Source organism: Taudactylus pleione, unplaced genomic scaffold (genome assembly GCF_031769625.1).
Source record: "Taudactylus pleione unplaced genomic scaffold, aTauple2 ptg000037l, whole genome shotgun sequence".
Classification (NCBI taxonomy): domain Eukaryota; kingdom Metazoa; phylum Chordata; class Amphibia; order Anura; family Myobatrachidae; genus Taudactylus; species Taudactylus pleione.
In genome coordinates this window covers 21,760,663-21,832,751 of record NW_028284439.1, presented here as the reverse complement: position 1 = coordinate 21,832,751, position 72,089 = coordinate 21,760,663, and positions in this window count along the sequence as shown.

Sequence of the window (72,089 nt, the reverse complement as noted above, 5' to 3'; positions counted from 1 at the left end):
CGCTCGTAGCTAATCTTCTGCCCCAAAGTCTCCCAATCCCTCCTATAGCTAATGAACGAGCAAAATTGTGACCGTCCATCTCCAAATTTGATTGCAGGGAACGCTCGCACAAGTCCAAACCGGAAGTGGGCCTGTCAGATTTCGATTACCTGCTCGTTCATTCTGCATACATACTTTATTCGTATCATGCCAATCAATATATTAATTAGCTTAATTGCTCTTCACATGTTTGCAATCCGTTTTTTTTTTCATTTTCAATAAACTTTATTCTTGTCCGTGTGTGTCATTTTTCCCGCAGAATACGTACGGTTTCACCAGTGGTTTACTTTATCAAAAATACATGTTGTAACCAATTATCCTATTGTTTTCCTGTGTTTATGATAGGCCTATTTTCCTATTTTAATTTCTTTATTTAAATTAGCTTACGCATGTCACTGCATGAAGCCTATCATAACTCTCATTATATTTTGGAGCCTGTAGGACACATGACTCATACAATAACCAATACAATGGTTCCTGTTAATTTGCAAAGTACATTAGCCAATCAAAAGTTTTCTCTGGCCTTTATTAAAACTGTTTGTTGTGAAAAAATCATTGCCATCATGAGAGCCTCCGCATTTACCACACAGGAGCTGTTGGTCCTCACTGAGGTCATGGACTGGAGGATCACCAGCCAGCCTCCCCCCATCACCAACCGGGCCAAGCGATCCGCCTATGCGGAGGTTCGCCACCACTTGCGCTCCTTCGGCTCACGCCGTAATATCGGGCAATTAGAGCGCAGGTGGTCGGATCTGCGGTGCCGCACCCCCCGCTTGCTGGCATGTTTTCGGCTGCGGATCGCTGCAAGTAAGTGTTTTTTTTTGGATTTGTTTTCGGCCCTATCTGCGTGTGCTTGTTTCCAGTATAGCCCTGTTTGTTTATTGCGGCCCTATCTGCGTGTGCATGTTTGTTTCCAGTATAGCCCTGTTTGTTGTTTTTTGACATGTCTGTGTGTGCATGTTTTCAGTATAGCCCTGTTTGTTGTTTTTTGACATGTCTGTGTGTGCATGTTTTCATTATAGCCCTGTTTGTTTTTTTGACATGTCTGTGTGTGCATGTTTTCAGTATAGCCCTGTTTGTTGTTTTTGACATGTCTGTGTGTGCATGTTTTCAGTATAGCCCTGTTTGTTGTTTTTTGACATGTCTGTGTGTGCATGTTTTCAGTATAGCCCTGTTTGTTGTTTTTTGACATGTCTGTGTGTACATGTTTCCAGTATAGCCCTGTTTGTTGTTTTTTGACATGTCTGTGTGTGCATGTTTTCAGTATAGCCCTGTTTGTTGTTTTTTGACATGCCTGCGTGTGCATGTTTTCCTTTTTTTTTTTAGTTGTAAATTTGTGTTCCACCCCCCCCCCCTCCAAAAAAAAAAAAAATTTTCAATAATCATTTAGGGGCTGAACGCAGAAGCCGGCCTCGCCGCAGACTTCGTCGCCGGGCTCGGCCCCTGACGCCGACGACAAGTCCCAGCCCATCTCCCCAACCTTTCCCCAATTCCCCCTCCACCCCTGCCCAGCCAATAGCTGAGTACCCTCCCTCTCCCAATTTGCACCACCCCCAAAATTCCCCCTCCCCTCCACCCCCTCTCTTTTCTTCACCCTCCCCTCCACCATCCCCTCTCTTTTCTTCACCCTCCCCTCCACCACCCCCTCAATTTTCTGCCCATCAACCATTTCCGCATCTCCCCTCCCTCAACCCACCAGCACTGGCCCACCTCCGAGGAGGAGGAAGATGGAGGCCCTCCAAGACCATCAAGCCCAATGACCGGTATGTTTAATTTAGTATTGATACCATCTTAGCATTTGCCAGTACTTTTCTCCGCAAAACTGGATCTTGTTTGCAACTAGATTTATTTGTATAGTTTGTTTATTAAACTTATAATGTAAGGTGTCATTTCATTAAGGATCCCTTTTTTTTTATACCAACAGAGGACCAGAGGCGGATGCATGGTATGCAGGAGGGCTTGGCGCCTTGCGTGGCCACGTCACTGCCATGCTAGTGGTCCTGGACCACATGGCGGCGCTCCTTCGGAGCTGATTTTTTATTTTTGTGTTATTCAGTTTTGTATTATTTAAAAAAAAAAATAGCGTTGTATGTTAACGAGTCTCATTTCTTGACTGAAAATATTACATTGTTTAACCTTCCATAAGTCCACTATTTGGTCATGTTCTTTAAAGTAAGGTAAATTAGATTGTACAAAGCGCTAGAAAGTATGTAAGCTGCCACATTAAACACCTCACCATACCAATAGGTTTGTAGAAAAACCAACAGTTTGTTGTTTTTCTTGTGGTGGGTAATGTAAATAGAAACTGAAACCTGCTTAGGCCTATTTTTAACAAACTACTGATTCACCCTAATACCTTTGTTGTTTTTTCAAAGCCACAAAGCATGTTCAAAGACTTAACAATTTCACACATTACAGGATTCGGCGTTATGAAAGGTGGCATTTTTTGAGCCAGGTTACACATGCTTGTAATGTGTAAATAAACAGTCTTTTTAACGGAAAACAAAACTTTAATACACAGCAAACACAAACAGAAAGTGAATTGTGACAAGCTATTCACACAGTGAAAACACACTACAAAAAACCTACACCAAACTCAAAAAAAAAAAACAACACTCAAGAACTGTTGAAATAAGTAGCAGGCCAACATGAATCCACAAATGAGGTGATGAAATAATTTTTCCCCAAGTTAGTTCCAATGTGGCCACATGTAGACAATTTAGTGGATCAGGTAGTAGGCATCGTTTTTACATGGTTTTTAAAGGAAGACAAGAAATAAAAAAGAAAAACAAGATTAAAAAGGCACATTACAATCGTACATGTAGACATTGGGACAATTGAGTAAATGTTTGTCAATAATTACCTGAAAAATCTGGCCACCACATCATCGCGTATGGCCCCCCCACATACTGGCCTCCGACCAACCTCGGGGGGGCCATCCTCAGGTAAGGCATCCTCTGGCTGCATTGGGACACCACTCCTTATGGCGATGTTGTGAAATATCCCACACAGGACCACAATTTTCGAAACCATAGCTGGCAAATACATGAGTTCACCACCAGAGCGGTGGAGGCATCTGAATCGGCCTTTTAAAAGGCCGATACAGCGCTCCACCACCTGCCTGGTGGCTGTAAGTGCGGAATTATACTCACTTTGTGGCCCTGGTGTGGGAGCCAAATAAGGAGTGAGCAGCCAGGGCGAGCAAGGGTAGCCACTGTCTCCTGTGAAAAAACAAATACAACAATCAGGATCACTGTGTATCAAGCTTTGCATTGGTTTCAACTAAAAGGCTCCACTTACCCAGAAGCCACGCATCACCAGCTTGTAGGTTGTCTAATTTATGCCAAATCCCTTGCCGGATGACGAATGAGTCATGTGCACTCCCGGGTAATTTTGCATTCAGGGACAGGATCTGGAGGGAGGCATCACATACCACCATTACATTCAGTGAGTGACACGTGTTCTATATATCTTGGGCCTTGCATGCCTACAATGCCTACGCCTGGGACGAGGTTGAGGTTGGTCGGGTTCCGGAATCATGGCCAAAATAAGAGGACCAACATCAACCTGAAATGGTAAGCCAGGTAGTTAATGTTTGTTGAAAATGATCTTTCAAAAAAATACTTATCTTTGCCGCAAAATCCAAAGATGCTTACATGCCGGGTATTGTCATGAGTGCAACAACCTACATTTCAAAATTAGAAATTCGTTTTAGAATTTTGGGGGGCCAGATTTGAATTTTTTAAATTTGGCAAAATGCGTTCAAAGATAGGGTGGAGCACACATTATTTGGAAAATGCACCCTACATTGAGTGGACAAACAAGAATGCCCAAATTTATAATATAAAAATCATTCTTGCGCTAAATAGTTCGCATTTTTACATGGGGAATAAGGAAACATTAGTGCGCTAAATAGTTTGCATTTTTACATGGGGAATAAGGAAACATTAGTGCGCTAAATAGTTTGCATTTTTAAGGGATAAACAATGGAAATATATTTGGCTAAACATTACGCTATATTTAGTGTTAATACATGATTGTTAAACTTAGAAATAAAACAGTAATGTACAAAATATATGCGAAGACCAACACATCAAATTTGGAAAATCTGGAAAAAAGATAAACTTACAGAAATTCGACTAATAAGTCACAGTCCAAAAACTTCAATGGGGCCCAGCCAAAATAACTGTAAAAAAGTTAAAAAAAAATAAGAACATTTGGTTTGTAGATCCCTTATTTTTTAAAGGAGTTGTAAAAAATACTTACTCAAAAAATAACCGACAAAGAAAATAACCGCAATAAAAAAAGCGAACGGAAAATAAGGAAAAAAAAAACAAGAACCAACTCCTACTCCAAAAACCCGCCTCAATCCACTAAAACCACCAACAATCCACTACTACACACGATACCTCCAACAATCATCATCCCGCCACCTCGACTCGAGTCGCCAAAAGCCATAAATAGTCTTTATTTTCCCGCTCAAATTAAGGACGGATCATAGGAGCGCACAATCAATGATGCGGAGGAATAATACGGACGCATGTATAAATACGTCATGGAAAATCCAAAACAGTCTGCTGTAGTTCAAGTTAGTGTGCTCAAAATGGCTACAGAGCAGCAAAACAATGGCCAAGAGGCGCCCGGTAATTATTTGACTCTTTTGGCTTAAATGATTATTTAGAACCCGAATTTACAGAAAATTGAACATCTAAATTTAAACAATGTTTTTGAAAAAAGGTGTTGAGGATGCCATGGAAGAGGCTGCTGGGCCGAGTAGGCCAACAAAAGAATCGCAAAAAAAAAGGCAGCCACAATTCACAAGAAAGGAGATGGAGGTTTTGGTACAAATGTGTGTTGACATCCTGCCACAGGCAGATCGGAATATGGGTGCAAGCCAGAAGTGGAAAATGTGGGCGGAGATAGCAAGTGCTGTCAATAGGGTGGGTGAGTTTGAACGTCTACCCCGGGATGTCAAACGCCGGTACGCAAAAACTACATTTTTTTAAAAAGTGGTTACAGGGCCAAATACTGCAGGAATAATGCCAACTTTTTCACCCACAGATGGACCGATTATAAATATCGGCTGAAACAAAAACTGGCAGAGAGGGCTAGGCATGCAAGGGGGACAGGTGGGGGTCCCACCCCTGTGTCATTGGAGCTGAATGACTTGGAAGAGCTGGCACAGGGGTGTGTGCAGTATGAGGAGGTGTTTGGCGTGTCCAACATGGATACGGACATGCCAGACTTTGCGGCTCCTCATGTTGTCCCAGGTAAATGTTGTTATGTTACCAACTCTGAAATGTGTTTGTGACAATATGTAGATTCTAATGTTACTCTTTTCTCATTTTTCTCACAGAGACACAGGCGAATGAGTCTGCTCCAGAGGGGAGCCTTGGCCGCAGAATTTCTGCTGGCTCTGCAGGTGAGGAAGCAGTAGATCCAGCTGGGGACCCTGCAGAAGCCAGTCCAGGGCAATCCCCCTCGCAGGCAGTGGCCCTCCTCACGGATCTCAATTTTAAATCGGATCACCACACGGAGATTCTGCTGAGGATGGACGCCAGTCTGCTACGGGTGGCAGAGGCCATGGAGCAAAATGCTGCGGCCAACGTTACCATTGGTCAGGCCCTGGCGGAAAATACCAGGGCCAACATCCGAATTGCCAATGCCCTGGAGCAGCTTGTTCGCCAGCACATGGTGGAGCCGCCCTCCCTTCCTGCCGGAACATCAGGATCCTCCACCTCTGGCACAACAACAGCCATCCCTCCAAATTTGCCTAGCCCTCTGCCTACTCCAGAGGCCCCAACATCTGCCTCTGGAGAGGCCAGCCAAAGGACATCCCGGACCCGGTCAGGCTCCCACCCTATCCCAGCCAAACGGGGCAAAAAGCGATGACATCACTGGCTAATTTTCCCACAATCCTTCTGTGCTTGCCCCATATTCCGTAAGGGCCAAAACTTCCCTCTCCTTTCTTGTGAATTGTTTTTAATGTGTGTTATTTTATTTATGCAAAATGCCACTAATTTTGTGTTTTCAATTTTTGGCACAATTATTGACGTAAGCCAGAACTGCAAACTGGCAAATGCACATGAAAATATAAAAATGTGTGTAAAAAATAAAAACAATTCAAAATCTGCTACATTGTAATGTGACATTATTCTCAAAATGGTTTTTAGATAATCCCGGCCCCCCCCAAAAAAAGAAAAAAAAAAACAGATTACAAAGGGTTAAATACCATTTAGGAGTTTAAAGGAACACTTTGCCCAAACAAAATGGATAAGAAATTTCCGGGACCATTAAAAATGTTGCTAAAACACAAACATGATGACAATATTGTTGCAATAACACAAAACCAAACAAATAAAAATAAAAATAGAAAAATTGGTACGCTAATTGATTGTCTAAGCCAGAAATTAGCAGCTGAGTACTTCACCTGCGTACGGTTTTGTGCTACTAAAAAAAAACTAGTTGCTAGACACATTACAAGCTTGTTTTCAATTCTAAGTTGATTGCTTTTCTGGCCTGAAATGATAAATCGAAGAAACATCGAAAAGGCACGGGAAGGAGGACGAGACCATCGACATTGTGGTAGAGTATACCAGACCACAAGCTGTGCGAGCAGTTTGAACGGAAAGTGGATCAGACAGTGACGTATGACTTGTTCCGATCACATTTGCCGTTCGCATGAGATAATTTAGGGACGCCCACAAAATGCCTCGCCACGCCTGCGTTTTCCCATCTCCACCCCCGTCACCGCCCAAAAACGGCCTGTTCTGTCAATCACATTTGACATGTCACTTCCTGTTCGCTATTCGACGAACGACTTAAAAAAAACTCGCAATCAGCCGTACACACATGCGCAGTGTTACACCGGCACATGCGTGGTTTCACAACATCGGAACGCTACGAGCGTACGGCTGCTTACGAGTGGCTCTGAATGAGGGCCTCAGTCCACAGTCTCCCCAATCACAGCGTCCCATAATGCAATCACCTGCTCAACATGTTTGAACATTGAACATTGAACATCAGTGAACATTGGTTCACTGATCTGACATGTAGCAGTCCACTTCCTCTGTGGTCGGATTTGCTAGTGCAGGGTCCCTGCCTATATCCGGATCTACCGCGGCTGGCTTTGGTGGCATGGAATCTTAAGGGCCAAAGGTTTTTCTTCTTCTGTGATCCAGACGATGCTTAGGGCAAGGAAGCCTGCTTCAGCATGCATTTATCATAGAATTTGGCATTTATTTTTTCTTTGGTGTTCCCACAGAAAATATGACCCTCAGGTTCCTTGCATCTCCTGAGTGCTTGCTTTTCTTCAGGCTGGACAAGACTTAGGTCTTCATCTGGCTACCTTGAAAGTTCAGGTTTCTACATTGTCAGTTTGGTTCCAGTGCAGAATGGAAACTCTGCCAGATGTTAGAACATTTTTTCAGGGTGTTCTTCATCTGCAACCTCCATTTCTCCCTCCGGTGGCACAGTGGGATTTATCCTTGGTTCTCAGGGCGCTGCAGGCTCCCCCCTTTAAACCCTTGGACACAGTGGATCTCAAATGGTTGACAGCGAAGATGCTTTTTCTCCTCGCTATCTCCTCAGCTCGCAGAGTTATTGATTTCGCAGCACTTTCATGTAGCTCTCCTTCTTTGAGTTTTCATCAGAATAGAGTTGTCCTCCGTACAAGGGTGGGTTACCTGCCAAAGGTGGTATCCCGTTTTCATATAAATGAAGAAATTGTTGTCCAAGCCTTTCAGTCTTCTGGCCTTTCTGTAGGTGAACCCTCACTGGATGTGGTTCGAGCTCTTCATATCTATGTGGACCGTACCTGCTCCATCAGGAAATCAGATGCATTTGTTATATGGCTTTCATAAACGAGGCTGGCAAGCTAACAAGCAGACTCTGGCTTGGTGGATGCGTATGACTATTTCTCATGTGTATAATCAGGCTGATCTTGATCTGTGGGACCATCATGGGCGTTTAGACATGGTGCCTCTGCAGAACAATTGTGCAAGGCGGCGGTCCACACATTCATCAAATTCTATGCATTTGATACTTTTGCCTCCCAGGATGCTTCCTTTCTGCTCAGGAGCATCCCCAACCTTAAGGGAACTGCTTTAGGACATCCCCAAGGTAGTTCCTGTGAACCCTATGGACCCTGAAGAAGAAAATAAGAGTTATGGTATAACATATCTTAGTTAACTCTTTTTCTTCGAGGTCCACAGGGCACCCACCCTGACGCACCTGACCTCAGTTGGGCCAGATTCAGACCCGTTCGCTAGCAAGCAATCACTCAGAGCAAGCAATGTTTTGCAATGTGCGCATGCGTATGCATCGCAGTGTGCGTGCGCGAACTAGTCTGATCGATCGGGAAGCATTTGCTCGCTCAGCAAAGACAGCCCAGCTGAATGAGTGACAGGTCAAGCCATTTGCGGGTGGTAACAGGGGCAGGCCACTGGAGGTGCGAACGCAGGTGTGCCTGTGCATCATAACACCATTAAGGAGGCGTACATAATTAACAGGCAGCGTCATAGTACAAGTTACCTGGTTGAATTATACACTGAAGTGGTCGCGGTAGGGTATGGTCAACCTCAAGCGCTGCGTTCATTTTCGATGGAACCCGATGTACCGATGGTTGCATACACTTTCTGGAGATGAAGTGCGCTGGTGGGCATCTAAAGACAGGCTGGTGGGAGTCTGCATACACACCGCGATTGCACGCCAAGACATAGTGGACGTGCTTATGCCTTGCCGTGCCGAATTTGGATATGCTGGGAGTGAGCATCCGCAGCTTAGTGACCGGGTCTGAATGAGCTCCATTGTACTTCCTTCTCCACTTTCCGTCTCTTGCCATTAGGCTTGTTTACAAACTGAATGCCTGTGGCTGGGGGCAGCTGTATTAAGTAAATAACTACAGCTCCCAGCATATTCTTGCTGCATTGTATTTGTATGTCCCAGCCTCAGCTGTATTAGGTAAATGACTACAGCTCCCAGCATATTCTTGCTGCATTGAATTTGTATGTCCCAGCCTCAGCTATATTAGGTAAATGACTACAGCTCTGAACAATTAACTTAGAAGTAATGTTAAATTAAGTAGTTTATCACCATATACTATCTGTAGCTGATGGTTTTGAATATAGTTTTTTGTGTTTTTGATTTCTTTGTTAGCTTCTAGATATATAGACCCAGATGCTAGCTTAATGGTATTTGCTTGTTTAAGGTATTGCTAGCAATATTAGTGGGAGTGTTTTGGGGGTACAGTAGTTAGCAATTAGTGGTTTCACATTCCAGGTCTCCTATTTAAGGTTCATTAGAAGGCTGGATAGCCATGACTGGAAAGCCCTATCTTCTAAGTGCCCGATTTAAAAGTGCCAATTACATTTCATATAAATTATTGGCGTTATATCAGCGTGAAACAGAAGGAAACCCACCGATCATGGTGGGATGAACAATTGTGAGTTCAAATTCTCCATACTACAAGATCCTGTGGACTACATAACCAGGACATTCATCACTGAACTAAACTATTTGCGGCTACATAAACCTGGTGCCTCACTTGTTACTATTTGTGCTGGCTCTATGCTTTACATATAATCCTAATGCATACTTATCTGTGTTGATGTCAGTTTACCTCTATAATAATGTACTTTTACCTTAGATCTTTTTCTAAGTCTTATATCATCTAGCTCCAAGCACTGTCTATTTTATTATTTAATTTCTGCTCCCACCAGATCTCCACTTTTATTATACTCAATAATAAACTTTTGTTTTACAGATACACTTTTCCTACACTGTACTCTTACTTGCATTTCTGGAAATCTGCACTCTCTTACATTCTTTCTTTATTCCCACTTTCAACTTTTTCTTCCAGTATTTACATCATCCTTACCATTACGATGTTTTCTTCAACTCCCACCTTCACTCAGTGTCTACCTAATCTTTTGTTCTGCCCCTTGCTTCCACCATTATCCTTTCCCCCTTGTCTCCTCTACTTCCTCTTCACCTTATCTCCACTCTGTTTACCTTCCTCCCCATCTTCTCCCATTACTCCACTTTCATTCTCTTATACTCCACCGGGGTCCTACTACCTCACTGCTAATCCCTCCTCTCACCGCCCTCTCCATGTCACTTCACCCCACATCCATCCACATATCATTAATCTCCCTTCCTGCCCACCTTCTACTGGCTCCCCTTCTAGCACTGGAGACCGCACCATCGCTACACTCTATTCATCTCGGTTCCCCAAATCGCACCACGCTACAGCAACCCTGATAATCTCATTCAAATCTTTCCAACAAACTTTGTCCCCACTATCCTGTGCCCTCTGGAATGCCAGGTCAGTCTGTAATAACCTCGTCCCAACCCATGACCTTTTCTTCTCCAACTCCCTGAATCTCCTAGCCATTACTGAAACCTGGATTTTACCCTCTGACACCACTTATCCTGCAGCTCTCTCCTCTGGGGGCCTCACCTTTTCCCACATCCCACGACCTTGGGGTCACCATGGTGGTGGTGTTGGGGTCCTTCTATACCCTGGTTACTCATACCAACCCATTCCCTCTGAACCATCCCTTACATTCTCTACATTTGAAGTCCATGCTATACGCCTCTTCCACCCAGTACACCTCCGAGTACCTGTCATTTACCATCCCCCTTTCCCTCTCTCCAAGTCTTTTGACAACTTTGCTTCCTGGCTCCCTCACTTTCTCTCCTCAGACCTTCACTCCATTATCCTAGGTGACTTCAATATTCCAATTGATATCCCCACAGAATTCTCTGCCTCCAAACTCCTCACATCTTCACTTTGTCTTTCCCAATGGACCTCCTCACCCTCCCATGTGAGTGGCCATTTGCTTGATCTGGTCTTCACTCACCGATGTGATATTTCTGATCACTCCAATTCCCCATTCCCACTTTCTGGCCATCACCTTCTCTCTTTTAACCTTGTCCCTCTCTCCTTCCCCTCCTCTACCTCCAAAAGCCACATCACTAAGCATAACATTGACGCTATCGACACAGTTTCCTTTTCTTCCCTGCTTGACTCACTTCACTCCCCTATCCTCTCTCTCTCTCCTGCCTGATCAAGCCACTTCCCTATACAATGCCTCCCTTCTGCTCTGGACTGTTGCTTCGGCGATCACTACTCACACTCGCAGATCTACTCCTCAACCCTGGCATTCCAAATGCACCAGATACCTGCAAAGTGTTCACGAACCGCAGAGCGACAGTGGAGAAGATCATTCTCTAAGGCAGATTTTCTCCATTTCAAATATATGCTCTCATCCTATAGTGCTGCTCTCTCCCTCTCTAAACAGTCATATTTCAAAATCCTCATCTCCTCTCAGTCCTCTAATCCCCAGTGTCTCTTCACCACTTTCAACTTCCTCCTTCGCCCACCTCCTCCTCGCCCCCCCTCTTTGCTCTCTGCCCTTGACTTTGCTACCTACTTTACATCTAAAATTGATTCCATACATCAGGACATCATATCCAACCAGTCCCCCAGCTCTCCACCTCCTCCTTTCCCAGATCACCTCTCCCCATCAACTTTACCTACTTTAACATCCTTCTCCCCTGTATCTGGAGAGGAAGTCATGGCCCTCATCTGGTCCTCCCCCCTTCCACCTCCCCCCTTGATCCTAACCCCTCCCGCCTCCTCCGATTCCTCTCTCTTTCTGCCTGCTCCCATCTTGCCAACCTCATTAACCTCTCCCTCTCATCAGGCACTGTTCCTTCTGCATTCAAGCATGCCCTTGTCTCCCCCATTCTTAAAAAACCTACCATTGATCCTAACCTTCTTTCTAACTACCGACCCATCTCTCTTCTCCCTTTTGACTCCAAACTCCTTGAGCGGATTGTCTACAAATGCCTTACCACTTTTCTTTCCTCCCACTCCCTCCTTGACCCTTTTCAGTCCGGCTTCCATTCTCCACTCCACTTAAACTGCCCTCACGAAAGTCAGCAACAACCTCCTTGCTGCCAAATCCAAAGGCCACTTCTCTCTTCTCATTCTCCTTGATCTCTGCTGCTTTTGACTCTGTGGACCACCATCACCTGCTGCATATCCTTCACTCCCTTGGTCTACGTGACACTGCCCTCTCCTACCTGTCGTCCTACCTCTCTGACCGATCTTTCTCAGTTTCCTCTCGTAACTCCTCTTCCCCTCCACATCCTCTTACAGTAGGTGTTCTCCAAGGTTCTGTTCTTGGACCTCTCCTATTCTTCCTCTATACTTCCTCTCTAGGTGAACTCATCAGCTCTTTTGACCTCCATTATCATCTCTATGCTGATGATACTCAAATCTACCTTTCCTCCCCCTCTCTTCTGACTCATCTCCAACTGTCTCTCTACTATCTCTTGTAGGATGTCCCAGCGATTTCCTAAACTTAATATGTCTAAGACAGAACTGATCGTCTTCCCACCCTCCCACATAACCTCACTTTCCACTATTTCTTTATCAATTAATGGAATAACTATCTCATCTAGTCCCAAGGTGCGCTGCCTTGGAGTTATCATGGACTCATCCCTCTCCTTCAAACCACATATCCAGAACCTTTCATAGTTCTGTTGTTTCCATCTCAAAAATATTTCTAAGATCAGACCCTATCTCACCCAGGATGCTACTAAAACCCTCATACACTCACTGGTCATCTCCAGATTGGCCTACTGTAACCTCCTTCTATCTGGCCTCCCCAAATCCCATCTCTCTCCTCTCCAGTCTATCCTTAATGCTGCTGCATGGCTTATCTTCCTCTCCAAATGCTTTACATCTGCCTCCCCTCTACTACAAGCCCTCTACTGGCTCCCCTTCTCTTTTAGAACCCAATTTAAGGTCCTCATGCTCGCTTACAAAGCCCTCACCCAATCTTTTCCCATGTACATCTCTGATCTCATCTCCCTTCACTCTCCTCTCTTCGTTCAACTAATGCACGCTGTCTTTCATGCCAGTTGATTACTTCCTCCCACTCCCACCTCCAAGATTTTACCCGCACTGCTCCCCACCACTGGAACTCCCACTCCCCATCAGACTATCCACCTCTTTGAAATCCTTCAAACGGGCTCTCAAGACCCACTACTTCATCAAAGCCTTCCAGCTATCATTCTAACTCCCTGCTAGATGCTCCTTCCTCCCCATCTACCCCATCTGTGTCACCCTTTTGTCTTCCCCTCCCTTTTAGAATGTAAGCTCTTACAAGCAGGGCCCTCTACCCTCTTGTGCTCCTCCCTACTTTAGTTTCATCTACTTCTTACCACTAGGGCACCTAACACTTGTTTGCTTATGCTCTGTTGCTTATCTGGGTGTTATGGTTGCTAATGTATCAATATATATTATCCATGTCCTGGTCCTGTATAGTATTGTTCAGTAAGTCACTTGTCTACAACTTGTTTATGTACTTTGTAAGGCGCTGCGGAACACTTGTGGCGCCATATAAATAAATGTTAATAAATATAGGGAGGATGCCCTATGCATGCTGGGAGCTTGAAAGCTGTAGCTGTTTGTTGCAATGGATTACTCCAACTACATACCCCAAGGTAGTTCCTGTGGACCCTATGGACCTCGAAGAAAAAGAGTTGACTAAGGTATGTTATACCATAACTCTTATTTTTACCCATGACAGCAATGACGGCCTATCACACACCTTATATACCCACCAAGCCAACACATATCATGTGACGTACTTCATGGGCTAGGTGCTGCCGACGTCAAATGTAGGAGGTGGTCATAATAATGTGACTCAACTGTGTATATACCACCAGAATGTATTAATATACAAATGCAGGGACTCCAAAAGAAGCCCATCCCTGCGATGTGTGGTGGCCATTGCCGGGGAGGGTTCCACCTGGTAAGTTTTGTGCAGTGTAGTCCATAGGCGGGTGATTTCTGGGGATATGAGCAAATATTCAATAATAAATAGGCCCTATATATGAAAAGAGTATATAATATTTCAGTGATAAGGGGTACTACTCAGTGCTGGTGCAAGGTTTCTAGGTGCCCTTGGCAAAGCATCACCCTGCCACCCCAGCTCCCCCAATACCAGTGGCGGATTCTACCCTGTTATTATGAGGGGTGCTGCCATTCACCATTCTATCTGTCTCGGCCTTCTGTTTCACTGCACAATGGATCTGACAGGGGCCGGGACCTGCGCATGTGCAGAAACACAAGCTTCTAGGGACGGCATCGGCTGCAATCCCTAGACGCTGGTTAGGGCTGATGGCAAGGCAGGAGATGTGCCTTCCCATTGGAAGCTCTGTTTGTTAATTGCGGTTAGGACTGGCAGTCCCAGGGAGAGAAAACACCTCCCCCTGTGACTGCCTGCAATTTGACCAAATCATAACGCCATCGTCTCAGTGTGTATCAAGCTTAAGCCTTGGAGAAAGATAAAGTGGACAGAGATAAAGTTCCAACAAATCGGCTCCTAACTGTCAATTTTCAATCACGGCCTGTAAATTACAGTTATGAGCTGATTGTTAGGTACGTTTTTCTCTCTCCAAGGTTTAGTACATCTCCCTCTTTGAATGATTTGTACACAGAGAGAGACACAATATTGGCGATTGTTTGCCATTGCGCACAGTGATCGCATTGCGATTACGGAAACACAAAGGAATCCAATGCAAAGTGAGTGACAGGCTGTCAGCTTTTTGGGGGTGGTGACAGGGCAGTGCTTGGAGAAACGCAGGCGTGCCTGTCCGATTAAACGCCGTTTCATGGGTGTGCCTAAATTAGCCACTGTGATTGCCTACGCCGCTTGAATATTCACTGCGTGCGACCAGTCTTGCGATTTCTTCGGCTGGTCAGACGTGCTGTAAATGCTGCATGACAAGCTGATGTGCGTCGATGTATACACAGAAAAGCGAAGTTGGATGGATATGAGAAAGCAGCAGCGGGCCCTCCCTATGGCGGCTGTGCTTTGGCAAGCATTAGCATATCTTCACAGCTGCATTCCATGCAATTGCATTCGCTGCTCAATCAGGCCCTTTAATAATAATAATGTATTTTTTCTAAATGTTTTAAAGACCTGAAAAATAAACAATTCAAACTAGTTTTTGTTATTGATTTTGTTAAACAATTTCTCCTAGCTTTCCCTGTGCTCTTATTATTATCTGTACTTCATTGCTAGCTTTCCTATAAGTGCCAATTCTCAGATGTGTTTATATTTTTTACACATCCTGTTCTTGCTGAGCCAGAGGGGGCTGGGGGCTGACTCTGAGTTTCATACACTGCCGATGTCGTACACAGTGGATCAATGTTTCTCTTCTGCTCATCTATGTCGCACTTCGCCTGCATCCAGATAGTGTGCGGCATCCATTCACAGATGGGAGAGGGTTAGGGGAAGCCCAGCCAGTGACGGAGGGCTGGGCTTTACCCCCAGCCTGACGTTATTTGGAGGCGTGCCATGCGGGTACGCCTCTAAACAACGTCACTTAGGGGGTGTGGTCTACGGTAATGAGGCCACACCGCAGCGTACTGGGCTGGCACAGGGTGCTCAGACCCCTGGAGTCGGCCCTGTCCTTACGAAATACACAGAGCACTATAGTGACTGGTATATTTAACAGGAACAATTCTAGTGACCAGTATACACTACAAGGACCATTCTAGTGAGCAGAAACAGATAGAAACAATCAGGAACATCGAGTAACATCGGACAGTTAGGGAAGCACAGACCTTACTCAGGTATTGCTTACACTATGACACCTCAGGCGGCATCTGGTATCGCAGTGGATCAACGGCATTGAAATGCACTGGCATGCCTGCATTCGCCCGACTATCCCCCGTCACCACAAACGACACTTCCTGTCAATCACTCTGCCATTGGTCTGCGTGGCCTCTGCAATTGCTGTTCTGATCGCAGTGTCTGGCTTGCGCACGCGCACTGCGAAGCATACTTATGCAGAGTGCAAGTTACTGGATCGATTGCGTACATATAAGAAACTGGCCCATAGACATTGGATGCTGGCTGGAGGGATCTGTAATCCTGCTGTGGGAATAAGGAAACGCCACATTACATTACTGAGTCGAACCGAGTCCCGGTTTGGATCGTCTTGCTGTTCGGAACTCGGATTTTAAAACCGAACTCTGGTTTTGGATTGCATGTAAACAGGACAAAATTACATCATTTTAACTGTTTTAAAAAAATTTTTTAAAAATGTTAAATCCAAACCAAAGCACTTGAGGGTGGTTTTGCAAAATCAAAACATAAAGATGATTCCGGATCCAGAACCAAAACACGGCGCACATCTCTACATTAAATATGGCTTCCCCTCCGCTTGAATTTCATTCAATAATCATGTCCCACAAAATGTAACTTTCATTTTTGCAAGTCTGTGAATACAGTAAATAGGCGTAGTAAGGTGCCCAGTCCACACTAAACAAGGAATTTCCTGTATTTTGTACAGAGATTTGGCCTATTTTGTCCCGTGTGTTTGCACTGAAATGCTGGTAGGTATGCCTTTATAGTCTTTACATTGATTTTACTGCTAACAACTGCTGTAAAGATTTGGGGGCATTAGTATAAATGATCGGGTTTCAGACTCAATATTTGTAATTTCTTATTGCCGCTATTTGTGGCAAGAAATTATATACTGTCTGAGTGTATCAAATATGACATGCAGGGACAGGGGCTTCCAAAGGAGCCCAAACCGACAAAGTGTTTGGAGTGAAGAGACAGCATGTGCGGCAGCCATTGCAATTTTGTCATTTTTGCGAAATGTGGCCCATAGGCTACGGTGGCTAACAATGTCTACAGATGGTGTTAGCTGTGGGGGCCATACTCTGAAATGCTTCACATTCCGGAGCTTGGTAAATATGACAGCTTTTAAGCCCCCATAGAAAGCTATGGGTGCTGTGGCTGCTGTCGTAAGTGGAAGGTCCTTCCTGCATACATTGGGGTGATACGTAATATTTGCAGGTGTTTCGGGGATATGTCGCAAATATAATATTGAATGATAAATAGGCCCCTTGAAATCTTATAAATGTAGTGGCTGGTCACACTGGTCCCGTTCTCCTTTCCCATAAATCTTGCCTAAGTTGATAGCACCCAATCAGAAATGAGCTTTTATCTGTCTATTGAAAGTTAGACAATGAAAGCATATATCTCATTGGTTGCTATGGTTTCAGTGCAGATTTGTACCTTTCAACAACATTAGTAAGTAATCTACAATGTTCTGAAGCTTACTTGTCCCTTACTGCCACCGTCTTAAAGCAATTGTGTGCAATGCTTTCATTTCCTATTGCATTTGTCTTGTGCTTTTACAGTGTAATCCTTCTAAAACAATAGATGATATTTTTACAACTGCTTTTTCAACAGCTGTTCTAGCGACACTTTTCTGTTTATTCAGTGAATTTCAACATCACCTGTGTCTTTAGAATGCAAGTGTTTTTTTTCACACATAGCTATTTATTATCTGCTTACATTTGCTTTCAGGCATTGTCACTTGCCACTGTCCATCTTTCTATATTGTGCCATAGAATGGTTTATTATATACAGTATATGTGAGAACTGAGTGGTACTATGTAAAACTGCAAATATCTTATTTACTGTTCAAACTGTACGTACAGCTGACAGAGCCGTAACTAGACTTTTTGGTGCCCTGTACCGAAAAGAGCATTGGTGCCCTCTCATTTTTCAAAGGGACATAATGCACCCAAAAAAGGGGAATGGCCTCATGGGGAAGGGCCAGGGAAGAGAGAGGAGAGGCCAGGAGATGCTGGGGATGAAATAAGAGGAAGCTACAAGTGAGAATGATAATAAACAGAAATTTGACAGGCCCAAACAGCGCCCCCTGACCTGTGGTGCCCTGTGCGATGGCATCGGCCGCACTACCCTAGCTACGGCCCTGATACCTGATACATTGTTAATAATACATAGGCATACAATAATGTATTAATTCATACAACTAAATATGCATATCTTTTCCCCCGTTCTTGACAACACCTGTTTCATAAGGTCCCAAAATGATTTCATTTTGGTAATCAATATTCAAAATAACCAAGACAAAAATAGAAGAGGAGGTTATGTCTGGCTATTTTTTTTTTGGGGGGGGAGGGGGGCTTTTTACAAAGTTAATGATAAACAAAATGGAAATGTATTGGTTACTGCTGTAAACTAGTGAACCGGCAACCATTGTATCTGTATGTAAAACGCAGAGGTCTTCTTTATACACGTGCAAATCTATTATATGCCACTCAGCACTTTATGGGCTAAGAGTGTTCCTAACTTTTGACAGTCCCTATATTGTGTTGTATGATGTCACTGTATATCATTTTAAACCATGTAATAAAAGTTAAGTTTTAATAATTATAATTGAACAAGAGTTGGGAGTTGTCTTCAGTTGGACGAACCCTGAGGTCCTTCACCTTGTATTGAGTATACTGTACTTTTCTACATGGTGCACTTCCAACCGCTTCAAATTTACCCTGGTTGGTTTATTGATTATATTTTTAGATTAGCCTTTTCTGTGCAGACTCTTTAAGGGCTCTATTTATTAACATTATTTTTACTAAAATAAAGTGAAAAAGGGTGTTTTCACACCCTTTTCACATTATTTTAGTATCACCTATAGTTATTACAGGGCAATTGGAGTAGAATTCGTAAAATTCTACTCCAACCCCTAAGTATCACTTATTTTTAGTAAAGCAGATCGCATTTCCCATAATTGTAATGGGAAATGTGATCCAAAAAAAGTTACTAAAAATAAATTGTAAAAAAATACCGGGGATAGTCCTGTGATAATACCGCCACCTGGAGGTGGCATTATCCAGGGTCTCCCCTGGTTACCGGACTCCTACTCTGCTCTAAAAGGCAGAGCAGAGCCCGGAGCCGGTCCCAGTAATCAGCTGTGTGGTCTAAACAGACCACATGCTGATACACTGCAAAAAAAAAAAAATAGTAAAAAAAAATTCACTTACCTGACTCCAGGGACTGGTGGGGCTCTGGTGATGACTCCCCTCTGGTCAGCCGGTCATCAGGTGATCGGGTCCCAGTGCAGTACGGGATATCAGCCGACATCACCGGAGCACCGATGACTGCAGGTAAGTGCTATTAAGGGAGGGGAGGTCGCGGGGGGGTCACGGGGGGGGGGGGACAGAGCTTTCTCGCAAGCTCTGTCCCTGCAAGGGATTTGTAGTAAATCCCTGTGATATTATCACATTACAATCTGCATTACAAATGCGGATTGTTGTAAATAGAGCCCTAAGTCCCTATATTGGGTCATATATTCATGTGCCTTTCAGAGTGCTGCATTGTGCCTACACACTAGATAATATTTTGCATGATTCGCCTGATTTCGACGAATCGGAAAGACAAATCGTGCAAAATATGTGCAAATCATGAGTCACTCACAATATCAATGCTGATGCGTGTTCTCGCGGGTCGTATCTTCAGATCTTGCCTACAGCAGGCAAGATCTGCCAATCTTGTACATGACGCACTGGAAATCGTTAAGGACGCGCGATAGATCGTTGGTCAGATTGGACACTTTTTAGCACCATATCGTGTTCTGGAGTGCAGGGGAGGTACCGGGGAGAATTCAAGGGAAATCATTCACGATATCGCATTGTGAGCACATTGGACCTCATTCAGAGTCTTTCGTTAATCGCACATCTGTGCATGCGTATAATTCGCAGTGCACATGTGCAAGTCATTCGTTGCAATCTGATTTTGCTAGCTCGCAAGCCACTTTCAGGTCGCTGCTTTGAGTGACAGATAGTGCCGTTGGTGGGTGGTAACGGGAAGGTGCTTGTGAACGGGGGTGTGGATGTGCGAACGCAGGCGTGTCTGACCATCATAACGGCGTTTAATGGGTGTGCATAATTAGCAAAGTAGCGTCATTGCACACGTCACTTGGTTGTTTTTTAGCCTGAACTGCTCGCAGTGATTGGGTAAGCTAGGTCAACCCCAAGCGCTGCGAGCAGCTCCGATGGCGCTCGATGTTCACGATTAATCAAACTCTTCCCGGAGATGATGAATGACGTGTGCTGCGAGTGACAGGTGGGAGGTTTTATAGTCCAGCGTACGCTAACTGCCGTCGATCACTGAGACAGAGGGCGTCCTTACAGTGCAAAGAGCAATCGCTTGATTTGCATACCCGGACCCTTTTTGCAAGTGACCGATCACATCTTGCGAGAGACTCTGAATGAGGGCCATTGTCTAGTGTGTAGGCACCTTTAGTCTGATACCACATTATTCTAGGTGCTCACTGATGTACACTAGGAGGTACATTTACGAGATGAAAACCGGGAAAATCACCCGAGATTTGGCGATGCAAATCGAGATATAAAAAAACAAATCTCGACCAAACTCAAATCTTAGCAAATTTACCCCAGAGTAATATGCTTCGATTGGCCTGCCCAGTAAGCATCTGTTTTATTTCCATTCTTAGAGAATGTGAATTTAGGTTTACAGAATGCAAATTCTATATCACTGAAATCTCATGTAGCTCATCTTGAATCTAAGAGATTTGTTTAATCAACTTCTCTTCATGTATTTTGTGCTTTCAAAGTAATTGTTAGTTCATTTCTACATTGATTAACCTGATTTGTGTATGAGAGGCTAGGCAGATAAAATGGCCGCTTAAAACCATAATAAGCTGTGGAGGTGTCTGAAGTGTTCTTAATTAAAAAATAATTTAATATTAGAATAAGGATCATTCAGAAGATGTCAACAAGGTATTATTTAATTTCAGTGTCCCTCTACACTCAATATAGTACGATTGTCTCATGTCTAATGTAACCATGAAATAGCTATTTATATCAGGGCAAAACAAATAAATATGAATATAATATTGAGGCTTAAATGTTCATTTGCTTAATGAAGAAAAAAATTATATTTCATCACTACCAGAGATTGGGTTAAAAGTGTTGATTGTTCTTCCATAAATCTAATATCGCTAAATTTTCATATTCTTTTTGCAACAGCCAATCAAATTCCTGTTCCATACATTTGGAGTGCCACACTAATATAAATATAGTAAGAGTTAATGTGGCACCAAATATAGAGAAAACTTTGTAGCCTGGGTGCACATAAAACAATATAAAATATGAAAAAGATCCTGAATCACTGAGAAAAAAAAATAGACTTTCTCTGTACAATGTTCATATATTCCAATGTGCTGGATTAATTTACTTAGCAGAGATAATAAATCTTGATTTTCATGCAGAATTTCAGTTAAATCTCCCATTATAAAGAATAACACTTTTTTTATTTTCCATTTTTTTCTTCCTCTACAAATAGATTTAGAAATTTAACTTGATCAAAGTTTGGGGCTTACATTCCCGCTAATGTGTAATTAGTATTACTAATGTTACAGATAAGAATTGCATAATGACCTGAATGAGGAATTGTTTGCTGTTATAGTTTTAAGAACCAGAAGAGCTACATGCTTGAAGGGTAACTGCTGGTATTTCTTCCCAGAAGAATATATTTTCCTCTGAAGATCTTTGTCAATAATTTCTGGGTATTGTCTTTTCTAAATGAAGGTATGGAAAGTATTTTGTATACAGCTGGCTGTAGTGTTTAGTTACTTGAGGAAGTAGATGGGTTATCACCTCGTGGTGAGAGTATTATTGAAGAAGCAACATCAAGACTTCTGAATCAAGATAAATGGTCTATAAGGAAGGGAGGGTTTCCATAAGGGTAGAGCATGTTAATGAAGCCATTGGAAATACTGGTCACCTTTCATTCTGGGAGTCCTTTTGTCCCTTCACATGGTTCTAAAGAGCAGATAAGTTGTATTTAATTTGGTGTTTATATACTAAACTATTGGTCTAAACTTTCTTATTTCAGATTTTCAATCTGAATGAGGGGGCTCTCTGAAGGTCCAGTAACATTTTGAGGTCCAGTAAAGTTATACCAATAAGCTAATCTAAAATACTATGCCTAGTAGTTACCTTGTCTTTTATTTCACTTTCTTAGCATTACCTACCAAATATAACTGGCCTAAGAAGATTGGCTGCCGCCTATCACATAAGGGAGGTGTACGAGTGACCAATGTTTGGAAACCCAGTTTATTTATTACTTTAAATAAATAGACTTTCTATATATACCATACACAACCTGTATTTGGTATTAAACGACTACATATTCTTGAGCAAAATGTTTCCGCAGCTATTATAAGGCGTCCAAATCTAACTTTTAAATTGTTGCCCATAGTATTTCCTTTACTAAGCAATGGTTGTTAGAACGGCCTGTTTTACTGAGCATATTGCAGAATATCTACCAGATCAGGTGACTGTTTACTAATTTACAGTACCATCAAATTAAATTAGGGGCATGAGGCAAAATCCATCAACCCAGAAGGAACAATGCAATGTACTACAGAAATCAGCAGTTCTTCTTTCAGCCTGCATGCTCAGGCACTTACAATAACTGCCTTAGTTAAGAAGAGTAACATGTCTGCTCTGGTCTCCACACCAATAACACTTCCTTAGTTCAATGCCTGAAGGCTGTTTTCCACAGAATATATGAGAGCCTGCGACTCCATAAAAGTGATGTTTAGTCCATATGAGCTATTTGTGTTGCCTGGGTCGTTTTCCCATAGCACCATGTGCTTATCAGGGCCATCACCTAATATAAGCCCTACTTCATTAGTGCAGCCACCTTTATATAACAATTGACTTAGTGTCCAGGCTTAGTTATTGATGGTAGTGTGGTGTATTACAGTATATGCGTATTCCATTAAGCCTGAAAGTACAGTATGCTGGGACTGAGGGCCTGATTCAGCAAGGAACACAACTGCAATTATGCACGCAATCGGGCGATTGTTGCATTCTGCATATGCATTGCAGTGTGCGTGCGCGAAACAGCCACTGTGATCGGGACTGCGATCGCAGTGACTACGCAGACCCATCACAGAGTGATTGACAGGAAGTGCTGTTTGTGGGAGGTGATGGGGGTTGGTCGGTGAAATGCAGACCTGCCAGTGCGTTTGAACGCCATTGCATGGGCGTGCATAAATTAGCCACTGCGATGCCATATGTAGCTTGTGTTCTCACAGCGTGTGCACGAGTCTTGCTAAAGGTTACGGATGTGTAAGATATGTGTAAGATAAGGCGGGCATCCTAATATAGTGCTGCGACGGCATAGCGATCGCAATGGATTAGCACATGATCGCAGTGGGACTGCGTGAGTAATCGCTATTGCATTCGCAGTTGCAATCCGTAATGAATCAGGCCCTCAGTCCTCTCTGTAGATAGTAAAAACTAATTCTGGTGCCCATGCCTATAGACAATACTCTAGTTTAAATGTAATATAGGGTTGCAGCAGACTAAAACAAACTCTGTGTAAATTTGTACTGCGGAAACAATTCCAAAAATTTATAGTTCACGCTACCTCTATATTATCAGACTATAAATTTATAAAGTTATAATAATGTGAAGGACATACAAATATAAATAAAATGTACAAATATTTATTAGCCACTAAAATAAACCCATGTTGCCATGAGAAAAAACATATATTAGAATATAAAGCAATAGAAAATACTTAGTATAGAAAGAAAACAATAAAACAAATAATTTGCAATATTGCACAGTATCATATAAAGGTAAAAGTGTTGCTATTCACTTAGATACATTAAAATGTATACATGCGGTATTTAGTCACCAGTTTGGAGCTTGTAGCTTCTGTGTAAATGTCCCTGATCACATATCGAGCAAACATATATTTAGATGGGATACTAAAGGTGGAATATGTGTGATTGTATTGTGTAAGCGATGAAATGGTAGTAGTCAAAGCCTCAGTCCAGTATACAATTGTTTGCTTCAGATAGTTAGCTCAACATTGATACAAGTATCCATATGTTTGAAATCACATGCACCTGCTTATTTCAAAGGCTATTAATTCCACCTCACATCAAATCCTGTGGACAGTTTAGATCGTTGAAAAATAATTCCCATATCAGGAGCACAAACCGCTGTAGATGAATATAAATAATTCCTATGCAGTAGCACAAACAGCTGTAGATGAATATAAATAATTCCTATGCAGAGTCCCCGCTCAGCAAGGCTGATATTTAAAAGTCACATATGGAGCTTAACTCCAATTGATCAGACTGTAGTCATCTGTTTGTACAATTTGCACTCACGGGGTATGGATATAGCAGCATGGGGGCCCCCTCTTCCCTGAAGTCCGGAATCCCGTGTGCTCAGCCGGGATAATTAGGATGCCGAGTCAGGTACTGCAAATGAGGTTTACCATTCAGCGGAAGCCAGAGTTTGACCGTAGATGCAGCGTGGATCAAGTGTAACAGTGCGACTTAGCAACAGTGTAGCAAAATATGTTCAAAAAGTGTCCCGACTAACGCGTTTCGTCACATATCATGTGACTTTTCAAAAGTCCTCTCTGTAGGAAAGTGGTTGCTTGCTTAAGGTACTTTATTAGTGATAGCAGAGATTAGAACAATTTGTAGGTTATCCTATCAAACTAGTATTTGTTGTGTGTCTAGGTTTAGTCTCATTACCTGTGTCAGTTTTAATCCTTAATTCCAGCTCCTAACTGCCTTATCACTCTCGTCTCTTTTCCTTTCTCTTTGGATAATGCCAGGGTGTTGAGGATCAAAATAGCAGTTTTAAAAGCTTCTACAATCTTTTCCTATATGCCTCTCTTTCCACTTATGTGATTTACTAGTGTCCACATATAGTTTGTCGACATACTGACTGTCAATAAACCGTATGTATACAAGGAAATTACATGGGTGGCCATACTGTCACATGATGTTCTATTTCATGGTGACTGGTGATGCACATACTGTAGATTATTTATTTACCTGTGCTCACTTTTATATTTTAGTCGCTTGAGGAAGGATCTTGCTATAGGTCCAAAACTGCTGTTGGTCTGGATATCCTCCACTCCCTTTCTTTTTCCACTGTTTGCGTTAAAGCTATTCCTTTTTGATTTACTGTCCTTCGCTCGATGTGACTTAATACATTAATTCTTGCCTTTACTGATGCTATGATAATATAGTATTAGCTGATGTTTTGTACATAGGGGCCTAATTTTGATTTGATAGCAAAGCTACCACAAGTGTGAACTTATGCTAATGAAAGTATCTTTATTGCTTCATGCGTATGATCACACCTCCCACTGTATTTCCATCTGCAGTTGGGTGCAAAAGATCTCTTAGAAACAGACATCCCGTTTCTAAGGGCACACAATTCTGGCCACATACCCACAACATTCCCATGACACTCCAGTGAAACAGAACTTTTCTGAGTATTTACAAAGTGGCTGCCCTGAAATGCCCATGTCACGGATGGGAAGATCCCAGGGGCAAATGCAGGATTTTTATAGGGGGATTTACACACACACACACACACACATATACTGTGTGTGTATGTATATATATATATATATATATATATATGTAGAAAAAAAGGGGGGGTAGCACTCACCAGTCTTCTTAAAAACATCTCTTTATTATATCTCAGTAAAAATGTTACAACATTTCAAAATCCGACATTTCGGTCCTGTGCATGGACCTTTGTCAAGGTAGACAAGGTCCATGCACAGGACCGAAACATCGGATTTTGAAATGTTGTAACATTTTTACTGAGATATAATAAAGAGATGTTTTTAAGAAGACTGATGAGTGCTACCCCCCCTTTTTTTCTACTTTTGCATGAAGAGGATTATTGTGATCCCATATGGGTGTGTCACCCCAGCAATTTATTATTGAAGACGAGAGTGTGGACCTTTTTGGACTATATATATATATATATATATATATATATATAAAAACTTACACACACATATATACACACATACATATGTCACACATACATTAAACACACATACATATATACATTACACACACAGCCTTACCTGGCAGGCTGGCACCATCATGTCATTAGGTCATACTTGCCTACCCTCCCGATTTGGTCGGGAGCCTCCCGAAAATCGGGTGCCGCTCCCGACCTCCCAGGAAAGCAGGCAAGCATCCCGCGATCAGCGACACGTCCACCCCCCCCTGCACTTACTATAAAAATCCCGGCAGCGGAGGGGCCAGTGACGCTGAATTGCGTCATCACAGCCCCGCCCCCTGCCTCACAATGCCTTTAAAACCGGCATTGTAAAGAGGGGGCGGAGCCGCAATGACGCGATCGCGATGACACACCCCCATGCTCCGCCCCAAAATGCACGTCACCCCCGGGCCACGCCCCCTTTTTGCCGCGACCCGCCCCCCGCCGAGAAAGCCCGACAGCTCCCTCCCGGAAGGAGGGAGTGAAACATCGGCATGTATGCATTAGGTACCTCCCCCTAGCGTGACACTGGCACGATTCACAGTTCAATCGGATGGGGGCAGAGCCAAATGATGTGTCATATTGGCTCCATCTTCTCTCGATTGACCCACGAATTGCCGCATTTTGTCATGAGGGGGCGGGGCTTAAGAGCATGATGCCTGCTCTCAGTCTGGGTATTCAAAAAAAACCCTGTGTGTGCTACTGGATCTGGCCATGCACTGAGTGAACCGCCTGTTCTTCCATCAAGGTGCATGTGCATATTCACCACCACAATGGCTTTGAAATTAAACAAACAAGATGTGCTTTAACTGCAGACTTTCAGATTTAATTTGAGGGCAATTACATTCAAATCAGGTGAACGGTGTAGGAATTATATCAGTTTCTATATGTGCCTCCCACTTTTTAAGGGGCCAAAAGTAATGGGACTATCAACTCAAAAGCTATTTCATGGACAGGTTTGGGCTATACCCTTGTTATTTCATTATCAATTAAGCAGGTAAAAGGTCTGGAGTTGATGTTAGGTGTGACATTTGCATTTGGTATCAGTTGCTGTCGACTCTCAATATGAGATCCAAAGAGCTGTCACTATCAGTGAAGCAAGCCATCATTAGGCTGAAAAATCAAAACAAACCATCAGAGAGATAGAAAAAACATTAGGTGTGCCTAAATCAACTGTTTGGAACATTCTTAAAAAGAAAGAACGCACCGGAGAGCTCAGCAACACCAAAAGACCCGGAAGACCATGGAAAACAACTGTGGTGGCTGACAGAAGAATTATTTCCCTGGTGAAGAAAAACCCCTTCACAACAGTTGGCCAAATCAAGAACACTCTGCAGGAGGTAGGTGTATATGTGTCAAAGTCAACAATCAAGAGAAGACTTCACAAGAATGAATATAGAGGGTTCACCACAAGATGTAAACCATTGGTGAGCCACAAAAACAGGAAGACCAGATTAGAGTTTGCCAAACAACACCTAAAAAAGCCATTACAGTTCTGGAACAACATCCTATGGACAGATGAGACAAAGATCAACTTGTACCAGAATGATGGGAAGAGAAGAGTATGGAGAAGGAAACATACCACCTCATCAGTGAAGCATGGTGGTGGTAGTGTCATGGTGTGGGCATGTATGGCTGCCAATGGAACTGGTTCTCTTGTATTTACTGATGATGTGACTGCTGACAAAAGCAGCAGAATTAATTCTGAAGTGTTTTGAGCAATATTATATGCTCATATTCAGTCAAATGCTTCAGAACTCATTGGACGGCGCTTCACAGTGCAGATGGACAATGACCCGAAGCATACTGCAAAAGCAACCAAAGAGTTTTTTAAGGCTAAAAAGTGGAATGTTATGCAATGGCCAAGTCACTCCCCTGACCTGAATCTGATTGAGCATGCATTTCACTTGATGAAGACAAAACTGAAGGGAAAATGCACCAAGAACAAGCAGGAACTGAAGACATTTGCAGTAGAGGCCTGACAGAGCATCACCAGGGATGAAACCCAGCGTCTGGTGATGTCTATGTGTTCCAGACTTCAGGCTGTAATTGCCTGCAAAGGATTTGCAACAAAGTATTAAAAAGTGAAAGTTAGATTTAGGATTGTTTAGATTGTCCCATTACTTTTGGACCCTTAAAAAGTGGGAGGCACATATAGAAACCGTTGTAATTCCTACACCGTTCACCTGATTTGGATGTAATTACCCTCAAATTAAATCTGAAAGTCTGCAGTTAAAGCACATCTTGTTTGTTTCATTTCAAAGCCATTGTGGTGGTGAATAGAGGCCAAAATATGAAAATTCTGTCAATGTCCCAATATTTATGCACCTGACTGTATGTGCAGTCTGCAAGTGTTCACAGGATGTGTCCATTTGTTGAACTCCTCCCTTTCTATCACTTGCTATGAACTTAAAATTGATTGAGCAAATTCCATTTCTGTATTGTTTTGAGAGGCAAGTATGATATCAGTAGCTGACAGAGTCCTGCAATTGCCATCTTGTAGACTTTTGGGCTACCCCCATATAATTTAGCTTTCAATTTAAAAATACATAAATAGTTTAGAAAATACTTTCTAACAGAGTCGCGGAGACACTCAGTAATATCTTTAATTATATATTGGAAAATAGTAAAATTCCCCAGTATTTTAATTCAGCTCTTATTCGGGTATTGCCGAAGCCGGGAAGGGACTTTGAAATACCTGGGTCGTAAAGACCAATATCTCTATTAAATGTCGATTACAACATTTTTACCAAAATATTAGCTGATCGGCTTAAGCTTCTTCTCCCAGATATAAGTCACCAAGACCAGACGGGATTTATATGGGGCCGTCATTCAACCTGTAATATTGGGAAAGTATTGGCCATGGCTTACTGGGCTGAATCTAGAACTCATGTGAATCCCCCTGTTTTAATGGCCATGGACACTGAAAAAGCATTCAATATGGACCATTTGTTCGTGACTCTTTCTTTGTTCACGACGCTTTCCCATTTCGGCTTTCCTAACTAATTTGTTGCACTTATAGAAACAATATACACTAGTTCCCAATCACAACTCATGTGCAATGGATATCTATCAGAACCAATCAATATTTATATAGGGACAAGACAGGGGTGCCCCTTGTCTCCCCTTCTTTTTGCTACTGCCATAGAACCATTAGCTATTGCCTTACACTCCAACACATCCTTTAAAGGAATTTCAATCAATAATGAAGAAGTCAAACTTGCCCTATTTGCAGATGACATGCTGCTCTTTATAACAGACCCTCTCCACTTAATCCCTAATTTACTACTGTACATACTATTTCAATATTGGAAGCTTTTGCAGGCTATAAAATAAATTCAGATAAATCTGAAATCTTATCATTAGGTGGAATACCTGTCCCGCAATCAATCCGGGAAAAATTCGATCAATTTAAATTCCTATCATCCTCTATGAAATATTTGGGAACACATATTCCTAAAATTGTCTGACCTATACAAAACCAATTTACCCCAGTATTAAAAAAAATTGCTAAACAACTTGAAGATTAAGCCTCATTACCCTTGTCTTTGCTGGGTGGTGCGGATGTTATAAAAAATATTATTTTCCCCATATTGTCGTATATTATACAGATGATACCTTTAAGCCTCACCACCTCAGATTTTGTTTTTTGTTCAAAAATAATCTCAACATTTTTATGGTCTGGGAAAAAAGCCAGAATTTCGATGTCCAAATCGTATTTAAGGTGAAGTGAGGGAGGATTAGCCATTCCTAATATTAAATTATTTATGTATGCTATATTTTTTAGATACATTTCAGACTGGATACTTAACTGATCTTCAATCTGCACATTGAAGAAGCCATGGTTTCTCCACTCTCACTTGGGGCCCTGCTACATAAGCCCCGCAATCACTTCCCTAGAATGTTAAAAGATAATCCTCTTATTAAAGACACCTATCTTTCTTGGATAAAAATGAATAAACTTGTTGCTGGGAACCATACAGTCTCTAAATACATACCCTTATGTGGTAATCCTTGTTTTCCTCCAGTGCTTGACAATGCTCAATTTAAATTACGGAAATCCAAAGGTATTATTGCAATAAAATATGTTTTTGACCCGGGAGGAGAACTTGTCTCCTTTCAAATGTTAAATACAACTTTTGACCTTCCAAATACTCATTTCTATATGTTCTTGCAAGTAAGACATTATATAATCTCTTTTACCACTCGTATCCGTATATTAGATAATGATGATGTTCTGCAAAAATTATTATCTGTCATATCAACCATCTCTTATAAAACTAAATATCTTTATTGGGATCTTATGTCTACTGACAAAACCAAATTATGGAAAAAGCTACATGATAAATGGATACAAGATTTTCCAGTGAGTTTCACTTTGGCAGAGCTACTGACCTCATTGGAACTTCCCTTAAAATATCTCCCCTCTGCAAATCTCCAAGAAGTACATTTTCACACCATTCATAGAGCTTATATTACTCAAGGCCAACGCATGCATATGGTTATAGAGGAATCTGGTCAATGTCCAAAATGCACAGCCCAAAAGGCGCTTTTTCATCATAACTTTTGGAGTTGTTCAAAAATTAAACACACTTGGCACAAAATAATTAATTTTATAAACCTAATCTTTGGAATTCATATATTTCTAGATCCGTTAGCCCTTTTATGCACAAATTTCCGAAACTGGGAGATCTCAAATTCCCTTACTCATTTATTGCCTATTCATTTCTTACCATTGTGAGGAAGGTGATTCTGCAGAAGTAGACTTCAAAAAAAGCCCCTTTATAGATAATGCTATTAAAAAAAAAATTTACTTTGAGAGACAAGCAAAAGTACCAGAAGTGGAACGAGGAATTTTAAGATTCTACAAGAAATGGGGGAAATATATAGAGTCATTGGATTCCTTATCCCAAAATCGTATATTGAGTTTGTATAAATAAACTAATTGGTTCCTTCTAAGAAGCATTCAGTGATTCTATTTTGTTTTAACGATTGTTGAATATATACTGGAGATTACTCGGGCTGGGAAATGTTTATGCTTCCATCCCCCCCCCTTCTTCCTTTATTTCTCCTATCGGTGATCCCTCCCCCCCTCTATCTTGTCTCGTTTGGTAATGTATAGTTAATTTAGTCTATGTTAAATAGTTTGTAATTCTTCCTTTCCTTTTTTATCAATGGAAGAAAGTATATTTCATGTTTGTTAAATGTGATATATTATTACAATATTACAGTTATCCAATGATCTATTATTATATGCAAACTATACAAATCTGAAGTCTTTATGTTGTATCTAATCTTGTAATTCAGTTTGTATTATTTTTATTAATATTATTTTTGAGACAAACAATGTCTAGTGGGATTTCTTCATCGAAAAATCTTCTGTAATAACTTGTCTTAATTGTGTTTATGTTTTATGTACTTGTCACTTATATTGAAAAATCAATAAAATACAATTTAAAAAAAATAATAAAAAATACATAAATAGATAACCCATACTGTATATGGACTCTCATTGTTTAGAGTTTGGTCCTTTCTATTAGCAAGACTGCTTTATTTTTCTAATTATTTTATTACACACATGTGTGAGTGTATGTATGTATATATATATATATATATATATATATATGTAGAAAAAGTGAGTGGGTACGGCACCCACAGGTGTATGTAATTCAAGTGTATTGTAATTTAACAATTACTCTAAAACAGGAACAGTTCCCAATATATACGGGCGTCAGCTCAATGTCAAAAAAGAAAATACTGGTAAAAGTATTAAAATAAATATAGAAATTAGATTGACTGTAGAGTGACTAAGTTGCTAAAATGTGCTCATAACGTGAATTCAATAAATATTAATAAGTGAACAAACCCAAGATAAAATTCATACAAATAAAGTGCCAGTGCATAAATATGTAGAAATCAATAAAAAACTGTTTATTAAGAGACACAAATTCACATAATGGAAAAAATAGGGGACTGGGGGGAGGGAAGGAACATAGGGAATATACAATGTTATAAGAGTAAGCAATATATGCTATTCAAATGGATTTCTTAGTACAGGAATATAAAAGAAGGATCAGAATAAAAGATATTTCATGCCGTTTAAAAAAGGGAGCATTCCTTTTAAAAAAAAAATATATAACAAATAAATTAGCAGCTTAACTGAGTGAGCAAATTGGAGGTGGATTATTTCATAGGTCCAAAAGGCAAGGTCTGGTCACTCCCAACGCGTTTCATCCGTAGGACTTCATCAAGGGGGCTCTAAAGTCAATCTAATTTATATATATATATATATATATATAAACAGTATCTACACACACAGACACATGCACACATATATATATATATATGTATATATATATATATATAAATATAAATATATATATATATTTACCTGTATGTAACACTGCTTTACATACAGTGGAAAAAAATATCATCAGGGATAATTGTATAATGAACAAACAAAGTTTATGTGCATCATCCTGGCTATGCTGGTGCATCACTGACAGCCCCAGCGCAACTGTGCTGACAGATGACACAAAGATGCACGCCAATGGTGCCCTGCTCTACCATTGCTATGGAATGTGTGGTGCTTGCCAACTGCTATAAAAAAAAACACTGCACCAAATTAATGTTATGTAAACTGACACAAGGATATATATCTGATAGCATTAATGTCATCAGTAGAGAGCCTGTGTAACTCTAAATAATACAAAGCCAGCTGAAAAGATCATATGTAAAAATCCAAATATTACATGTAATAAAAAAAAGCTGTAATTAGAGCCAAATCCAGAAAAAAGGAAAAAATGTTGTTGCACCACATTGTAATCAAATGCATGTGTACCAAAACACATAATAAATCTAAGTCATACCGAGGGATGAATGAGCTTAGATGTTTCTAAATCAATGGTGTCAGGAAGAACACATAAAACATATAGATGAGCATGTATGAACACAATATCATATGGCCAATACTGCAAACAACAATTCAATAATAGAGTTTCATTCAGACCATCAGGTGCTACCATGTTAAGCTGGTGCATCCAATGCCCCTCTAGGCGGAGAAGAGTCTTCATTCTACATAGCCTCTATGCGACACTGGCACTATGTCAAGGTGGATCTTAAATGAATGAGAACTTGTAGAGGCCACCAGTGGACGAGGAATCCTACAAAATTAGAAGGAAAAGAGAACCTAATGTTCAATTTATCTTCAAGGGTTCTCTTGCCAGAAGAGACACAAGTTCTTAATAAAGGGTTATCTTATGTCACTACCAAACACTTTGAGTGCTGCCGCAAAAGAGGAGGGACCCGCCTTGGTGTGGGGCACAGGGGAGCACGCTACACATGGGCACCCTCAGGCATTGATATGCCCCTCTAAGGAGGGCTTACCATACTCAATTTTTGTAAGACCGATAACAAGCAACACTGAGGACACCAACAAACAGTTCGACTCAATGATAGTAATACTTTGATATGATATGATCAGAAATTACTGAAACTTACAAATATTGGGCCTCATTCAGCAAGAATCATTGATGCGATCATGGCTGCAATCGCGCATGCAGGTCTGCTGCTAAGGTATGCTAATGCATGCAATCGAAAAGCGCTCGCTCAGACAACATGCAGACACCCACTTCGCCTCTCTCACATCTGTAATAACTTGCAAACATCGGAAACATTGGGTACCATCGACCCCCCACGCAGAATTACAGCAGCCCTGACCTTACCTCTAAATTGCTAACCTTGTTGCATGCATTGAGTACTCAAACTGCATATGCAATTGCAGAGGCTAATTTATGCACGCCCATGCAACTGCGTTCGAATCGACAGGCACGCCTGCGTTTCTATGACCACCCCCCCGGTTACCACCCCCAAATGTTCATTGACTTCAACCATTCTACGATGGCTCTATGTGGTCTCCGTGATCTCAGTGCGATCTCAGTGGTGCCTTCGTGCACTGCATGGCATACGCATGCGCAGTATGCAACAATCGCCCACCTGTGTATGCTTTAGCAATAGCGATCCTTGCTGAATGAGGCCCTGTTAGGTTGCGGTCTAGTATCGTACGTTACTTACCTCAGCACCGGCTTCCCCTGACTTCTCGATTGGTCAGATGCCAGGTGAGAAAGCAAGCACTGAGGATTATGCCTAGGGTCTACTAGGACATCCATGCATTGCTCCGTGACTTGGTTCCTGCGGTTACCGTCATGGGCGCAGCCATGACAGTCTTCATCACCTGACTAGCCCTTCACCCAATGGTAACACTGGTTGCTGTCAGATGACAGTGCCCTCCAATGGACTGCTACCTTAGGGTAAAAAACCGGGCTCTGGACAACAGGAAGTTGCCTATACAATGTTGTTACTTCTAGTGTTTACTTGCTGTTACAATGTTCCAGGTTTTATGTTCCTTTCTTCTCATGATCTATTCCTAGTGTCTACTCTTGTGTGTGCCAGTGCTACGTGTGGGTCCACAGCATGCATACTCAATACACCATCTGAGTACTAACTCCGAAGTGTTATTCTCCTGTACCAGTGCTGCGTCTGGGTCCACAGCATGCGTACTCAATACGCAATCTGAGTACTACTTAGAAGCATCATTCTCCTGTTCCAGTTCTGCATTTACAGTGTGGGTACTCAGTACATCATCTGAGTGCTATCCCCAAGTAACATTCTCAGTTATGTGTTTGGATCCACAGTGGGTGTACTCAGTACATCACCCGAGTACTAACCCTCTGTCTCGTCCTCCTGTGCCTTCCAGCAAGTTAGACTCTGCACCTTTGGTCAGGTCTCGCCAACATCTGGCACTTGTGGATGAGGAGGACATATATCCAGGCCCCTCGATCCGGTTCTTTCCCCACCCCGGGACCCTGACTTCTCACTCCTCAGTAGGAGATCTCCCTAGCTCAAACGTGACAGGCCCAAAGTTAGGACTATATGCTCTGTAAAACTAGGAACAGTACAAATAACACATAAAATCTAGCAGTAAATTTATAATTTATGTAATCATTTGCCCTTCTAGCAAATATGACATACAGTAGGTTAAACAGAAAGGCAGTTCAAAAAGCGCATGGAGCTCTATAGATCTGCGGACAGAATTGCCATTGGTAAAGGTAGGAATGAACAATCAGTTGCTGGACAAACTCTGCATAATTTGTCTATACTTTGCCAAAAACTTATATATCAGAGGTTCCAAAACTCAGTCCTCAAGGCAACCTATCAGTCCAGGTTTTAAGGATATCCATGCTTGACCACAGGTGACTTAATTAGTACCTCAGTCAATTTGATTTAACCACCTGTGCTTAACTATGGATATCTCTAAAACCTGAACTGTTAGGGTGCCTTGAGGACTGTGTTTGGGGACCTCAGTTATAGATCATGGTGGCAATAGATCTAAAAAGCTTCTGCAGTTAGAATCCAGTGGTTAGTCAAACTAGACACTTTAAATCCAAAGGGTTTGAACAAAACTATGTGACTACATTGCTTTCTATAAGTAGATGCTTAGGTTTTAGCTTTAGGTGTTTTGCTAGAGACAGCTACAGTATACGGTCACATTGTATGTAGTTTCAGTGCAACATTTATCCCACTGTTGCCGTAATGTGTTTTGTTTATCTTAATATACCCATTTTCCAGAAGCAATGATTATTGTATCTCTTAGCACAAAAGTGTAATATGTGTCTTTACATTCATAAACGGGCTTCCATTTTTTCTTTATGTGGATTGTGTGCTCATGGTGATGAGCGCACCTCTATGATGTCATATCGTGGCATCCGTATCAGCCGCAATTGACAACGTGCACTGGGGATTCTTTATTTGATGAATTGTATCCCTGAGGAAATGACAAAAAAGTTCCTGAAACGTTGGAACTAACTTCGTTATCAGCATCGTTCATGGAGCTCTGAGCGATGCCCCCACAACAAAGATTACATATACATAAAACTAAGAGCAGCACACATTTAATTCCATATAATAATAGATCAGATAGATAACTGTGCAAGGTTCATTAAATTCAATATATATTTATATTATTTATATATATATATATATATATATATATATAGTTCCAAATTTCCGGCACTCATAAACCTGAGCTCACGAGAAGCTTGCCAGGGTGCTCACCTTGGAGAATTAAGCCCCCTCCACACATACCTAAAGAAGAAGGCGGCACTCCCGGACATATAACGTATAAAATAGCTGGTGATTTAATACAACGAGTTGCACTGTTCACTCACTAATTGTTTACTCTGGTTGCCATGGGCCAGGCGGGTACCCACTGGTGTCATCGAGAGGTGCCGCCATGCACCTGATGTCGCGAGGTGCAGCGCCGGCAGCGGGCACACAAACACATGGACTTTGGTGAATTGGTGTTGGGTATTTAAGGTAAGCTTGCTTGTGTATTCTCATGCCTGATGACGGTTTGAATAATAAACCGAAACGTTGCTATAAGCACAGTTGCTATTGATTTCATCTTTATTGATCCTGGAGTGCCTCCTTGTGGTATCGTGTATATATATATATATATATATATATATTTATATAAATAGGCCTGTTGGGTTTTATACAAATAAATATGAGTCTCACAAACAAAAGTACATGCAGAAATGTATGAAGTATCATGCATCAACACAAGGCTAATGCGTTTTTGTCAAATAAGAAAATACTTTATAGGTCATCAAGCAAAACAGACTGAAAATCCAGAATCATTAAATATTATTATAGTATCTCTCTATTCAGAAGTGAGATGGTGATTGACATGATAAATAGATAAGTAGCAAAAGGAGGACAGATGGGTGAATTACCAGCCACTCACTGCCCAGCAGGGGAGCTGAGAAATAAATAAATATCTAGATAAATAATTTGAAAGGCACTTAAGAACATATGAAAATGTAAATTAGAATTGAAGGCAGGATGTATCTCAGTGAAATTGGAACATTTTCCCAGACTATCCCACTCTCTTTGTATCATGTCTCTGCCAAGATCAAAAGCACTTCATTTTTGGTGAAGAATTTCCAATTTAAGCAGCCTGCTCCTTCATTGGGAATTTTCCTAAAGTGTTGGAACAAAATGTAAAACCAGATTCCATTTCATTACCTTTATTCTTTTAAAACGTACTGAGCTGGCAGCTTTATGTGATACTATTAGAGTTAATGTTATAAAAGAGCTATACAATATACATTTATGACATTTTTCTTTTTCAATTAAAAAATCTCACTGAAAGAAAACAAAAAAAATCTTTCTGTTTGTTCATTTTAAAGAGTAATAATTGATAGTCATAATTTTTTTTCTTTTTATGTGTATTTTTGCTTTGTATTCAAGCTTAATTGAATTTTTTTCTGATGTTTGCTCAGCACATTGTAGAGATTTTCTATCAAATATAGTCCAATTAGAACAGACACTTCCAGGTTTAATGCCATCAGTGATGCTGAATCACTTTGTATGTTTCTTTTTGCTGTGACTCTACCCAGTATATTTACTAAAAGTTGATTTTGATGGATTTAAAATCATCATCAATGTTGTGTTTCTGGGTTTAAATCACACATTTACTAGTAGACAATTTTTGATTTGTTTTTTAAGTGTTAGTAAATGTGTGATTTAGCCCCAGAATCAAAACATCGATGTTGATACATTTTGATCAATTTGATCAATAAATTTGAAACCCTCTTTGCCTTGTTATTTGCACTATAAATACTATGGGCGGTATTCAATTGTTTTAGCGCGCCCGATCTCCCGTCTAGAGTCACAGGAGATTACGGGGCGCTATTTAATTGATGCCTGTTATCACACTGATCGTGTCCATAGAGGTCGGATTTAGCCGCGTAAAATGGCTACCCGCAACCAAAGTGCTGGATGCGATCGAGAAAAGTGCCATTTGGACACCCAAACAGGATACTTTTCACCCATTTCAGCTTGCACCCCCCTGGTGCGCCGGTAGCTGATCGAGCCTGACCAGGAACAACAATTGAATAGCTCTTGTCGGGCGCATAGGGGGGCGAAAGAATTGAATTCCGCACAATAAATATGGAATTATTATTTTTTTTTAATTTAGCTTTTTATATGAAAAGACAGGTATTTAAATGTCTGATAAGTGCTTTGTTCAAAACTTATTTTTTGACAATTCTCCTGAAGTTTTCTGCAGCAAAATATGTTAGGCCACTTTGCATTATGCCATTCTCTCTTTTTACCATACACATACATTACATTGGACCAGTATGCAGTGCATTATCTGATTCATTCAATAAACTCATTCATGTAAACAAAATGTAATGTTGCACATCTTTGATCTTTATACAGCACCCATGTAGTGAGAAAACAGATAACTCACTTGTCCAGTATCATTTACCTTACTGTTATGCCTGCAGCTATTGATCAGTGACGAGTATGATATTCACTGCCCACTGTCTCAAACAACCACCATGAATTGGTAAAAATGCTGACTACTTTTCTATGATCTTCAGTAGTACAGACCCCACAAATATATATTTTTTTAACATTCTTCCAAAATAAATCATTACTTGCTCTGAAAACTGATATAAAATGTGCTTGGCTCACTAAAGTGCAAAACACTCCTATATATGAAAATTTTAAGAAATATTACTGTGACACATTTTATAAAACTGAAGATTTGGTTTTTGAGACTTGATACTATAATTAATTATTTTGCAGTTTACCAACCAAGGTATAGAGAAACATAATTATTGTACCATTTTGCCAGAAAAGTACATAATAATAATAATAATAATAATCACCATACAATTAGACATAAATATAAATACAGTAAACAGTGTAAAAAATGCATAACTGTAGACCTTCAAAGAATTAATACAAACATTGGGGGCGATTAAATTCAGCAGAAGTTGAATAGCGCTGAGGGGGAGTTACTCAATTCAGGGCATTTTTAAGCCGACTAATCATTTCTTTTTGCACCCCTCCTGAGGGTGCGAGGAGAAATCCGACCAAAGTCCCAGCCGCAAGGCAGTTTTCCAGCTTAGCGTGGCACTAACAGTTTCGCGGCCAGCACTTTAGTCGGAGAATGCCGGTTCTCACAACTAAACACCCAGGTTAAGTCATGGGAACTGGCATTCTCTGACTTAACTTCTAACTGTCAGACTAAATAGTGCGCTGAATTGAATAGCTACGGGAGCTCCCTCCTGGCGCTATCAACAGCGCACTCAATTGAGTTCCCCCCATTGAGTAGAACCATAGACACGAAGGGACACGTACAGGGGTAAGGATTGAGCAAATGACTGCAGCCAGAGTCAGTAGACAATGATGACATGTGGGGGAAGGAGTAATATTTCTCAATGATTTTGCACTCATAGTATGGGTAAACAGACAGTGTCAGAGTTGCTGACAGGGATGAGGTAAAATACAAGAAGTACTAGTGGTAAAGATAGTGTAATGGAAGAAGAAGAGGAAAGAGAGCTTTGCCCGAGAGCTTACATTCTACAGGGAATGGGGGGAAGGGTTGATAAGCAGTTGGAAAGTGAAGTTAAATAAAAGGTGTAAGGGAGCATTTAAAGCTGAAGAAAGTCAGACTTGGTGATGGAGTGGGTACTAGTTGGGCGGGGATTCAGCGGGAGAAATCTTGGATGTGGTCTGTGGACATGGGAGGAACTGACCAAAGTATGGGTGAGGCAGCAATTGGAGGAGGAGTGAAGAGGGCAGGAATGAGTGTGGACAGAGACTGAGTTTGAGATGTATGCAGTGCAGGCAGCAGAATTGTTGGGGCCAAGTACACTCATATTTTTGGGGTCTACACACTCTATTCAGTAGGTACAGGTCAGTCAGCTTCAGTCATTTCTTACCATTATAGTGGAACCTCTGAAGAAAATAAATCTCCCTGGGCAGATGGTGAATTCAGTTATCATTATTATTATTATTATTATTATTATTATTATTATTATCATCATTTATTTATTTGGCACCACAAGTGTTCCAAAGCGCCTAACAAAGTACATAAACAAATAAGTGATTAGTGACTTACAGTACAATACAATACAATGCAGGACAAGGACATGGATAATATACATTGATACATTAGCGACCATAACACCCAAATAAGCAACAGAGCATAAGCTACCAAGTGTTAGGTGCCCTAGTGGAGAGTAAGAAGTAGATGAAAGTAAAGTAATGAGAAACACAAGAGGGTAGAGGACGCTGCTCATAAGAGCTTACATTCTAAAGGGGAGGGAAAGACAAACAGATGTGACATAGATGTGGTAGACAGGGAAGGCTTTGGTAAAGTAATGGATCTTGAAAGCCCGTTTGAAGGATTGTAGAGAGGTGGAGAGTCTGCTGGGGAGAGGGAGAGAGTTCCAAAGGTGGGAGCAGCACGGAAAAAATCTTGGAGGCAGGAGTGGGAGGAAGTAATCAGTTGGCATGAGAGGCGGCGTGCATTTGTTGAAGGAAGAGGGTGGGCAGGAGGGTGAAGGGAGATGAGGTCAGAGATGAAAGTGGGAGAGGAATGGGTGAGGGCTTTGTAAGTGAGTGTGAAAACCTTGAATTGGGTTCTGAAGGGGAAGGGGAGCCAGTGCGAGAACTTGTAGGAGAGGGGAGGCAGATGTAGAGCATTTGGAGAGGAAGATGAGCTGAGCAGCAGCATTGAGGACAGACTGGAGAGGAAAGAGATGGGAGTTGGGGAGGCCAGAAAGAAGAGTTTACTGTAGTCCAATCTGGAAAGGACAAGTGAGTGGATGAGGGTCTTAGTTGCATCTATGGTGAGAAAGGGTCTGATCTTGGAAATAATATTTTTGAGATGGTAAAGACAGGATCGCAAGAGGTGCTGAATGTGTGGTTTGAAGGAGAGGGAGGAGTCTAGGATAACTCCAAAACAGCACACTTTGGGGCTAGAGGAGATAGTTGTGCCATCAATTGATAAAGAAATAGTGGAAAGTGAGGTTATGTGGGAGGGTGGGAAGATGATCAGCTCAAGCTTAGACATTTTAAGTTTAAGAAATCACTGGGACATCCAGGAAGGGATAGCAGAAAGACAGTTGGAAATATGAGTGAGGAGAGGGGGGAGATGTCAGGGGAGGAAAGGAATATCTGAGTATCATCAGCATAGAGATGATAATGGAGGTCAAAGAGCTGATGAGTTCACCTTGAGAGGACGTATAGAGGCATAATAATAGAGGTCCAAGAATAGAACCTTGGGGAACACCTACTGTCAGTGGAAGGGGGAGGAGAGGAGTAATGAAAGAAGACAGAGAAGGATTGGTCAGAGAGGTAGGAGGACAGCCAGGAGAGAGCAGTGTCATGTAGACCAATGGAGTGAAGGATTTTCTGCAGAAGAGGGTGGTCCACAGTGTCGAAAGCAGCAGAGAAGTCAAGGAGAATGGGCAGAGAGTACAGGCCCTTGGATTTGTCAGCAAGGAGGTCATTGCTGACTTTTGTTGTTGGAATTTACTATTCATATAGGAGATCACATGGTCCAGAAGCTGCCTGTGCATAGAATTATAACCAATGTCATCATCGTATAACAGAGGTTCAACCAGATACTACATACTGTAGTCACAGAAGTTTTGGGGCATGGAAAATTATGAACTTTCCCGATCAAACTATTTTATATTATTAAATTGTATTTGCTAATTTGGTGTACCATTCCTATCAGTAATATGTTTTTGTTTTTTACAGTTGGTCTTAATGAAGATTACTGCTAATCTTGAAAATTGTGGATAATCTCTTGCCTTTTCCACCCTGTTTTTCTTCAGACTCATTTCCATTGTGACTCTCTAGTAGCCTCACCCGACCATTGCCTCTGTCAAGCAGCCTCAACCCGCTTGTTTCTCCAGCAGCCTCACCCCGCAATGTGTCTCACCCCACACTGTGTCTCTCCAACAGCATCATGCCTTCCCCACATGTCTCTCCAGCAACCTCATCCTCTCTGTGTCTCTTTAGCAAACTCAAGTCACTTCAGCATATGCAGTGTCTCTCAAATAGACTCATTACCACCCTGTGTCTCTCTAGCAGGCTCAGCCCACACTTACCTTTTCAATCTCTCTGCTTGCCCCTCTTTGCAGTGATGGCTCCTCTGTCCTTCAGTGACATGAATGCAGAGATCATGATGTCATGCATGCTGAGCTGGAAAAAAATACTTTATCATGTTAAGTGCCAGTTGATGGTGAGAGTGCTCCCACTTCATCTTCTTGCCTGTGCCTGCTAATTACTCCAGCAGCACAGGCACGGTTACAGTCATAAATGGCCTGACACAGGTTTGTTGGTGTGGTGTTGTAAAAATTACTGCATCAGTAAGCAACTCAGAATCACTGGTCCCTGTGTAGGAGTATTCCTTGTAATCCTTGTCACTGGGCCTGGATGTACAGTTTGGAGTGAGTAAGGCTTTATAAGTAAGAGTGTATACTTTGGACTGGATTATAAGATAGATATATAGCCAGAGAAGGAGATTTCAGATGGAAAAGTAGATGCCATGTGGTGAGATAGGAAAATTAGATAAGCAGCAGCATTAAAATTATATTAGAGAGGTGACCAGAAAGGAAAAGGTTACAGTTGTCAAGGCAAGAGATGATAATTGCATGGATAAAAATTTTAGTGGAACCTAGAATGAGGAAAGTCTGAATCTTAACCATGTTATAGAGGCAGCAGCATCAGGACTGAGAGATGGCCAGACTGTGGGGAGAGAAGCTAAGAGCAGAATCAAGGATAACACATAGGCAGCAGACTTATGAACAGAAGAGAGGGGGAGGTTGATGGATCTTAGCAGAGACTGAAACAATGAATTTAGGGCCTGATTCTGACCCGCTTGCGAGCGCCGAGCGCTCGCAAGTGGGTCGATGGTGCCCAAGTGCTCATGCGCACGACGGAGGTGGCTCCGTTGTGTGCATGCGCGAGACCCGAATAACGACAGCCACGCCGTCGTTAAGGGTCTCACACCAAAGGGGGCGTGCTGTCAATGGTGTAAGGGTCTTACATACAGCATTGGACCCTCAATGAGAGAATTACTCTGATTGAGATAGTCATCAGTTAACAGCGTAGATAGAAAAGATATAACAATAAGTCGTACATGTCAAATCCTACTCATTTAACGTGCTGTGCATGGTACCTTAACATAAATCTAAGCAATAAAACTATAGTGCCAAAAGATCAAAAAGCAAATGATTTGACCAGACCCAAATAGTAGCAGACAATAAAGAAAGGAATTAATGCAGATGTTAATTTGTCATTTCCAACAAGAACCGTAACATTGCTTGCATATATCCTTTTGGTTATGATTAGGGCATATGATTCATGTGATACACGTGGACTCCATTAGTTCAATTCACCAAGCTCATGTCTTAATCAGCTGTCTGTAGGGGCTTTGAAAAGAGAACCCAAAAGATGGAAAAATAAACCAGCTCTGTCATCACATGTATAAGATAACCTTAAATAGTGCTAATGACGGTGATCTTCTAATTAGCAGCAGATCAAAAAAGACAAGGATTTCAGTACATGGAGACAAATTGTCACACACAAAGAAAATTTGATCATATGCCTTAGCTATTTAGTAGTGACATTATGAACAAGTAGGTACAGAAGGCTTAACATCCACGGGTATACATCAATATAATGACTATCTGTTTAGAGTTCTGTTCGTGTCATACTCCAAATATGTAAACCAGGTTTCATCTGTTACAATTAATAGCATAATGCTAACATTTATTATGGTCTGGTACGCAGTTGTTTGTATATATATATATATATATATATATATATATATATATATATATATATATATAGCCACAAGGGTCTGATCTAGCTTAATAATTTAGAACAAGGAGGTACTGATACTTCCTACCTGTCCAACTGTTTGACTCCTACCTCCCGGCAAGAACTATTTATACTTTACTATCACTATATTACAAATCCTAAACACTGAATTAATTCAGAATTATACTAATATTGCTATTTGCAACAATAGATACAATTTGGGCATCTATCATAATAGACAGTAGAGGCATATGCACCTTTACCTCTCCTTACACTGTCAAAATTGCATGAATTCATATTATTATTCCAGCTGGGTTTAACAATTACGTAGGAGCTTACGACATACTTAGGCCAGATATTTATGTTTTTTGTTGTATGTCTTTGTCATTTGTCAAGTATACGTTATGCCCTCTATTTGCTAATAAGTTATAATAAAAGTTATGTTTTAAACAATTCAATATTTCAAGAGTACTCACAAAACAGAGTTTCTTTTTCTTTCATTTTCTCTTCACTACTCTAGTGAGCACCACCGCAGCCCGATATTAAATATTTACTATAATAATAATATTATGAGAAGGGAATAGTGGCTTCTTTATAATCAATGATTAGCTACAATCAGGGGCGTAGAGAGCCACGCCGGGCCCCGGAAAAGAGGGGGCGTGGCCTAATTTCAGAAGGCGTGGCCACGCCCCCTTGAAAAAAAAAGTGTTTTGCAGCGCCGGGGAGGGGGTGCTGTGAGCCCCTCAGCCCGGCGCAAAGCCAGTGGGGGGCGCGATCAGTGTGATCGCTCCCCCCTTCAGGCATAGGAGATTGCTGTGGCTGCTACTGGCTGCTGCAGAGGGACAGAGGGAGGGAGGGAGGAAGTGAGGGGGGGGGCGGCGCCAGACCTGGGCCCCCGCCGGACCCCTCTGGAAGCCCAGGCCTGGGTAAACTGTACCCGCTCCCCCCCCTCTCGGTGTCCCTGGCTACAATAACATTTGCCAGTGCATCGATCTACCCTTCCCCTTTCCCTTTAGTTGATACAATATACACAAACCAGACAGAAGGGCCAGGAGACCATGGATCCAGCTTGCTGAATATCCACAATGTAGGCTTGTGATCGAAGTGTAATTGTGTGAGATGTGTAAATTTGTTGCCCATGTGTAAATTTGCTGCAAACCTTTATTACAACAGAATACTATCTGCAAATTACAGTACCATTTTAGAATGCTACAAAGTAAGGATTTTTTTAATAGTTCCAAAGGAAGAAAAAAAACTCATTACAGTGATCTCTCAAGTGACCAGATTTCAGTGCACTCGAACATGTGTGGGGTAAGTTGGAAAGAGCTAGCAACATGTGGTTCTCCAACTACAAACGCAAGCTTTGTCGGAGAACTGATAGCTTTCAGGGCATGATGGGATACAACATCTGGAGAGCTATAGGTTAGAGTCAGATTATTGACATGGTGGTGCAGATGCCCTCCTAGGGCCTGGTGAGACCTGTAACTGTCATGTTTGGAAATCTATTTTTTAAAATAAATATTAATTTCTTCCTGGTTGTTATGCAGGCAGACGCATGAGGGTGGGATCTTGGAGTGTCAGCGGTATTGCGATTGCGCACTGTGCAGCATTGGGGTGCTGCAAGGTTAATGCACAGACAGAGCAGCAGTGCAGGCCCCAAAAATGAAAATCGGAGCAGAAAGAGGAGAGTATGATTTTTGCAACTAAAGCTGAATGCGTATAATATTTGGGGGATCACGTTGTATGAATTATCCATCAGTTTTTCTACAGCTAAGGTCAATGTAAAACTGAATATCTCAACAAATATGGTATAATTAAAAAGGATGTATGAAAATATACTCAAACAATAGGAGAGAAATAGCCTAATGATAGGTTTTATCTCCATTACTTACCATTGATAAAGATTCTCCACGTATATCCTCAGCTTGACTCTAGAGCAGGTGAACAGATTGTAATAAAGAAGGAAAATTATATCAGCAAACAACTACATATTGGTAAACCAACCTATGAATAAGATACAGTAGACAGATACTTGTTTTATACACTGTCTTTATTCTTCTAGCACAATTTATACGTTTATATCTTTGTTTTTTCTTCTATTTTAACCTTAGTATTTCACTGTTGACTTTACCCTACTCAGTGGAAATGGGACAACAATTTTAAACATAATTCTATTAAAAGTGAAGTTTTACTTAATGTGACTCTTGTGCACCTAATATATACAACCACTCTCTTTTCTTCTACATTTCAGGTTTTTATAACCATGTCGGGGGATTCATGGCAGGTGCGTAACTAGACCTAGGGGGGCCCTGGTGCAGAATTTTCATAGGCCCGTTATGTTCACCATGGCTCCACCCCCTCCCCCTCCTCAACTTACCTCAGCCCCGTGGTTGTCCTCCTTCAGCGAGTGCTGCGCAGGGCAGCTCTCCCGGTCGGCTCTGTCTCTCCTCACTGACTGATGCTGGGATGAGGCATGGCCATACTGAGCCTGCTGGGACATCTCTGGGTCACAGCAATGCCTCCACCCAGTACCAGTCAGTCAGGAAGGACGGAGGCAGAGCCGATCAGGATGGCAGATGTGCCTTACCAGAGCAGCACACCGCTGAAGGAGGATGCAACCACGGCTTGCCTGGCAGCATAAGTGCAGGGGGGAGGCCAGGCCCTGGACACTGCCTGGGCCCCATAGCAGCTGCACTCCTTGCACCTAAGGTAGTTACGTCAGTGACTGATGGCATGTGGGTAGATGTGAAGAGCATATAAGTGGCATGTGGGTAGGTCTGCTGGATCTGAGTCACAATTTGGACATTTATAACCCCATAGTGTGTATTGTCACAATAAAGAGGTAAAGTGCGGATACCAAGCTAGTGTAAAATAAAATGCTTATCTGTTTACCAGAGATATAGAAATAAATGACTTACCTGTAATGTATTTTATGGGTCTGGTTTATGACCCCTTCTGGTTAACTGCTCCTCCTTTCAGCACATGAGAGAAAGGGGTATACATAACCTTATCTGTCCACAATATGGGGTGCAAAGTAAGTACAATAGTATATAGATATATTGAAACACTGTTTGGTACTCACAGGCACTATACAAAAATTCACTAGCTATACACATCCTTGGTTTACCATTTTTTTTTTAACTGACAATCACTGTGAGATACCATTGGATTACGTACATCAACAAAATACTCAGAATTAATGACCGTATAACTAAAAGAACTGACTGCTGTCAGAAAATATTTAATGAGAATAATGTCCCACAAACAAGTACCTACCCTGATGCAAACATTGATACAATGTTCTGGGAGATGGAAAAACTCATCACAAAAGTAATAAAAACATGGTGGGACATTAAGGGCAATACACTACATACATGTTCCATATATCTGATGAAACTCATCATACAGGAGAAAAGAAAAATTATGAAATCTCTAGAAATGGATATTAAACTAAAAGAGACCAAAATGGATGAGTTGAAAGATAAGGAGGACTTAAAAATTTATGTAAAAGTCCTAACCAAAAAACTAGAAAAAATAGAGGAAGAATTCATGAGGGGCAAGGAGAATAAGTTTGCAAGGGATAAACAGGATTATGTATCAACAGGATTAATAGCTGGAGCAGACTGAAGAAACCCCCCCATATACACAACAATACAAGAGTGAGGTGAACAACTGGAAAAGTGTACCATACAAAAGAAACCACAGAAGGCATAGACAAGGGGAAGAAAACAAATCCCCATATGTCAGAACCTTACATACACATAACAGATTCTCCGCACTCCAGAGATTGGCTTCAATTAGTGACACAGACTATTTTTTATCCCCAGGCACGAACACCAGAACACAGTACCCGATAAGAACATTTTTCAAAGAAACTACAAAACTAGCCTCCCCAATGAAAGGAAGAATAGCAGAAGAAGAGGAAGACAGGGCCTTCAGAGGAAGGAGTTACAAAAGAAGAAATTTACAACTGAGCGACAAAAGCATCTTCAATCTTTCTAAACACACACTGGATCAATCTGAGATTTCACTACTAAATAAGGGCTTGAACTTTGCACTTACACATAAGATGAATAGATTTGAAAACTTCATATACCTAAACAAGTTTGTTAGGAATATGACATTGAAAAGACATTTTCTCAAGAAAGATAATGCTATTATCTCCAATTATCTCCAATTATGAGAGAGAAACTTCCAAATCAGGACTAAAAGGGAAATCAAAGTACTACCCCATTGAATCTAAGGGTAACCACATAAATATCTTCTATGATTTGGAGAAAAAGGACCTGTGTGAAGCCAACATACCATGTGACAGCAGGAATAATTTGAAGAATGGAGAGAAAGAAGCTATAAAAAGACTACAAGAGAACAAGGACATAGTTTTAAAACCCGCTGTTAAAGGGGGGGGGGGCTGGTGATAATGGAAAACTCATACTATTTAAAAGAAGCTAACAGACTTCTAGGTGACAAAATATCATATACAGCACTAAACAGCAATCCCATTGACACATATATTGAATAATTGCGGTCATTACTGGTCAATGGACTACACAAGGGTATAATCAAAAAAGAAGAAATTCAATACATCATGCAGGCTAGCCCCATCACCCCCATATTTTACTTTCTCCTGAAGATCCACAAGTCCCTAACAGAATCACCGGGAAGGCCTATAATAGCAGGAATTGACTACCTTAAATCACACATATCTGAGTATGTTGATGTATTTCTAAGAAAATACTTTACAAGATCTACAATCATATCTGAAAGACACAACTAGTGTTCTACAAACTTGAAGGACATCAAGTGGAATGAAAATTATATGTGGGCCACAATAGATTTTCAGTCACTCTATACGAGTATTGAGTACTCAAAAGGATTTGAAGCATGTAGACAATTTCTGGATAAAGATGAGTCATTAATCCCAATATACAAGGATTTTATCTGTGATCTTATGATGTTCATTTTAAACCACAATTATTACAATTTTTAGACGACTTTTATCAACAAATATGCAGTACAGCGATGGGGACAATTTTTGCCCCAAGCTTCGCAAATCTTTTTATGGGAAGCTGGGAGTTGTCTATATACCTTTTGCAAGATTAAACTGTGCAAAAGGTATATAGACAACATTCTAATAATTTGGGATGGGTCTATAGAAGACTCTTAACTCTTTTTAACATACAGTACATATCTACAAATGACATGAACCTGAAGTTCACATCCAACTTGAACAAACTAACAATAGAATTCTTGGATCTGGTGCTCGTTGGTGAAAATGAAGAAATACTGACCAAAAACTACATCAAAGAGGTAAATTCAAACAGTTATAAGAGTGGTCACCTGAGGAAATGGAAGAACAATATACCCTGTTCCCAATTCCACAGGATAAAGCGCAACTGTAGTAGAGATGAAACATGTAATGAACAAATTCAAATTTATAAAGAGCGCTTAAGAAACAAAGAATATCCAGTATGGAAAGAACTGAACTTTTACAATACAAGGAAAAGGGGAAACAAAAGAAAGACTTTATTCCTTTCATCACAATATCCTATTAGAATGCACGTGCAGAATTAAATATGTGGGGAAGACCAAAAGACCTTTGAAACTAAAAATTCAAGAACATATCTGGAACATTCAAAACAAAGTGGAAGGACATACGGTTTCAAAGCACTTTACTTAGTATCATGAATCTAACCCTGAAGAAATGTCCTTCAAGGCTATTGAACATGTAACTCTGAGAGAGAGAGAGGAGGAGACATTTCTAGCAAACTATCAAAGTGAGAAATGTTCTGGATATCCGAACTACAGAGTCTTTCCCCTCGGGTTCAATGACAGCTACGAGATAGCACCCTTCATCTAAATTAACATGCAGTATATTGAGTTGAAGGATGGAGTGATGTATATTAATCCTGACATATAACAAAATTATTTTAAACAAGTTTCAGGATTCTCTATATTCATGATACTAAGTAAAGTGCTTTGAAACCATATGTCCTTGTTTTTGATGTTCTGGATATGTTCTTGAATTTTTAGTTTCAAAGATCTTTTGTTCTTCCCCACATATTTAACTTTGCACGTGCATTCTAATAGATATATGATGGAGGTGGCATTATAATTCATGTGTTGCCTTATTTTGTATTCTTTTGAATCATTATGATTTTAAAATATTTCTCTGTGGATATAAGATGTTACATTTACCACATTTGTAACAGCCTGGGTATTTTGATAGAACACTGACCTGCTGAGTGTTGTTTTTGTGAAGCATGCTGGGGGCCAATATGTCGTTTAGGTTTTTAGTTTCTTGAAGACGACAGGTGATTTGGGTGGTAGAGAATCTTTTAGAATAGGGTCTAGTTGTAATATATGCCAGTGTTTGTTTAGTGATTTCTTAATAATTTGCTCCTGTGCACTGTATGTTGTGATGAAAGGAATAAAGTCTTTCTTTTGTTTCCCCTTTTCCTTGTATTGCTAAAGTTCAGTTCTTTCCATACCTTTAATTTTGTCTGCTGCTTCTTCTATAATACTGTCTGGATATTCTTTGTTTCTTAAGCGTTCATTATAAATTTGAATTTGTTCATTAAATATTTCATCTCTACTACAGTTGCGCTTTTTCCTCTTGAATTGGGAACAGGGTATATTGATCTTCCATTTCCTCAGGTGACCACTCTTATAATGGAGGTAACTGTTTGAATCTACCTCTTTGATGTAGTTTTTGGTCAGTATTTCTTCATTTTCACCGATGAGCACCAGATCCAAGAATTCTATTGTTAGTTTGTTCAAGTTGTATGTGAACTTCAGGTTCATGTCATTTGTAGATATAACAATTTGAATCAGTTTCTTTGAAATATGTACTAGTTCTTAAATTATTAGAACCGATTTCTAACAAAATATCCAAGTAATCAATAGTTATCTTGTTTGACTTATAGGTGAACCTTAAGTTCCTATCATTATTTAATTGGATTAATAGATTTTCAATACTTTGTGTGTCACCCTTCCGTTTAAAAAATAAATCATCAATATACCTACTGTATAACTTAATGTTGGAAAAAATACTCAAATCATTATAAATTACTTCCTTTTCCCAAAGACCCATAAAAATGTTGGCATACACAGGGGCAAATTTAGTGCCCATCGTGGTGCCCTTTAATTGGATAAAATAGTCCTCTCCAAATTTTAAAAAATTATGTTTCAGTATAAAATTAATACCGTCAATAATGAAGTTCTTTTCCTTAATGTTCAAGTTTGAATCTAGATCTAGTTTATGTTTACTGGCGAGAATTCCTTTTTCATGTGGAATTGAAGAATAGAGTGCCTGAGCATCAACTGTTATCCAACATAAATGATAATTCCATTTAAAGTTCTCTAGTATTTTCAAAATATCAGTTGAATCTTTCAATTAAGAAGTCAATGTTTTAATGTAAGGTTGCAATTTTAAATCTATATAATGTGAAAGATTAGAGGTAAAGGACTCCACACCGGAGATAATAGGTCTCCTCGGTGGGGAGTCCCTATCATGATGTATCTTAGGAATGTGATAAAATGTTGCCATTTCTGGATGTGGGACATTTAAGTAATCAAACTCATCCTGATTTATAATTCCATCAAGTTTGGCCCTATATAACAACCCATATACAGTAGTTCTACCTGAAACTCGGATGTAGGGTCCTTAGTTTACTTACAGTATGTTTCTTCATCACCCAAAATCTTAATAGCTTCTACAATATAATTAGACTTATCCTGCAGAACCACACCTCCATCTATATACACACTGTAGCTGGTAAGTTCAGATGACCAATGGGAGACTGAGATGATGCAGACAAGTAAGCTTTTTATTTATTGAAAAGGCAGAGTCAGTGTAATGACTTCTTACATAAGGCAAACACAGTTCAGGAATAATAATTCATCTTATATTGAGACTGCAGTTCAAACGAGCATTCCCAACACAGTTATGGTTCAGATTGTCCAACATAGAGAGAGCTGCTAAAGGTGCAACCTCTCCCTCACATTTCCACTAACTATCTACACTTTCCAGGTTTGTATACCTTAATTGAGGTAAGGGTGTGGTTCCTCCCTGGTTACAGGGAGGTTAATCCTTTCCTCAGAATGTGGGAGAGACCCACTCTGTCACACACATACACAGTGATACCCATACCCCCTCATTAGAAATCACACCCCAAATCCGAGTCCTTCTCCCTTATTAAAAATTATACCATAGATCTGCCTCCCCACTCACTCACAAACATCATACCTCAAATCTTCAACCATCCATCATGGAAAAACATGTCCCAAATCTGCAATGCCCCCACTCACTGATTAAAAAGCCTGCACTTTCTCCCCACCTCTTGTTAAATATCAGAATATGTATTCCTTACCTGGCTGTCTTTGCTTGATCCTGTCATCTTATAGTCCTCCTGATCCTGAATCCCACAGCTTCCTGCGCTCTGATTGGTGGATAGTTCCAGCCATCCACCAATCAGTGCATGAATACATCCCACCGCAGTGATTTGTGGATGGCTAGAGCCATTAACCAATCAACATCGCACAGCGGCACCCCACTGACTGTTTGCAATTGCGATCCAAGCTGAATCAGGCCTCTAAGAGAATAAAGCTGCAATAATTAATAGCTGGGTTACAAATGGAGAATGCTTCCTTCAGACATACTGTATGTCAAGATCAGGAGACTCCTTGAGGGAACATGTGCTGATAGTTCTATACTGTTTACAGAATGTAGGCACCAGGATGCTCCTTAGTGATCATCATATAAATGAATGGAATTTCTACAGTTATAATATGTTCTGCATCCAGTGCCTCATATAGAAGATGACATTCCACAGAATAACATGAATAGAGACTTATAGCACCACACACTAGACTGTAGCTTTGTTTTTGTTTTGTGTTTTAAATAATCTTTTTTTCATTTAAATTTAACAAGAAATGGGCGAGATACATCAGAGACGAGCAGTCATGAAGGGGTGTACAGTGGTATATAGTAAAAAACAAGTATCATAATAACGTTAAGCAACTACAAAACAATACTCAAAGGGCCTGATTCAGCAAGGATCGCAACTGCAATTATGCATGCAAACAGCTGATTGTTGCATTCTGCGCATGCTTATGCATTGCAGTGCACATGCAGGAACACTCCACTGCGATCAGAACTGTGATCGCAGTGACTATGCAGACCCATTGGAGAGTGATTGACAGGAAGCACCATTTGGGGGTGGTGACGGAGGGGAAGTAGTAGGCGAAACGCAGGCATGCCAGTGCATTTGAACGCCGTTACAAGGGCATGAATACATTAGCCACTGTGATGCCATACGCAGCTTGTGTACTCACTGCGTGCGACGAGGTTAGCAATTCCTGAGTAAGGTCTGAGCTTGTGCAAGTGTGAGTGAGGCTGCGATTGTACTCGATTTTACCGATGGTTTCGCAGTCTTGCTAAGTATTAAGGATGTGTGTAAGGTAAGGTGGGCATCCTTATGTTGTGCTGCAATGGAATAGTGATCGCAGAGGATTAGCATGCTGTCGCAGTGAGAGCGTGCAAAATCATTATTGCAAATGCAGTTGCAATCCATACTGAATCAGACCCAAAGACAACAACAAAACAATACTCAAAGTCCTGCTCTCCCCTACTCAACCACAAGGAGACAGGTGATATGTTTATAAGTCACAGTATTCTCAATTCATACACGCGGGTATCAAACCAGTAAATATACTCATATGGGAATACAACTGGAAAGGCTGGCAGCAGGAGATACTTGTATCTAATCTCCCAGAATGAGACTCAGAGTTGGCTGCAGCATAAAATCACATTTCCTCCCATTAAAAGTGTCCACTTAACAAATAATGAGGAGTAGTTCTGTGACCCATCTCACCCATGATCACCTCCAGTACAGTACTGAGTGGTATCTGGTTGTAGAGCAGTCAGGCATTTCCACCTCAGAGAGAAAAGCAGGATTAGAATGGCCACCTCTTCCCCTCCGAGCTGGCTCCATGCTGTGCAGTGGTGGTTCCAGGGGAAGAAGGGGGTGAACAGGATGACCACCCTCCGTACCACACACTCCTCTTCCATAGTCACTTTGGATGGCTGCGATCCCCCTCTCCTCTACAGTATCTCACCTTCTATGCAGGGCAGAGCTCTCAATCGACTACATCTCTTCAAACACTAAAAGCCTGGCATCAAATGGTTGCGGGCTTCCGACACCAAATAAGCTATGCAATGGCTACTAGCTATCGCATCACAACCATTCGATTGTATAATCATAAATGGGTTTACTGTATGCATGCACAGACGCTTCATGGATGCACATATAAGCTGAGCTGCAGGCACCACTTCCAAGTGTCCACAGCTGCACAGGGGCAGCTAGCCATCGGATGGGCATAGAAAAGCTGTATCTGATGGCTGTCAACCATCAAATACCCACAATTTGATGGGAAAAGTACTTCCATGGAATTGGGAACTTTGATGATTGCTAACCATCGTTCTGATGTCCATCCCTAGTCTGGCATAGTATACAGTGAGTGAGGCCTCATCAAATGTATCTTGAGGAGGTGTGTTTGTTACGGGGGGCAACTGCCCTGATCCCTCAGCTAATGGCTAGGGTGGTGCATGAACTAATTGTGAGGCAAGTGGTGGATACTGGGAGAAGTTCTCCATCATATCCCATGACAGCAAGGATACAAAACTACACCAGCTCCGCTGTTTACCTCCTTGATATGTCCCAACTTTTTACTTATGGTGGTTTATGCAAACTGGTGGTTGCTGGGCAACTGTTCAAGTTTGTCTTTGAGGTTTACCGCAATGGTGAGCTCTATGAAAGTTTCGGTGCTGAACCTCACTCTTGAGGAGGCTATGCTTTACGCAGGACCTCTCCAGGGGCCATTGCGTTCCTCTCTAGCATGTATGAGGGTAAGTTGGAAGATTTTTGTAATATTGACTGACACAAATGTCAAGTAATTTACCATGTGAATAACATGCATCACAGGGGATACTTCATTGTGCACACAATACTCTCCAAATACCATAAGAAGCAAGATCAGCTCTAGCTAAAATCCATCCCCAACACTAAAAAGGAACCTGCATGCATTGCCAAATCAGTACACAAAAAGAACATTAGCAGCTGTCTTTTAAACTCTAATTATATTACTGCCTAAAACATAGGTTCCTCAACTCAGTCCTCAAGGCACCCTAATGGTCCAGGTTATAAGGATATCTATGGTTGAGAACAGATGGTTAAATCAAATTGACTGAGGTACTAATTAAGTCACTTGTGCCCAAGCATGGTTATTCTTAAAACCTGGACAGTTAGAGTACCTTGAGGACCGAGTTTGGGAACCTCTGGCCCAAAAGAACACTACAGGCCCAGGAAAACATGAATGCCTACAAGCAGGGGCAGAATGATGGGAGACAATGGAGGCGCCTGCCGCCGGGATCCAGCACTGAAGGTACACCTCCTCCATTGCCCACAATATACTCACCCCACTTAGGGCTGTAACTATGTACCCAGAGTGTACCGTTATGGTCGCCCAATACATGGCACCTCTTCACTAGTGGAGAGCTCCGTGTCAGACCATCAGCTGCTGTCTCCATCTATCTATAGCCTAAATCTATACTCATTGGTGATGACACATCTGGCGCCCCCCTCACCCACAACTCTCTGTCTCATTCCCCCATAGCATGCCTATATTCTGTGTGTATCTGCTCGCGAAATGGTACATTACAGTGTCAGCGGCTGTGATGGGGGGGTGGGGCACCAAATTATAACTTGCGTCTGGGATGAGCTTACGCCACTCCCTGAATTTTGCAATTTGCTTTGTCAGCTCCGAATCCCTCTTTACCAGTAGACAAGACTAGGGCCCAAGCATGACTATGCAATTGAATAACTGGGGGAGTTCACATTTTGTGTCATGGCCAGGGCCATGATGGGATTTGCAAAAATAAGTATGCTATGAGTGAAAGAGCCATATACTGTATGTTTATACTGTACATCATAGTTTGCGGTTTTAGTTTTGCTTGGTTTCCTGTATTGTACATAGGGGTTGTGTGTAATTTTATACTATATTGTAATTTTTGATTTATTGCATGTTATATATTATTAAATAGTTTGCATGTAAGTATTATTGTGCTTGCAGAGCTTGCTAATAAGAAGTGTTGCAGGTACCTCACATGCACAGTATTATTGTAGTGAGGTACATTTATACTGTACTCTAAAAAGGTATTTTATTTTTGACTAACTGATCTTTTTTGTGCATATTGAGCATAACAATTAATGTTTTTTTAATTTATTTATCATAACATAATTTGACAAGATAAAAATAAAGTATTGCAAAAGGTGGAGGCTAGTGAATTTATTTGGATTTTCATTGTTATAACCTTAGGACAACACAGTAGTGGGATGTATGGCTGCCTCACATGCATGCTTGCTGTCACTATATATTACCATACATGCCAAACAGAGCAGTAACTTAACACTAGCAGCGCTCCCAGCTGTAGCGTTATTTGTGGAAATGGTTAAATATAGATAATTAAAGATGACACCAAAAGTACCCCCCAAAAATTTAATTATCTTGAAATATTATAGTTTGTTTCCCACTTGTTCCTAGAAAATACAGACATTTTACAGTATACAAGTGACAGGTGCTTGTAACAGATGCACTTTCCAACATTCTCAGCAGTTGAATCAGTGTTTCCCAACTCCAGTTCTCAGTCCTGAGGCCTGGAGTTGGGAAACACTGAGGACCTCATTCAGAGTCTCTCACTAGATGCGATTGTTCGCCCCCAAATTTGTCAAAGTGACGCCACGGGAAGTGATTGCTCGCCAAGGCATAAGCACGCCCACCATGTCTTAGCGAGCGGCCAGCATACGCCCAATCGCACAGGCAGAGCCGCCCACTAGCACACGTCATCTCCAGGAAGTGTATTAAAACATTGGTACATCAAGGACAATCGGAAGCGGTGCAGCGCTTGTGGTTGCCTTACCCTACCGCAAGCACTGCGAGGACTTCAGTGTAAAAAACAAGCATGTTACGTGTACTATGTCAAAGCCGGATGATTGGCTTAGACAGAATCTGTTAAAATTAAAATCTGCATGATACGAATGGAAACAAGACGCCATTTTGCGTATGACCGCCCAGCGCCATTTTAGGGAATTTAACAATATCAGTATACACGGCGATGCTACTTTTAGCATCGTGCGATTACATTGCTACCACATATTATTTAAAGTCCCACCATACCTCATGCGCACATTAAATTATACATATAATATACAAGATGCACAGTTGCACTGTGAACACAACACGCATAGTAGCAACTGTACGATACCCCATGTACGACGCTGTTATGATTATTAGTGTTGTGCGTCCGCTACTGCCCCAGGTTAAAAGTCCTCATTATACTAATACGTACATTTATTATTACATATAATATGAACAATCCTGCAAAGCACGTACCATGGTGTACTCCACAAACACGTAGACGCACAACACTAACTAGCGTCTTTTCTTAATATCCCCGCACTGACATATTGCATACTTACATAAAAAGGTTCCCTAGCATTAAGGTTAATATTCAAGGTTATATTCATTATTAATTATATTGTGTAATGCAGGTATTTTGATATCTAGGGTTTAGTACATGATAAACAGACCGTGTTTTGTGCTATTCTGAACCACTGTTTATTTGCAGATTTCCGGTTCCATCGGCAAGGAAATCGCAACATACGTCTGGGAATTATGGATCATAGAGTGATAGGCATTGAAATGTACTCTGTTAATGTAATGTTATTAGCAAGTTTAGACTTGTTCTTTGGCGGGAAAACGGACACAAAGGACTGTTGGAGGCTGAACTATTACAATACAAACTGACCTATGAACCGCACCATAACAGAAGAACCAGGAAGAAGAACCAACGGGATTATGCCAACTTGTTCTATTGTATTGCCTATCTCTGTAAGAGTACATATACAGGCACTCTGAATCTGGTAGTTAGTCATCATTTTCTTGGTATTGGCGGAGGCTTCAGCTTTGATGCCGGAAATCTGGATCCAGGGCAAATGCGTATGTATTCGACTGTACCTAGTGATTGTATAATCTGTTTGCGCTAATTGTATTTAGATCACAGAGTGTAACTATATGCTTTTTGTTGAATACTATCTTTTTGTGCTTTGGAACCACAATCAAAGTGTGGAAAGTAATTATTTCTTGTGCGACTTATAACGCTAAATAGCGACATTTAGGGTGTATAGATCATTAGGAATTCATAGTTATGATGCTACTTGTTAATTATGCACGCCTCTAAAATGGCATTGAAACACTCAGGCATGCCTGCGTTTGCACCTTCACTCCCCTGTTATTATTGTCCTGCCCCTGTTACCACCCACAAACGGTCTCTCCTATCACTCATTTCACTGGGCTGTCTTTGCTGGGCGAGCGAGCGGCCTGCGATCGCACAGAGTAGTTCGCGCACACGCAGAACGAAGCATGCGCATTTGTGTACACAAACCATCGTACCGCTTGCGAGCGCACAGCGCTAGCTAGAGACTCTGAATGGGGTCCTGAGTTTGACAAAAGTCCTGATTGGCAGGATAGTGGGAACATAAGAACTGGGACTGTCCTGTCCAAATCATAACAATTGGGAGCAGTGGCAGATTTTATCTAGGGGCTGCCGGGCTGCAGCTCCCCCAGTAGGGACTGCCTTGCAGTGGTAGTGGTTTCCTATTGAAAGTGCTCTTCTAAATCACATGCTGGAGAGTTAGCTCATCATTAGCTGGAGAGGAGCAGTGATATAACCTGTCCAGACCTCAGCAGCATTCTTGTCCCCTGTGACTGCCAGTCTGGACTGCGATAGAAGAGAGTACTTCCCCTGGGAAGCCACTCCCCTGCTATCACTGCAGGCCTACCCAGCTTCTAGGGGCTGCTGCTGATGCAGTTACCACAAGCTGGATGGCTTTTTAATTTGTGCTAATGTGCGGGATCGCAATTCTGCGCATGTGCACATTTACAGACCCCGACTGACCAGCAAAGGCAGGAGCCACTACTGGTGGAGAGGTAAAAAACACCCAGGGCATATAGGGCCTCATTTATCAACAAGCTTTATCATCTGAAAAGTGTATTAAAACTCATTACATATGATAATGGTGCTCCAGTCAATCAGCTCCAACCTGTTATCTGTTTGAATAATACAAAAAAAAATTACTGCGCTCCAAAAAATATGCCGGGACACTGATAGCACACATCAATTGAAGAAATAAATTACAGTTTATTAATACAGTATAAAAACAATAATCAGCACCTAAGGAAATAATGCATGATATAAATGAACATAAAAACAACAATTGACAATAAATATAACCAGCACATAAAAGAGTTGATCGGGCTCTTAAGTATTGGAAATATAAATTAAATTAAACCATGAATGAATAAATAAAAATGAAAACAATTAAATAATGATAAAGTCGTTGATTGAGCAGAGAATATAAAACTGACAAACAAAATTGTCCAGATATTAAGACTGATGAAAGATACAAGTTGTTGTATTGTGTCCAGAAATATGATACAACTTAATATCTGAACAGTGGTTTCCCCAGAGATCCTATTCAGGGAATGGTTATAATGTAACAATTCTCCAGTATCCTTTATAAATGGCAAGGACCCGACATGAAGATATGTAAAGATGTATACCACATACTGTAAGTCTATATCAAGCCATAGGAAAATTGTATCTCTATAGCAGCTGCTGTATACACAAGTCCCGGGCACTAATATAGTTTGAATAATGACAGTTGGGAGCTGATGGCTTGAGGGGATGTAGTGAAAATACCAACGGCTGGGAAGCCATCTGAAGGGTGGGGTTAGCTGACTTACCTGCCCTGTCGAGATTCTTCTTGTTTGGGCTTCCGGCATCTTTTTACAGTCGGCAGATATTAAGCCACCGGGATTTTATATCCAACCCAGCTTGAGCACCATATATCAGATGAAATGAATTTTAAAACTCTTTGAGTATGATAAAACTCATTGATAAATAGGCCCCATAGTCATTTATATTACTTGAAATATCAAGGTGACAGTAAAAACTGTCAAAATAATACCACAAATTAAGTATTTTAACATTGCATTTAAAATATCTACAGCATAAAATAATAAGGATTTTGCCATAAAAATACACTAGCTACCACTAATAACATACTTTTAGAAACATTATTTACAATTAACCTTTGTGATATTGGGTCTGCACCTCAGTCAGTAATATCCAGGATTTGATCCACTGCTGCCACCTGGAGTCATAACACCATACCAATGTAAGAGTTTTCAGCTGAAATCATTTTGACAATTTAATGCAGACTGTAACTATCTCAGTACAAATGGTGTGAGCATTTTATGCAGACTCAGGGAATCCATTTAAAGTATGTTCTCCTGCATTATGCAAAAATAATTGAATAAATAATTGCCACAGACGCTTGCCAGATAGTTCACTGAGAAAATCTCTGCAACAAATACAATAACCAGTGATTTTTATGCACAATTTCATTTTTAATGATCATGCTAAGAGTGTTATTTTCTTAGCAGCAGTAAGCTTTTCTCCAAATAAATATGTATTTTAATCATTATATCTATTCATACAAATGTATCTGTGCATGTGTATTTTATTTATATTTTATTTTTAAAAACAGTACAACTAAAAGTTGGATATTTTTGTAATATGTAGACATAAATCCAAAAATGTTAAATTATAAATTAAAAAAACAGAGTGCAATATGCATGGGGAAATTTAAGAAAAAAAATGAAAGTCTATTTACATTTTCCTTTTCTATTTTATTTTATCTGGCAAATACATTTAAATGGAAGTTCCACAAAATACCCTTAGCTGCTGATCAAATAGTCTTTGCTTGCATGAGACTTATAAGATGTCTGAGTCACTGGTCTCTAGAGTTGTTAGCATACAAAACATTTAAAGTGATGGGTGTCAGTATAATTATCTAACTAGACCGCACATGTCGATGGCCAAATTCAGCCATTTGGTACTCCGCACAGAAAATAGGATAGGATCATATTTATTAGTGCTGTCGGAAGGTTGAAATCACACAGGTCAATAGTAGACACTCTCCTACTGCTTTAACAAATATGCCCAGTAATACTGAAGACTAATTTATTTTGGTCACTAGTCATTATATTTCTAAGCATCACCATGTGTGTTAACAAGTATTCTTCTCTTAACTAATTCTCCCCATTACCATTACATATCCTTATTAACTTGATGGATAATTTCACTTAATGTAAAGTTTTGGGGTGGAATCAGGTGAATTATGTACAATAACAAAATGTCAGTTACCTGCAATCCCTTTGATCTGCTGGATCCCATGATGCCTCTATCTGCTCAAGTAGGAAAACTTCTTTCCAGCTTTTCTCAAAATTGATTAAAAGGAAAAGCACCATATTCTATGGTATCTGTGATGATTGCTGGTAACATTCATGTTGGATAAAATGTTTGTTCAGACCTCTGGGACTGCTGGGAGGTTTAATTGAAATTAAGAAAAATTTTGTTATTTACATAAATGACAAAAAAATTGAGAAAAAAACAATAAAAGACGGAGAATGCATCAGCGGCCCTGTTATGTTTTCAGGAAAAACCAAACAGCTCATCTCTAATAATAATACTGTTGTGCAAATGTATTTATAATAATTACGCTTTAAACATTAAACATATATATAAAGAAATATTATATAATTAATTACTCATCTGTTTTAATGTTAAACCATTGGTTCTTTTTCTCCTATTATTTTTTAATATCGTCATTTCCAGTAACTGTTTTCCTTTCTGTTAACTTTTTGTTATTATAAATGTTGGCCAGCCAATATGTGGTGGTTTGGCCATACAGTGTAGAAGCACAAGTCTACCAGACAGCTCCAATGGGCATTGAAAAACTTTTTTTCTGCTCACTTCCTGGAGCAAGTATCCATCAAACTGGGTGCTTCTTGACTGTCACTGCTATGTCACTGGGAATTATCAAAGACAACTAGTGCTTTGACTGTAGATAAAGTGTTATGGCTGCAGGAAACTCTGACACCTAAAGATCAACTGTCCCACAGCACGAGTACCTCAGATAAATGCCCCTAATCTGTTCCCACCTCCAGTTGGTACAATGGATTGTAAATGAGAAATGAAGATAATTTGCACCAATGATAAAGGTCCAACAGAAGTTATTATACAGCTCCTCCTTTTGGAACTCAACCAATAAGTTCCTGGAAGATAGGATCAAATGGGAGTGTTCCACCGCTTCTTTATCAAAAAATATGTGAGTTATTTTACAAAAGAAAGAGGAAAGCAAATATAGTGTATACTGGGTGAGTCCTTGTACCTCTCTGTAATCAGATAACAGGACTTTATTCCACTACCGTTAAACCAACCATACGCAACAGTAGACATTACATTGTGTTTTCTGTAACCCTTTCTGAGTATCCTGAGGAACACGTACCAGAAGATTTGAAAGCCACCAGTGCAATCTTCATTCAACAGCAGGTAACGGTGCAATATTACCCAATGGTCGATTACATTGGGTAATTTTGCAAACTTGAACCCCATGGCTGCGCCTTTTGTTTGCAGATAAAATTAATCCTGGAATTTAAAACATTTTGGTCCAGAACAAAGATCACAGTGTTCATAATGAAGTTCATCTGACCAAAGGTGTTGTCCCACAGTAAAGAGTACTTTGAAGCCTTCACAGCCTTGTGTGTGCATAATAGATGTATACAGTGAGGACATATAAATCATGCCCATTACATACCCCTCCTTCAAATCAAAGTCCATTAATATTTGTATCATTTGTGTCAAATCACTCAGATGCGATGAGTCCTACATATCCAGACAGAGTGGAAGTGAGGGATCCAATCCCTAATATGATAGACCATCCAAAGTGGTTTAAAAGACCCTTAAATAACATTAAAAAGTAAAGTTTAAGAATATTCTTAGTAAGAGATCCATTTAACATTCTGGGTAGTACTTATTTGAATTTCATGGTAGGGTTATTCTTCAATATTTTGAATGTAGACATGTCTGAAAGAAGTCTAAGGGCCAAATGTAATAGTGTGAGAGTTTAGAAAATGTGTGAGATTAGCAGTAAACCCTCACACTATTACATTCGTCGAGTTGTATATTCAAAATGGGAAAACATCTGGATGAGAGTTTAAATCATGAGTTTTTTATAGTCTGAAATCCATGTGAGTTTGTATGTTCTCGGACTCAATTACATTGGCCCAGTTTAAAAACTGTAGAAAACTCTCACATTTTCTAAACTCTCACCCTATTACATTCAGCCCTTAATGTTTGATTATGGCATTTTTTTTCTTTAATGTCTTACGGTCTCCTCTATTTTAGCAACATTAGATGAATCATGTTCTGGTTTATACAATTTTTTTTCAGATCTAGTACTACATAACATTTCCTTTTAAAAAAGTGGGGTTAATGGCACAGTCAAATAGTAATCCTGTGTGGATAGTAATTCTGGATTAATATGATTTGGGTGTAAATTTGTGGTTTCTGTTGTAATACCTAGTTATTTATCATCTTTCATGATGTAATTCTTTAATGTTTATTTCCTGATAATGGATTTAAGTCAATATAGTGGGTGGGCCTAGCATGTGAGATGCACCCACTCACAGGAGCATGGCATAGCACCCAGCAGCTGGGACTAATGTAATCACTACTGTATTAGGATGGCAGGAGCTGCATTTTTAGAAGAATGTATTTAGATGCAAAAAAGCAACAATCAAAAATTAAAGTGCTACAACTTTATTTTGTACACATCTCAAGTAAATAACACATAAACAAAATCTATTTTCTGTCATAGAGATAGATGAATGAAGGACTTAATCTTGACATAACATCAGGTCATCTTAAACACACACATTCCGCAGCACATATCCTAACCCACTGCTCCATGCTCCTTCCTCACTATCTACCCCATTTGTGTCGCCCCTGTCTGTCTGCCCCTCCCCTTTAGAATGTTAGCTCTCACGAGCAGGGCCCTCATCCCTTACGTGCTTCTCCTATCCCTACTTATAGTATCATTTACTCCTAACTCCCCAATTGGCACCCATCATTTGGTCGCTGAGGCCCTGCTACTTGTGTTATGCAGCTATATGCATAAGCCATGTCCTTGTCCTGCATTGTTTTGTATTACTATTAACTTTTTTTCTTGTGTGCTCATTTATGTACTGTGTAAGGTGCTGCGGAACCTTTGAGGCGCCATATAAATAAAGGATAATAATAATAATATAGACATTGAACAAATCTCATCTATTGGTAGGTGCAAACGCCAATTCTTGATTTAATATTTTCAGATTGGTTAACTGATTGTCATCTTGCTGAGACTGAAAATGCCTTTAGTGTCTGGTAATTTAGTCTTCTTATTCTGCCTCTTCTCCCTTACTTTCAACTAAAAGTCTTATTGTTGTTGAATGTTACTCTCTTTTTATTCTCCATTGGATACAAATTTGTTCGAAACAATGCAGATTGGGTAAAGTTCTACGACCATTCTTTTCTCTAACTTCTAGTCCCTTGATGGGTTCCTTTTCCTTCTTACCATAATGTGCATACTTGAAGGTTCTTTGTGATTGTGGTGGACTTCATCTTCCCATTCATATAGAGGCCCATTTATCAACCAGTTTTTTTACATACGCAATTAGTTTCAAAACTTATGGCCAGGGCCAGCTCTAGGGGTGTTCGACCAGTGCGGTCGCACAGGGGCGCCACCCATAGAGGGCGGCACCCCTCCCCAGCATCCCAATTTCAGCGGGACAGTACTGTCCCGCTGTTCCACCCGCGGGCCGAAGTGGCCCGCGGGTGGCCAAATCGGGAGGCTGGGGACCCCCACCACCGCAGTTGTGCGGCAGTGCCGGACCCCCGGAAAGTGAATGGATGCCCCGCGCATGCGCGCGGCAACCATTCACTGACTGGAGAGGGCTGGGGGAAGCCCAGCCAGTGACGGAGTGGTGGGCTGTACCCCCAGTCTGACATTATTTGGGGGCGTGCCATGCGGCATGCCTCCAAATAACATCACACAGGGGGCATGGCCTATGGTAATTGGGCCACACCCCCAAATTCAGACACCCTCTCAAGAGCTGGCACAGGGTGCTCAGAACCCTTGAGCCAGCCCTGCTTATGGCATATGCTAAATCGTGCTCAAGCCAATCAGCTCTCAACTGTCATTTTTCAAACAGATGACAGTTATGAGCTGATTGGCTGGAGCACCATTATCATACTCAACGAGTTTTAAAACTTGTTGCGTATCATAAACCTCGTTGATAAATGGGTCCCTTAGTCTCTTGCATAGCTCATCTGTTCCAAATATAGTTTATTGATTGGTAAGTTGTGAACCTCTGTAACTTTGGTACTCCCTTCTATCAGGTCAGACCTCTTTTTTCATAATGAAAATTATATTTTCACAATGCATTCTCCTATCTTGCAGTGTTCTATGGTAATTTTTTGAGGCTACTTAATGGATTTTTCTCTTTCATTAGAAGCATGATCAAAAGCTAATTTATATTTGTGTGATCCTTTCCAAAATTTGGAGTCACTCAGAGGTTTTCATAATCTTTTTTGCCTCTGACAATTTTTTTCTTTTTTGATGTCTGCTAAATCCTGATCTATTGTTTTTATTTTCTGTACAGTCATTTTGCCAATAGATAATATCTTTCTAGCTCCTGGTATGGCTCCTAGTTTTCTCTATTTTTCCTTCAACCATAGATATACCCTCTGATTTTTGTCTGATGAAGTGTTCCATAACAGTCCTATTTGGTATCCATTTGACATTAAAATATCTTTACCACATCCCACCAACATTTTTATTCAGTGATCAACAAGCCCTCAGAGTTCTAGAAGGCTAAATTAATATTCACAGTATCAATGAGAACAAATCTGAATTAATAAAAATATAACAGTTCAAATTGCATGGACAAAAAATCAATTTAAAAGAATATACATAAATATACAAAAAATACATAACATCAAAGATGTTTCACTTTAACTGCTATATGTTTCAAAGAACCAGGCCACTTCCTCCTGCCTAAAATACAGTACTTCTAGTAAGAATGCCCCAGATATCCACAGGACCAACCGTATATAAATGCACATTTTTAAACTGTATACCTAAATACAATTTTAACAATTTAGTTTTATTTCCATAAATAGTGTAAAAAAAAATCAAAATACAGAATAGTAACATTCCACAAATACTACTGGCGTGGTGAGAATTTGGGGCACAGCAGCACTGACATTGGTGGAGGCTTAATCCAGTGCTACCACATTATCACTGCGCACTACTAGTATACACTGGAGTTTTGGTGATTTGGATCTGGACCCTTTGGGCCAGTCGCACTAGTGGGAGATTGTACGCAGATTTAGGGTCTGATGATGCTTCTCCTCATGCAGGTCACTGTAGTGAGTATTATTATATATGAACTGCATAATACTAGGCAGAGACAGGTATATGGATATACTGAAGAGGTAGCAGACAGAGTAACATGAAAGCAAGACAAAGTCAATATGCAGGAGGGCTAGACTATAGGTAGTACAGCAGAAGCAGGTTGCTGCTGATATGGTGCTATGCACACTGGAGGCAGACTGCAGTTAGTATTGAAATTGAGTGCTTTGCACAATTGAGGAAGGCTGCAGATGATGTTTGAAGCTGAGTGCTCTGCACACTGAAGGCAGACTGCAGGTGAAGTTTGAGGCCTGTGTCTCCAATGGACGCATATATTAGGGGGAACCCACAGAAATGTTAATAAGGTTATAGGAAAATATCCAATATCACCAAACTTGGGCAAACTTATGGACTTGTTAGGAAGATAACCGGTCATTTTCTCCATGGTTGCCAACGGCCATATCTTGTTTAAAAGCTATCGCTGAGTGTGGTATTTTTGGAGGTTTCCAGTGGACGGCCACTAAGCACTTAGAAGCATTGAGGATTTGTGCAGAGAGTTGGTCAGCATGTTTATCAAGTCCCCTAGTCGGTAACCAAGGAATAAAGACCATGGAGATTTAGAGATCCGCACTTTAAGTACATTGGTGAGATTAGTAACTTTGCTCTAACCATGCATTTTCAAAACACTGGACTGAGTACATTGTACTGTTGTACTCGGTTCAAGTGCTGCAGCGCAACACAGTTAAAACACATTTATTTATGTAGCGCCATGCTACAGTGTGCAGTGTTCTGCTCTGGGCTGAAGCCACAATTATTTGCAGCCCAGAACTTAATCAGCACACCCTCCAAATGCTGGTCCAATCCATGCCTCTCAGAACTGTAATACAAAATGGTGGTTGCTCAAATCAACTTAATGGCCTCTCGCAGTTGCATGAAAAGGGAGAGGTTAATCTAGACAAGGACTGCTAGGTTTGGGGTACTCCAGAATGGATGGACAGCCTGTAGTTCACCGTGATTTATATTATATACAGCTGTGCAGGACATTTGCTAGTTTACAGCAATTACTCAGTATATAATAAAAAGGAATAATGTTCCCCCAGCACTCTGCAAGGACCAGCAATGAGATCTGAATACCACATGATAATAGAAATACAGAGATCTCAGTTCGCATATATTTGCAAAGATATGTTTAAGCCACTGGGCCACGTCAAGGCTTATCTGTTCTGGTGGTCCCTACGGTATGCAATCGGGAAGCCGGCTGACCTAATCCCGACAGCTAGCTCCCCGACTGCTTTATCCCGGCGAGGGATAAATGACAGGTGTCTAAATCTAGACGCCTGTCATTTAACCGCCGCCGGGAGACATGCGTCCGGCATCCCGATCAAAGTGATGCCGGGCGCCGAGCGGGGGAAGAGGGTTAGGTTTAGGGTTTCCGGTGGGGGACTTAGGTTTAGGCATCCCTCCGGGAGGTTAGGGTTAGGCTAGGGGAAGGGAAGGTTAGGATTAGGCACCCCCGGAGGGGACTTAGGTTTAGGCGGCGGTGAAGGGGGGGTTAGGTTTAGGCACTTAGAGGGGGGATTAGGGTTAGGCACTGTGGGGAAGGTTAGTGTTAGGCACCCCTAAGGAGGGTTAGGGTTAGGGGGGGAGGTTAGGTGTAAATACTTACCTTGGGACGATTGGGATTTTCAGCCATCTCGGCCAGCCACTGTCGGAATTTGAACCGCCGGACGCAATTCATACCGATTCCGTCCCTACCACTATGTAATAATGTAAAGTTAAGTTATGTAATATAACTGCAACCTCTGATAATGATATTTATGTGGAATCAGGGATTTAGCGATCAATGTTATTGAATCACACCCGATATATTGCAGCTTTGCGACATTGATCTGTTTGTGATATTAGTACTGCTAAGGTCATTGTGTTGTTCTATAGAGTCAGTATTGATAGATACAAGTTTCTGATATTTAAGCTATTATCAACAGCTACTGATCTGAATGTACTTTGCCAATACTGCCATTACTTGTGAAATGGGGGAGTTATTTGTCTCCCCATTGGTAAAGTGCATATACTCACCCAAATATTTATGTTCCCTTAAGTAAAGACAGGTGTGTTGTACTTATCTACTTGGGAATTATTGTGTTGGGTAGGTACCTCCTGCCTCTCTGTTGTGGCATGGGCAAAAGGGATTATAGACTGGTGTCAGAGCAAGAATCAGAATCCCCGCTGCAACTATGTAACCACAGGCCTGTTGTAATCACATCTCATCACTTCTATAATTATTTGGGGTCCCAAAAATAGAAAATACAGCCTCAGAAATGTAAATATACACAAGCCTTTTTGTGTGTATGCAAATGTTGCATTTTTACAAGTAACTCTATGGGGGAATGTGTCAGGCAGAGATTTTCCCAACAGCTCATCACATAGTGCCAGCTATTTTGCCTTCTAAACCACCAGATACATTATCTATCCAGCAATTTGGAGAATTAAATCCACTAAAGCGTATACAGTTCATGGTAACCAGCTCTCATTCTGGGTTGGCCCAAATAATGAGAGACCACTCCTGATGGACTGCCCACCTATAAAGTAGATGGGCTACTCCTATTACCTTACCTATTTATTTATTTCTATCGGATCATGAAAAAAAAAGAACAAGAAAGGTAAGTAGTACACTACAGAAAATATGGGTTTGTGAGCAGGAGGACCTATGAAAATCTGAATTGTCTACTATTGTCTTCTATTGCAGCTTCTTAATAGCCATCCTGCCTGCTGCCCCCCTCCAAATTCTCGCAAAGCCCCAGTTTTCATTTGGGGCTGCAAATGCACAGTTGGCCTGATTCACTACTGTATGCAACTGCGATTATGCACGCAATCGGCCGACTGTTGCATACTGCGCATGCGTATGCATCGCGGTGCGCATGAGCGAACTTGCTATTGCGGTCGGGACTGCAATGACTACGCAGACCCATCGCAGAGTGAATGACAGGAAGTGCCATTTGTGGAAGGTGATGGGGGTGGTCGAGCGAACGCAGGCATGCCAGTGTGTTTCAACGCTATTGCAGGGGAGTGCATAAATTATCCACTGCGATGGCCTATGCAGCCTGACGGTTTTGCAGTCTTGCTAAACATTACGGATGTGTAAGGTAAGGTGGGCGTCCTTATGTAGGGCTGCATATGGCATTGTGAATTTGTGATCGCAATGGATAAGCATACTATCGCAGTTGAACTGCGTGCTTAATCGCTATTGCATTCGTAGTTGTGTTCCATTGTGAATCAGGCCCAGAGTCCTCAATAGGTGGTAGTGCAACTTTAAGATTTACATTGGGAAAATAAAAAAAAGTAAGGGTTCCCACTAAAGAACAAATACAACTGCAGTTTCACTATTGTAAAGTTACATGTTTTATAGCTCAGCCACCTGTCTTCACAAAAAGGCAAGTTGAGCTGACCGAGGCATGGAGCGATAAAATAAGCATTTTATTTCTCAAAAGGTGTTTTCTTTTTATATTTTCCCATTCTAATTTACAATTCTGTCTACTATGTCTACTATGACAACATAAAGCCTTAGTTTTTGTATTTTTCTATATTATATATTCAAAATTGAAATATGCTTAAAAATAAAATGAATCTACACAGGATATTTTAATGGATTCAGTAGCAGGCATGGTTATATAATTTTGCTAAGTACTGTACCATTGACAAACATTAATAAAGGCATACCTCACAACTGTCCCAATGTAGCAGTAAAGTCCTGTTTTGTAGACCCTGAAAGGGGTGTATTTACACTAAAAGTGGGCTGCTGTTTCAGATCAGAGTGGAGTTTGGATCAGGGTGCAACTAGTGGCGGTGCAGAGCACCGGGGCCTGTCGCAATGAAGATGCCCGCTGCCGACAGCATTACCAGCAGGCCAGCAAGGTACTCAGACTGACTGACTCATTATAGTACATCAGCGGCTGCCGTCGCGACACAGGCTGTAGCAAAGAAGGGGGAAGAGGAGATCCCTCCCCTTCATCTCACCCAGGCTCCTCCTCTTCACCACTGGGGCACTGTCGGTCGCAGTACAGGGCAGTGCGATCAGAGGCATTACACACTAAAACAAACATGCTACCGCCGGCCGGTGTGTTTGTTTTAGCAGCCATAGCAGCAAATAAGAGTCAGACAGACTCTTAGTGGCTGCTGCACCCAGGGCCAAAACCAGGCTCGAGCTCACTCTTGAGCTCCGCCTTCCGGCTCCCACAGTGGGTAAAGGGAGAGACATCATGATGTCTCTCATATAGTGCTGAGCGGGACGGGAGGAGCAGACAGCAGCGGGAGCAGGAGCGGGGATTCTGGTAAGTATAATTTTGTCTGTGTGTGTGTGTCTGTGTGTTTTATGTCTAAGAGGCACTACTACTGGGGGCACTGTATAATGGGCACTACTTGGGGCACTGCATAAGGGGCACTACTGGGGGAACTGCATAAGGGGCACTACTGGGAGCTCTGCACAAGGGTCACTACTGGGGCACTGTATAAAGGGCACTACTGGAGCACTGTATAAGGGGCACTACTATAGGGGGCATTGCATAAGGGGCACTGCTACTGGGGACATTGCATAAGGGGCACTAGTACAGTGGGCATTGCACGAGGGACACTATTACTAGGGGCATTGCATAAGGGGCACTACTACAGTGGGCATTGCATGAGAGGCACTACTGGGGGCATTTCATAAGGGGCACTACTACTGTGGGCATTGCAAAAGGGACATTACTACTGGGGGCATTAAGGTTCATATGGAATGGAAAGGAATGTTCTCAGAGTGACGAGAAACAGTGGTGTGTCATGTTGACATGCCCCCATTTTTCAGTGGCCATGCCCCTTGTGGCATGTGGCCACGCGCACATAGTGGGGGGGGCTCTGTTTTTCATCTTGCCCTGGGCTCTAAATACCCTAGTTACGCCAGTGAAGGGAGCACTAAACAATTGGAACTAAAACGATGATCCCAACTATTGTATTGGTACAGACACACTGAGAACATTATAGAAGGCCGGCTGTGTGTTAATGAAATGTAGTTATGAAAATAAATAGTTACTAACTAATATGGGTCACAAAAAAATAGGTTGAATGTTTACAACTATCAGGAAATAAAGTTTAAGCTTATATTCAAATGTAATTTTTCATGTGTCCAGTAGATGGAATACCACAATAAGCTACATAAGTAACAGTCTAGTAATAGAGCTTAAAACATTTATTAAACTGCATTTGTACTAGTGAATGTAATACCAGACTCTGGAGGCGATTTCAAAGCACAACATGTATAAAGCGCAATGCAGGATGATTTTTAGTGGTGCTGTGCGCCAAAGTTTGCACAAAGGTATCAAGATTTCCTCCAAAGATTTGCAGCAGAGCAGTATTTTGCAGTAACTGTTGGGAAGATTTTGGCACATCACCAATGAGCCAGGTTTTGCAGTGCAGAGGAGATTTCATATTGCAAAACAAGATCATTGAAATGAGATATAGGCGCAAATATAATAGCCTGCGAGTTGTAGTCATCACAAGATATTGTGATATTGTTGATTTTACTGCTAGATTTAAATATCGATTTTTTTATAAGGCAACACCAGGTTTGTTTTCCCTTTTAAAAAGTTGCTGCTTTAAATCTAGGGGCTAAATCACTGAAATTTTCCTGTATCTTGCTGGCTTTTAATTTGATTCATAGGGGTGATAAGGACACATTTTTAATGGCATTCCATAATAATGTATACAACAAGGGGACGCGCGATGCATCCTAGCACCCTGGTCTAAAGTCTTGGCTGCCCTGGCATTAACTCCTGATCTGCTAGAATATAAACCACATAAACTTCAAGAAGAATCACAGGCCCCTGTCCTTCCCATGCCCTTTGATAAGGCGATTTCCCGATATCATACAGATCCATTCCATACAAAGAAATCATTACTTGGTACATCTGAAAAGGAGGCAGTGACTGGTACCTCTGTGGCAGGTAACACAGGCGCACTAGCACTGCAAGTCAGACTTGGCAGCGCTAATTTTCACTGCTACCGAAGTAATTACTGTAATGAGTAGGCCTCAAAGGGCTCTATTTATTAACATTATTTTTACTAAAATAAAGTGAAAAGGGGTGTTTTCACACCCTTTTCACATTCTTTTAGTTCCACCTACAGTTACTATAGGGCAATTGGAGTAGAATTCATAAAATTCTACTCCAACCCCTAAGTATCAC